This window comes from Nicotiana tabacum, chromosome 23 (assembly GCF_000715075.1).
Source record: "Nicotiana tabacum cultivar K326 chromosome 23, ASM71507v2, whole genome shotgun sequence".
Lineage (NCBI taxonomy): Eukaryota > Viridiplantae > Streptophyta > Magnoliopsida > Solanales > Solanaceae > Nicotiana > Nicotiana tabacum.
In genome coordinates, this window is record NC_134102.1 from 3,566,137 (window position 1) to 3,638,225 (window position 72,089).

The 72,089-nt window shown below is 37.9% G+C and overlaps 1 protein-coding gene across 1 annotated transcript; it reads left to right on the plus strand.

Annotated features, from left to right (window-relative positions):
* The first annotated feature begins 21,890 nt into the window (after window positions 1-21,890).
* Window positions 21,891-39,865, plus strand: LOC107765564 (ribosomal RNA-processing protein 12-like). The gene is made up of 18 exons (XM_016584227.2): window positions 21,891-22,437; window positions 24,097-24,622; window positions 25,501-25,752; window positions 27,158-27,249; window positions 27,526-27,736; window positions 28,434-28,615; window positions 28,726-28,965; window positions 30,049-30,233; window positions 36,059-36,152; window positions 36,223-36,279; window positions 36,412-36,546; window positions 36,627-36,695; window positions 37,306-37,419; window positions 37,851-38,012; window positions 38,089-38,217; window positions 38,465-38,566; window positions 38,743-38,813; window positions 38,903-39,865. The coding sequence occupies exons 1-18, from the start codon at window positions 21,937-21,939 to the stop codon at window positions 39,336-39,338; spliced, it is 3,558 nt and encodes a 1,185-aa protein (XP_016439713.1). The 5' UTR covers window positions 21,891-21,936; the 3' UTR covers window positions 39,339-39,865.
* Window positions 39,866-72,089: the final 32,224 nt, after the last annotated feature.

Below are 72,089 nucleotides of genomic sequence, written 5' to 3' on the forward strand. Positions count from 1 at the left end.
TTTTCGCACTTATGTTTTTTTGGATTTTACCCCCTTTTATGAAACATTCCGGTTATTTTAAATGTTTTAATTTATTTCTGTTAAATGTTGAAAGTGTTTTGGAAATGTCGGCTTGCCTAGTATCACGATAGGCACCATCACGACGGGTTAGGTTTTGGGTCGCGACATTTACACAGCACTCATGAAGAAAGGGAAAAAATATCTTTTGGTATTAATTTTAATAGAGTAGTGCCTATTTTTGCTCAACATTAAAAATACTGGATAAAAACTAAATATCATGTTAAAAAGTAGCTATCCCACGTCATTTCTACCCAAAAATAGCCCAAAATAAAATATCTACTAAAAAGGCCCAAATGTCATTTTGGGCCCAAGTTTTTTCAATTAATGTTGTATTCGTTATATTTGTAATACAGATGCCGAGTTTTCTCTCTTTCTCTTTATCTATCTATCTATCTATCTATCTATCTATCTATCTATCTATCTATCTCTATCTCTCAATCTATCTCTATGCGATTTTTTGCTAAATTGAACTAAAAATGCTTAAATTGATTACAAAACAAGAAATATTTGCGGTTATTTCCTTCTAATTTCAGGTAATTTGGAGTAGAAAATCTCTTGTTTTGTATATTTTTTGGATTGCGTTTGTTTTTGGAGAAGCGATGTTGCTTTTTTAAGGCTTTTGCGACTGAATTGTTTAGTTAGAGTTCATCGTATGTATCTGTTATAGACGATTTTGTTATTTTTGGTCGAGTTTTGTATCAATTGCTTCACAAAATTTTGTAACCGTTTGTTCGTACTAATTGTTTTTTAAAATTTTCTCATTGAACCTAGTTTCAATTCTGAAACAGAGCAATATGACAAGACAAACTCGTTCGATGAGTTCATCACCTTATTCAAAGTCGGTTTCAATTGAGAAATCGAGCAACATGAGAAGAGAAACTAGGCCGATGAGTTTATATCCTCATTCAACCCCGATTTTATTTGAGAAATCGATTGATGAATGAAATATGTGAAGACAAAATTGTTCTGACAGTATTAAAGTATTAGAATCTCGAAAGGATGTTGTTGGACAATCTGAGAAAAAGAATAGCAAAAGGGTTAGAGTGGATGATGTTGAAGGTAAGAGAAAACGTGTCGTGGAGGACGAAGTGAATTTGGGTGTCAAACCAAAAAAAAAAAGTAAGGTTCAGAAGGCAGAAAAAGTTAAAATTCTTGACATAGTTTTTAAGGTACATACAATTTTAGTTATATTTTTTCTATTGTTGAATCTTCTTTTAAAATTGGATTTAGTTTGTATTTGTTTGTTTTTAATTCGTGTCATTTATTTTAGCCTTGGAAGCTTTATATTCGAGTTGGTGAGCCTTTTCCTGTTACCCATTGGATATCATACACTAATGTGGACATCGTATCAGTTTTACAGTCAAAGTTGACTGATGTCCAGCTTCAGATATTTAGGGAAAGCTGTTTTGGCTATTTCCTTGATTTACCTCGAGTTGCTATCCAGGCACAACTTATTCGTTCTTTAATATTTAGGAAGTTGGTTCAAGATAAGTGTGATCAATTTTATGTGAAATTGAATGACGAATGTGTTTTACGTTTTGGTCTTCGGGAATTTGGTGTTATAAGTGGTTTAAACTGTTGTGGCAATGAACATATTGAGGGTAACTTCAGTAGACCCAATAGGTTGGTGGATACTTATTTTCCTGGGTTTGAAGCGGTGTCAAAGAAGTCGCTTATTGATTGTTTTGAGAAGAAGAAATGGCAATCTGATGAAGACATAGTTAAGATTGCAATCATTTATTTCATAAACACATTTCTAATGTCCATTTAGGCTCAGAAGACATTTATAAGTAAACGTAATTTCTATCTTGTCGAGAGTGGTGAGTATGTGTCCTTTCCCTGGGGTAAGATTGCGTTTCGAGCTTTAATGAAGTCGGTGAGGGACGGGTTGAGGGGAAAGTGTGAGTTTTATAGGATTGGTGGATTTTCTCTTGCACTACAGGTGTGGTTCTATGAATGTTGCACAGTAGTTGATCAAAAGTTTGATGTTCGCGTTGGAGATCATACACCACGCATATTGAATTGAGAAATGACAGACATTCCAACGAGTGAGGACTTCTCTATTGGTTTCTTCAATAGCACAGGGAATAAGGTACATGCTTTTATGTATTGATGGGTTATACATATATGATACACTATAATTTATTGTGATACATCAAATATACAGTTTTTATACATCTTTGATACATCTAGGACTAAAACACTTTTTGTTACATTTGCAGTTTAAAAATATTTCTCCTACAGTTGAAGAGCTAAGGAGATTTACTTTGCTTGTTAAAGTTAACAATGAGTATCAAAAATATTTGACATCACGTAACAGGGGAAAACTTCCTAGTGATGATAGTGATGATTTTGTCACGCCACCCCCGAAACAGATTAAGGAGCATGTCCCACCAAAAAAGGCACCGAGTGTCCAACCTGTCTATTATGACGGTGAGTTGCAGAAGTTAAAAACTAATGTTAAACATGTTTGTATTGGTTATATATATATATAACCAAATATTGAAAGTTTTGTTAAAAATATATATTCAATGTCTATTATTTTTCTTATTTGTTTCCTTTTGTAACTCCATAAGCAGTTAAAGTCCTTTATGGAATATGTTTCTGATAAATTCAAGGAAGTCTTTGAGTTGATAAATTTCAAGGTATGTGTTTCTTTTCCATTGTGCATTTCCTTTTATTTTTTTAGTTAACTTATTATATCCTTTTTTTTAAAAATAGTTTGGTGCAAGCGAAGACAAATATGGTGCACATCCAGAGGAAGACACCAGTGGTCGTCAAGACAATAATGATTTTGTGAGCAATATGGAGTTTGGTGGCAATGAAGATATTGACATGGATGGTTGTAAGGTGTGTTTAGTTGTGCATTCTGCACTTTTCCTTTTTCTTTTCTTTGTTATTTTTGATAATTCCATTCTTTTAAAAAAAAAATAGGTCGGTGGAAGTGAAGACAAAGATGTTCCACATTCTCAAGGAGAAACCAGTGCGCATCATCGTAACAACATTGTGCTCGATGCAATAGATCAGTTAAGTGTCAATATCATGGAAAAACCTTCTGGTGTGAAAGTTAACATGTTCGTTGTTGAAGTAACTTTCACACCATATATAGCGCATGCTCGCGCTATTGGTGAGACTGCAGATGAGGCGGCAGGGGAGATGGAGACAGAATCTGAGAAAGAAAAGATTACCAAATCTCAGACTGGCGTTGTTTGTATTATAACACTGTTCCCTCATTTACTGCTCAATTTATGCTTTACAGTTATTATATGACTTGCTGAGGTAATTGGTTCGGGTCCGGTGAAGTCTTGAAATGAATGGGAATACTTAGTTCCAAATTTTAAAACTTAAGTTAAAAAGGTTGGGTGGATGTTGACCTATGTATAAACGAACCCAGAATAAAGTTTTAATGATTCTAATAGCTCCGTATGGTGATTTCGGACTTAGGAGCATGTCCAGAAAATTATTTGGAAGTCCGTAGTTAAATTAGGCTTGAAACGGCTAAAATAGAAATTTAAGTTTGGAAGTTTGACCGGGGAATTGACTTTTTGATATCGGAGTCGGAATCCGATTCTGGAAATTTGAATAGGTCTGTTATGTCATTTATGACTTGTGTGCAAAATTTGAGGTCAATCCGACTTGATTTGATAGGTTTCGGCATCGAATGTAGAAGTTAAAATTTCTTAATTTTATTAAGCTTGAATTGGGGTATGATTAGTGACTTTAGCATTGTTTGATGTGATTTGAGGTTTCGACTAAGTTCGTATGATGTTTTAGGACTTGATGGTGTATTTGATTGAGGTCCCGGGGCCCTCGAGTGAGTTTCGGATGGTTAACGGATCGAAATTTGGACTTAAAGAGTTGCTGGAATTTTTCTAATGCATGTATCTTGTTTCCTTCATCGCATTCGCAAGAGGAGTCTCGCGTTCGCGAAGAGGAACTGAGGGGCTGGCAATATTTTCTCTTCGCGTTCACGAAGAAGAATATGCGTTCACGAAGGGTTGTCAAGTTGTGCATCGCGAACGTGAGAAGGGTGACGCGTTCGCGAAGAAGGTTTAGTGGCAGTGGAACATTAAAGCTTCGCGTTCGCGAAGCGTAGCTCACGTTCCCGATGGACAAGCTTGGTAAAGCATCGCGTTCGCGAGGCTGCCTTCGAGTTCGCGAAGAAGAAATTCGGGCAGCACAAAAATGTGCTTCGCGAACGTGAGGGAGCTGCCGCGTTCGCGAAGAAGAAACGCCTGGACAGAAACTTTATGTTCTGTCCATTTTTGACAAATTAGAGCTCGGGAAGAGGCAATTTTCGGGAGATATTCAAGAAAAACAACGAGGTAAGTGTTCTTAACTCAATATTGGTTAAATTACTCGAATCTATGGTTGTTTTAACATTTAATTGGTGAATCGAGTTGGAAAATTTAGAAAAACCCTCTTGGTTTAATTTGAAGATTTGAGGGTTGAGTTGATGTCGGAAGTTGGTAAAATTTATATGGTTAGACTTGTGGTTGAATGAGCGTTCATATTTTGTAAATTTTGTCGGACTCCGAGACGTGGGTCCCTCGGGCAAATTTTGAGTTAAATTTTGGATTTTGTTGAAAAATTAGTATTTTCATATGGAATTAATTTCAATAATTTGTATTGACTGAATCGAATTATTTGTGACTAGATTTGAGGCGTTCGTAGGCCTATTCGCGAGGCAAGGGCATATCGGAGTAAGAAATTACACGGTTTGAGGTAAGTAACACTTATAAACTTGGTTTTGAGGGTATGAATCCCTGAATTTAGTGTTATATAAATTGTTTGGAGGTGACGCACACGATAAGTGACAAGCGTGTGGACGTGCACCATAGAAATTGTAACTTGAATAAATTCTGTGAAGTTGAAAAATCAAAGTATCATGTTATTATTCGCATATTCCCCCACGTGTTAGGAAATTGAGCTGAAACTTGTATTAAAAATCATGATTAGGCTACATGCCGATATTTTGGGACCCATAGGGTCGTGTTGCTGTTGAATTTAATTATTTTTAAAAATGTATATTTCATACTCAGCCATGTTCATCCATTGTGAGGATATTTATGGGATTGGGGCTGCCCGCCTGTAGCAGGCCATATTGACTTTATATATATTATTATTATATTGTCACGACCCAAAATCCGACTAGTCGTGATGACACTTAACCCAACCCGCTAGGTAAGCCAATTATCAAATATCCAATTCCAATAATAATTATTGAAGCAATTTAAATAAAGAATAATCTTAATTTTATACAGTCCCCAAGAATTGGTAGTACAAATCATGAGCTTCTAAGAATGGAGTATACAAAGTTGGTATGAAGTAAATACATCATCTGTTCGAAAAATACATAAACATAGTTTTATGAATCTAAGGCTACCATGAACAAGAGGCAGCAACAACCGAAACACAGGTACATCTTCAGATCCAGCTCCCAACGAACATAGCAATATCAACAACCAACATCTGCACGCAAGGTGAAAAAGTATAGTATGAGTACAACCGACCCCATGTACTCAATAAGTAACAAACCTAACCTTAGGTTGAAAGTAGTGATGAGCTTGTATCAAGGTCAGAGTCCAACTTCCATAACCAACAATAGTTCATAACAATATAAAACAAGTAATACCAAAAATAACTCAGAAATAAAATGCTCAACAAAATCATGATTTCTGAAAAATAGTTCTGCCTTTCAAGTATATCGGTAAAAAACTCAAATCATTTACCGTTGTTGCCAAAAATATGGGTAAGTTTGAAAACTGTAAATTTTCCCAAAAATCCTTTCCACAATAAATAAGATATTTTATTTTCTTTCCAGATATCTAGTGAAAAATGCATCACTATGCCCGTATGCCAATATGTGTGAGAAGTCATGAATGACGTGATACCGTACAACATGAGAAAAATACATCTCTATGCTTGTATGTCATGTGTGTATGTCAATACAATGTATCTCAGAGATGAACTCATGTACTCACACTCTCAGAGTACTCAATCTCACTTTCTCACACATTCCACTCATCATGCTCAATCACTCAATACTGTATATGGTCAATCCGGCCCAGGGAAGATCCATCCCGGAATATACTCATCAACTGATCATCAGTCACTCAGTACCGAGTATGGCCAATCCACCCCGTAGAGAAGATCCATCTCCATGTATATAATACTTCGGACAAGATCCATGTCCAGGGAAGATCCATCCCTCAATAATATCAACCACGCTCACTGGGTGTATGCGTAGGCTCCGGAGGGGCTCCTTCAGCCCACACGCTATAAATCGCACGGACAACTCACGTGCTGCACAGACAACTCACATGCTATAATATCAATATCTCGATCCGCACGGACAACTCACGTGCTGCACGGACAACTCGTGTGCTATAATGCAGCCCGATCCCATAATAATAAAGTATATAAAGACAATATGGCTTGTTGCGGCGAGCAACCCGATCCCATAATTATCCTTACAATCAGGCCCTCGGCCTCGCTCAGTCATCAATCACTCCAGTCTCTCGGGCTCACAATATCATGAAACTAGCCCAAAATGATGATATGATGAATCAATAAATAGCAACACAGATTGAGATATGATATACATATGAATGCGTATGATTGAGTATGTAATGCAATGAACAGATAACTCAAAAGCAGAAATGACCTCGGTGGGTCCCAATAGGATGAGCATATAGCCTAAACGTGGCTTCTAACATGAAGCATAGCTCGATAACTCTAGTACGTAGAGATTTCATGATTACAGACAAGTTCAGGTAACTACACAATACCACAGAAATAACGAAATCATAATTCACACGGTGCACGCCCATACGCCTGTCACCTAGCATGTGCGTCACCTCAAAACCAAACACATAACACGTATATTCAGGGTTCATACCCTCGACTCCAAGTTTAGAAGAGTTATTTACTTCGAACAAGACGAATCCAATGTCGAGCAAGCTAAACAATGCTCCAGAAATTCCATTCTGCACGTATCCACTCCTGAACAGCTTGAATCTAGCCACAATAAATTTGATTCAGTCCACACAATTTATAGGAATTAATTCCATATCAAAATACTAATATTTCTCACAAAATCCGAAATTTCACTCCAAAAATCGCTCGTGGGGTTCACATCTCGGAACCTAACAAAAGTTACAAAATATGAACGCCCATTTAACCACGAGTCCAACCATACAAAGTTCACCAAATTCCGACATCAACTCAACCCTCGAATCTCCAATTAAAGTCTTTGAAGCTTTCTACAATTTTCAACCCAATCTTTACCCATTTGAACTCAATAATCTTTTCACAAACCTTATTGGTATGGGTATGTATAAATGATACTCTTACACCCAAGAATCATATTCTTAATCTCCCATCTTTTACCCCAAAAATCGAAATTGAAGAATTGGGGGAAGAAATTCTTACCTCTTTGAAGCCCTAACAAGATCCTTGTGAAATCTTCAAACCTTAAACAAGAATTTATGGACAGATGGCTTGGTCTTTACTTTCTCTATCTAAGATTCTCTCACCTCTCTATAATATCATATGAAACCTTTCAAAATGACCCCCAATAGTGTTTTATAAGAATGGGGTCGGGTTTATAAAACCAGAAAAATGAAGCCCCGAAACACACTCTATGGTCGCATATGCGACCGCAGAATTAATATGTGGCCCGTATAATGGGTCGCAAAAAGACCCTCCGGAACTGGGCGTCTTCTGCCCCGGTATGCCGTCACTATGCGGCCTGCAGACCTGTTCTGCGGTCGCATAATGCACAGCAAAATAGTTCTGCGGTCGCATAGTCGACCGCAGATTTGCACCCTCACCTGCCCAAGCTTCTGCCCATTCTGCGGCCATTATGCGGCCCATAGAGTTATTCTGCGGCCGCAAAATGGATCGCAGAAATGCATCTTTTTGTCAAAATTTCCTTTGCTCTACATCCTTTGTACTAATTGATCTACCTCGGTACCACATAACCTTAATTTCCTTAGCAAAAATTCTCCGGGGTCATTACACATAAATCCACATCCGGCCAGCATTTTCAACTTAAGTTCTAAACCTTGGAACTAAGTATTCCAATTCATTTCAAAACCTCACCGGACCCAAACCAATTACCCCGGCAAGTTATATAAAAACTATAAAGCACAAATTTAGCAGTAAATAGGGAAACGAGGTTGTAATATCCCTTCCTTTCAGTTATTGTACTGTTCTATATTTCAGATAGTATTTTTATCAGTTAGACTTTATTATCATTTAGATGCTCATGCACTCAGTGACACCGAGTTTTGGGAGTATTTTGTATTTGTAATTGTGAGGTTTTCTATTGAATTCAAATATTATGTTTTTCAAACTTAAAAGACATTATGCTTTATCGAGATTGTCGGCTTGCCTAGTATTGAGATAGGCGCCATCACGACATGTGGTATTTTTGGATCGTGACAAGTTGGTATCAAAGCCTAGGTTACATAGGTCTCACGAGTCATGAGCAGCTTTAGTAGAGTCTTGCGGATTGATACGGAGACGTTTGTACTTATATTCGAGAGGTTGTCGAACCCTTAGGAAAATTACACTTTCTTATACTCTGTCGTGCGAATTTGTTGATTCCTAAAACTAAATTTATGTTATTCTATTCTTTCATAGATGGTAAAGACACGTACTAGTGGATCGGATGGTCATCCACCAGTGCCACCAGTTAGGGCCACGAGAGGCCGGGGTCGAGGCGTAGATCGTACAACAGTTGGATCAGCACTTATAGCACCACCAGTTGCTCCAGCTCAGGAGCAGATTCTAGATATAGCTTAGCCGACAGGACCAGCTCAGGCACCAGTTGTGCCTATATTGATTCGAGGCCTTCAGGAGGCTCTAGCATAGATATTGACAGTTTGCACTGGCCTTGTTCATGTGGTTTCGGCTCAGGCTGCACCGGCCACTTCTCAGGTCGGGGGAGGTACTCATACCCCTATTGCCCGTACTCCAGAGCAGGTAGTGCAGGGACTTCAGATACAGAGGGCACCACCAGTCCAGCCGGTTGTAGCTGCTCAGGCCCCGGTAGTCCCCGTTATAGATGGTGATGAGCAGAGGAGACTTGAGAGATTTGGGAGGCTTCGACCTCCATCATTTAGCGGTGCTGAGTCAGAGGATGCTGAGGGTTTTCTGGATAAATTCCAGCGAATGCTTCGAACAACGTGTATTCTGGAGACCAGTGGGGTCTCGTTCACTACTTTTCAATTTTTTAGGGCTGCCTTCCGATGGTGGGAGACTTATGAGAGGAGCAGACCGGTTGGTGCAACACCACTTTCATGGCATGAGTTCTCCGTATTATTTCTAGAGAATTTTGTGCCACAGACCCGCAGAGAGGAACTGCACAGGCAGTTCGAGTACTTACGTCAGGAGGACTTGTCCGTGACTCAATATGAGATGCGGTTTTCAGAATTGGCCCATCATGCAGTTTGGTTGGTTCCAACTGAGAGAGAAAAGATCAGGAGTTTTATTAATGGCCTCAACCAGCATATCCGTTTTATTATGACTTTGGGGAATGTAGCAGGTGCTAGATTCGACAAGGTGGTTGAAAGTGCTCGACGGCTAGAGATGGTCCGTACTCAGGAGCATGAGGAGAGGGAGGCCAAGAGGTCTCGTGGTCCGGGTAATTCCAACGGTGTTCCTTCTAGGTGACAGCCCTATCACAGCAAGGGTCAGCCTTATAGGCCCGCTCATATGGCTCGTTCAGCTCATCATGGCGCATCAACTAGCCATGGTTCATACAGTGCTCGACAGAGTCAGTCTTCTTTAGGCACACTTCTAGCTCAGAGATCATCTCGTGCACCATCAGTTCAGGGTTGATCGGTACCAGGTTCTTCTAGTAGTTATTCTGGTTCTCGAGGTGTGCCTCAGAACTCGCCACTATTTTTGAGAGGGATTTCTATGAGTGTGGAAATCTGGGTCATGTGAGGAAATATTGTCCCCGCTTTTTGCGAGGTCCAGTTCAACAGAGAAGACATGTTATGACTCCTGCACCAGTTGCTTCACCACCCACCCAGCCAGCTTGGGAGGCCAATCAAGTGGCAGTCAGGCCCGATTCTATGCTTTTCCTGCTAGTGTCACGATCCCAGAATAGAATTTTGATGATTCCAACAGCTCCGTATGGTGATTTTGGACTTAGAAGCGTGATCGGAATTTTATGTGGAAGTCCGTAGTGGAATTAGACTTGAAATGCCGAAAGTTGAATTTTTGGGAAGTTTAACCGGAGGTTGACTTTTTGTTATCGAGGTCGGAATCTGATTCTGTAAATTGTAATAGCTTCGTTATATCATTTATGACTTATGTGCAAAATTTGAAGTTATTCCGGATTGATTTGATGTATTTCGGCACAAGATATAGAATTTGAAAGTTCAAAGTTCATAGATTTTTATTTGAGGTGCGATTCGTCGTTTTGATGTTGTTTGATATGATTTGAGGCCTCGAGTAGGTCCATATTATGTTATGGAACTTGTTGGTATATTCGGACAGTGTCCCGAGGGCCTCGGGTGAGTTTCAGATACTTAACAGATCGAATTTGGATTTGGAGGAGGAGCTGAAGCAGTTGGGTTGCTGGTGTGATCGCACCTGCGCGAAAAAGGGATGCAGGTGCGAGCTCTCGAATGCAAGGAATGATTCGCAGAATAAAAAATGCATGGGTTTTCCAGGCACCGCGGGTGCGAAAAAAATCACCGCGGGTGCAAAAACAGTCATCGCGGGTGTGAAGTCCGCGGGTACGAAAATAGTCATCGCAGGTGCGAAAACCGTAAGTGCGACGAAATCACCGCAGATGCGAAGACCGCAGGTGCGAAGAAATCACCGCGGATGCGAAGACCACAGGTGCGAAGAAATCACCGCGGATGCGAAAATCGTGGACAGAATGTTAGAAACAGAGGGGGTTCCGAGTTTTGCCATTTTTGGACCTTCAAGCACGGTTTTTGGGGCGATTTTGAGAGAGAATTCAAGTGAAACTTGAGGTAAGTCACATGTGATCACTGTTAGTCAATTATATTGGATTATCATTGAATATTTCGAATAGATTACATATTTTTGAGGTAAAATTAGAGGATTTGGGCCTAGGGATTTCAAAATGAGAATTTGAGATTTGGAGGTCAAGTTGATGTCGGATTTTTGTGAAAATGGTATGGCTGGACTCATAGTTGAATGGGCGTTCATATATCGTAACTTTCGCCGAATTCCGAGATGGGGGCCCCACGAGCCATTTTTGAGTTAATTTCGGATTTTTATTGAAAAATATAGTATTTTCTTACAGAATTAATTCTATAATTTTTGTTGACTGTATCGAATTAATTATGACTAGATACGAGTCGACCGGAGTCGAAAAATCGAGGAAAAAACATACTACTTGGTTAAATTGGAGCAAGTCGAGGTAAGCGACTTGTCTAATCTTGTGTGGGAAAAGTTTTCCTAGGATTGGTATTAATTGTAATGTGATAATTTTTCGTTTTTGAAAATTTTTGCAAAAATCCCAATTTCTTCCATTTAAATCCGAAATAAATGATGAATATAACCATTGAATCATGAAGTATAATCATTTTAGGATATAGAACACTTACCACAATCCATATGGTGAAAAATCATCTTAAAAATCGCTTCAATCAAAGCTCCATAGCTCCAAATATGTTAAAATGGCAGAAATCCCCATTTTTAGAATCTGTCTAGGCAAGTTGCATTTGTCATTTGAGACTTATAAATCGCATTTGATACATGCTATTTTTGCCTCAGTTCCAGAAAAAATAGCATTACCAGTCTTCGGTAAATCAATCATAACTTTCTGTACGAATGTCCAAATGATGAATGGTTTAACTTTCTGAAAACTAGAGACCAAGGGCTACAACTTTCATGTTTTGATAATTTCCCTATTACGTATATATTTCGAGATATAAGCTTCCAAAGTCAGCTCTGCGCATCAGAAATCTGGCGAAGTACACTGCTGTAGCCAAAATTTGCAGTGCCAGCTTTCAGTCAATCGATCATAACTTTCTATATAAATGTTAAATGATGAATGATTTATCTTTCTGGAAACTATAATCAAAGGGCTACAACTTTCATTTTTTGAAAATTTTTAGATTCTTTATAGATTTCGAGATATAAGTTTTCAAAGTCCCAACGCGATTGCACTAGTTGCTGCCAAAAATAGCGTTTGCCAACAGAAATTCTAGCACCTTCAACAAGATGCCAAACAATCTGAATCCCATCCGAAACTCATTCGAGCCACTCGGGACCTTGTCCAAATATATCAATAAGTCCCGTAACATAACACGGACCTGCTCGAGACCTCAAATCACATCAAACAACATCAAAATTACGAATCACACCTCGAATCGAATTATGAGTTTATGAATTTTTCAAATTTTATAATTTGCGCCGAAACGTATCAAATCAATCCGGAATGACTTCAAATTTTGCACACAAGTCATAAATGACGTAATGGAACTGTTTCAATTTCCGGAATCGAAATTCGACCTCGTAATAAAAAATTCAACCTTCGGTCGAACTTTTCAAAAATCTTCTATTTTCCAACTTTCGCCAAAATGCATCGAATCGTTCTACGGACTTCCAAATCCAAATCCGGACGTATGCCTAAGTCCAAAATCACAATACGAAACTATTGACATCATCAAAATTCCATTCCGGAGCCGTTTGCTCAAAAGTCAATTCTCCGGTCAACTCTTTTCATTTTAGCTTCTAAAATAAGAATTGTTCTTTCAATTTAATTCTGAATCTTCCGAAAATCAAACTCGACGACGCACACAAGTCATAATACATATTACGAGTTTCTCGGGACATTAAGTCACTGAACGAGGCATTAATTCTTAAAACGTCAGTCGGGTCGTTACACATACACATGTGCACCAATCTCTAGTATATTATGCAGGAACTTTCTGTGTTGCAGCAAAATAGTGACTATTTTTCAATGACTTTGCAAACGCTGGCTATTTTTTAATTACCAGTCCAAAAACTAGATAACCCGTGCTATTTTTACCTTTATGTGTGCCTAATCCTAATTTTGGTTCAGGTGGAAGTGTTTGTTGTTGTGCTTATGAAAAAAGAAGAATTAACCCAAATAACCGTTCATCCAATCGCTTAAACTAAAAATAGTCGGAGGAGGTCTCTATGAGAATATTTTTTTTCACATTTATTTCTTAGTCATAAAAATATTAAATCTCGTTGGGAATAATCAAATAATAACTCATAGGGAATAATATTTTTTTCTTTTACTATTATCTCTTTCTTGGGCATTGAAGTTCTAGTGAAGAGATGCATTTTATGGTGTACTTGTGGTATTACATAACAAGCTCTAAAAGAATATATTTTATTTATTAGTTACTTCTTTCTTTGGCACAATGATTCTCTTTCTAGATTAATTTTACGATTCAATATAGATGATATTTTAGTTATATGTGTCTTTCAAGAAGGACATTATAATATAACATAAGAGACCAATAAACAAAGGACAATAAATTTTGTAGGATAATTTTATTTCATTTAAATTCTAATCAGTCATAAGAAGATTAGAGAAATTTTAGTTTTAAAGAACCTAAACTATTGAATATTAAAATTAGATAGGTCCAAATATAGCGAAATGAATGGTGTGAATGTTATTATTCTGTATTGCTATAATAAACAATTAAACTTTCTGGAAAAACAAAACAGAAAGTTAGTAATACTTGTTTAACGAAATAGATTCTGGAAAACAAGAAAACAGTATAGGAATAAATCGAGCCCACTGAATACACAGTGTGTCCTTAAGAAAATTATTCCCCTCAAGTACCCAAGGTGCTGGAATATATCCTCCCAGGATAGAACGATTTAACTCACCAGTGTATAGGTACCAAAACTCTGATGATCTACGAACTACTCAATGGTCGTAAAACACACTGAAAAATATTGTGCAGAAGAAGAAGAAGAAGAAGCTCATAAAATTTCGTAAGGAAAGATTCTGGGATTCAAACTCTATTTATAGAGTTGCTGGCATTGTTTCTGAAAAGGTTTGCAACCTTTCAGAAATAGCCATGGCTGTTGGAAAGGGGTGTTTGAAATATTGCAGGAAAAATATATTTAAAATAATCCGAAAAAGAAAACGGGTCTGTCCGAACCGGGTCGCGGGTCATGGGTTATTCCGGATTGAATTTTTCGTTAATTATTTAATTAATTAATTAAATAATTGAAAGGAATTTTGCCCCAAAAGATTAATCAATCAATCTTTGACCAAATCCAAATCCGAAGCCGAAGCCGAAGCCGAAGCCGTAGCCGTAGCCGTAGCCGTAGCCGAGCGAGCGACGACGACGACGGCGCGAGGCTTGCCTTTTTCTTAACTCTTTAAGAGCTAGAAGAAGAGCAATTATATATATACCTATCAAAAGCCTTTTCTTCTTCCGATATGGGACAATGTCCCTTTCCCAAGGGAAACTCAAATATTTCATTTTTTCTCCATTTCTCATTTACCCTCTTTAAGCTACACAAGCTTAAAATCCCAATAATCCCCCACATGAATGGGGAATGACAATAAAATAAAGGAATGCACGGATGCGTGTGTGTTTTACATGCAATAATTAATTGCATTTGGATAAGTAGGTTTCCCTTTGAACTTTTCGTAGTGAACTTATATCGGATATACTCGGTTAATCGGTAGATTTGAATCTTTGAACCGTCGAGCTTTGTTGTATACCTAGACAACATAAGTCAAACAAATCAATCCTTAACCATCTATGGTTCTCACGGTTGTGTTCGTTTCAGCCATGAACACCGCCTGGTTTCATGAGTGCTTAGAGAATGGGCCTTTACTTTCATTCCCCTTGAAGCAGCTTACACTTCGCACTCACATAGGTAATTTCTAAATGTGTAATCCTATAGACACACTATCTGGTCATATCCTGCCAGACTTAGCAAATCATTAAAAAACCTTTAAGCTTTGTTGACTCATCAAAAAGCCTTAATGCTTTACCTCAATTTCTGAACATTGTCTTCATCACGAGAATGGGTTGAGTTATTTGACAATGTTGAACCGTCATTCATAACTTTGTTTGATCTCTTTGAACCTAGCTCGTGGGATCTCCAGTCTACTAGGTAGAGTTACCGTCATGATGACTTGTCCTAGACCTTAACCCCATTCCCTTTGATGATCTTTCAACTGCCTCTCTAGATAGGCCTTTTGTAAGTGGATCCGACACGTTATCTCTTGACTTTATGTATTCAATTGTGATAACGCCACTAGAGAGTAGTTGTCTAACGGTATTGTGTCTCCGTCGTATATGACGAGATTTTCCGTTATACATAACGCTCCCTGCCCTGCCTATTGCCGCTTGACTATCACAATGTATACAAATAGGTGCCAAAGGTTTGGGACAAAATAGAATATCTTCCAAGAAATTCCGGAGCCATTCAGCTTCTTCACCGGCCTTATCTAAAGCTATGAATTCAGATTCCATTGTAGAACGGGCGATGCACGTTTGTTTGGATGATTTCCAAGACACTGCTCCATCCCCAATTGTGAATACATATCCACTCGTGGATTTAACTTCAGATGATCCAGTGATCCAATTTGCATCACTATATCCCTCGATCACGGAGGGATATTTGTTATAATGCAAAGCGTAATTTTGGGTATGTTTGAGATACCCCAAAACTCGTTTCATTGCCATCCAATGTATGTGATTAGGATTACTTGTAAACCGACTCAGTTTACTAATAGCACATGCTATATCTGGTCGTGTACAATTCATGATATACATCAAACTTCTCAATACTCTTGCATAATCCAATTGTGAGTCACTTTTACCTTCATTCTTTTGAAGTGCATAACTCACGTCAATTGGAGTCTTGGCAATTTTAAAATCCAAATACTTGAACTTGTCAAGTACCTTTTCAATGTAGTGAGATTGTGATAATGCTAGACCTTGTAGAGTCTTGTGAATTCTGATTCCTAAGATCACATCAGCAACTCTTAAGTCTTTCATATCGAATTTGCTAGCCAACATGCGCTTAGTAGAATTTATATCTGCCATGTTTTTGCTTATTATCAACATGTCATCAACATATAAACAAACAATGACTTCATAACCTGGAGTGTTTTTAATGTAAACACATTTGTCGCACTCGTTGATTTTAAACCCACTTGCCAACATTGTTTGGTCAAATTTGGCATGCCATTGTTTGAGTGCTTGTTTAAGTCCATAAAGTGACTTAACAAGTTTGCACACTTTCTTTTCTTTACCAGTTACCACAAAACCCTCAGGTTGTTCCATGTAAATCTCTTCCTCTAATTCTCCATTTAAGAAAGTTGTTTTAATATCCATTTGATGGATTTCAAGACCATACACGGCCGCTATTGCCACTAACACCCTAATAGATGTTATCCTCGTTACTGACGAGTAAGTGTCAAAGTAATCAAGGCATTCCTTTTGTCTATAACCTTTGACAACAAGTCTTGCCTTATATTTGTCAATAGTGCCATCAGCTTTCACTTTCCGTTTAAAGATCCATTTCGAACCTAAAGACTTATTTCTTGGAGGAAGATCTACCAATTCCCATGTATGGTTATCCAAAATTGATTGAATCTCACTATTGACTGCCTCTTTCTAAAACGCTGAATCAGAAGATGACATAGCTGCTTTAAAAGTTTGAGGCTCATTTTCAAGCAAGAATGTCACAAAATCTGGTCCAAAGGAAGTAGATGTTCTTTGACGTTTGCTACGCCTTGGATCTTCTATACTTGGAGTATTTTCCTTTGGTTCTTCCCGAGGTCGTTTAGGTCTTTCACTTAACGACTCACATTCAGTTTTATACGGATATATGCTTTCAAAGAATTCAACATTATCTGATTCCATTACCGTATTAATGTGAATTTCGGGATTATCAGATTTATGAACCAAAAACCGACATGCTTTACTGTTTGTAGCATATCCAATGAAAACGCAATCAACAGTTTTTGGTCCGATTTTAACCCTTTTAGGTAAAGGAACTTGTACCTTTGCTAGACACCCCCACACTTTGAAATATTTCAAGTTGGGTTTTCTTCCTTTCCATTTTTTATATGGAATAGATTGTGTTTTGTTGTGGGGTACTCTGTTGAGTATTCGGTTAGCTGTAAGGATAGCTTCGCCCCACAAACTCTGCGGTAATCCGGAACTTATTAATAAAGAATTCATCATTTCTTTTAATGTCCGATTTTTCCTTTCCGTAATTCCATTGGATTGAGGTGTGTAAGGTGCAGTAGTTTGATAGATAATTCCATATTCCGAACATATTTCTGCAAATGAAAATTCATATTCTCCACCCTTATCACTTCTAATCATTTTGATCTTTTTATTCAATTGATTCTCCACTTCATTCTTGTATTGCTTAAATGCTTCAATTGCTTCATCCTTACTATTAAGCAAATAAACATAACAATATCGAGTGCAGTCGTCAATAAAAGTAATAAAATACTTTTTCCCACCTCGAGATGGTGTCGACTTCATATCACAAATGTCAGTATGAATTAAGTCTAAAGGATTTGAATTCCTTTCAATAGACTTATAAGGATGTTTTACAAACTTATACTCAACACATATTTGACATTTTGATTTATTACACTCTAATTTAGGCAACAATTCTAAATTAATTAACTTCCGTAAGGTTTTGTAATTGACATGTCCTAAACGAATATGCCATAAATCATTTGACTCCAATAAATAAGAAGAAGCTGCGATTTTATTCATATTGTCAACAACCATTACATTTAGTTTGAAGAGGCCCTATGTGAGGTAGCCATTTCCAACATATATTTCATTCTTGCTTACAATAACTTTATCAGAAACAAATACACATTTGAATCCGTTCTTAACAAGCAAAGAAGTAGAAACTAAATTCTTCCTAATAGTAGGAACATGAAGAACGTTGTTAAGCGTTAACACCTTGCCGGAAGTCCTCTTCAGGAATATCTTCCCATAACCTTCAATCTTGGCTGTTGCAGTATTTCCCATGGAAAGCTCTTCTTCGGGACTAGCAGTAGAGTAAGTCGCAAATGCTTCCTTGACAGCACAAACATGTCGAGTGGCTCCAGAGTCACTCCACCACTCCTTCGGATTTCCAACTAGGTTGCATTCCGAAAGCATTGCACACAGATCATCAATGTCATAATTCTTCTCCACTATGTTGGCATGTCCCTTCTTCTTATACTTTTTCCGGGAGACGACAATCAGGGGCTTTGTGACCTGTTTTTCCACAATTGTAGCAGTTGCCCTTGAATTTCTTTTTGTTCTGCTCCTTAGTCTGTCCAGAAGACCTCTTTCTCTTCTTACTTTTTGGAGCAGTCTCCTCAATGATATTAGCTCCCATGATCGTTGAATTTTCACGAGACTTCTTCTCGGCTGTTTTGTTGTCTTCCTCAATCTTGAGACGAATCACAAGATCTTCTAACTTCATTTCTTTGCGCTTGTGCTTAAGATAGTTCTTGAAGTCTCTCCACGAAGGAGGCAATTTTTCAATCATTGCAGCCACTTGAAATGCTTCATTCACGACCATACCTTCAGCAATAAGGTCATGAAAAATAAGTTGAAACTCCTGAACTTGGATTCCAACAGTTTTACTGTCTATCATTTTATAGTCTAGAAACTTGGCAACCACGAACTTCTTCAAGCATGCATCTTCAGTCTTGTACTTCTTCTCAAGTGCGTCCCATAATTCTTTCGAAGTATTCATCGCACTGTACACATTGTACAAGTCATCCTCTAAAGCGCTTAAGATATAGCCTTTGCAAAGAAAATCTGCCTGCTTCCACGCCTCAACAATCATGAATTTCTCGTTGTCCGGCATGTCCGCAGCAGGCACTGGAGGTTCTTCACTAGTGAATTTCTGCATACCAAGTGTGGTAAGCCAGAAGAACACCCTTTGCTGCCATCCTTTAAAGTTGGGTCCGAAAAATTTCCCCGGTTTTTCTGCCGGTGGAACAGCAGTCCGGCTTGACGAGGCTATCGTCGTTGCCGCAATAGTCGCAGAAGAATTACCGTTATCAATTGTCATTTCTCACTGTAAACAACAGAAGAGTTCAATTAATGGCAAAATCAGAACAATACACAATACTGTTATTAACAACAAAAAAATAGTATGTATAAAAATCGAAGTTTTTATATACTGTTTTACAGAAAAACGATGAAGTTTTTATGTTCTTCAAATCGTCTTACGAATTTCAATACTCTGATGAAGTTTTTATATCTTCAAATCATAATAGTAAAATTCAGAAGGAGTAGAAAACCACACAGGTTTTAATCTCCACAAACAAAATACAGAATATAATAAAATAATTTCCTTAAGATTGTTATAAATCTGTATTGCTGTAATAAACAATTAAACTTTCTGGAAAAACAAAACAGAAAGTTAGTAATACTTATTTAACGAAATAGATTCTGGAAAACAAGAAAACAATATAGGAATAAATCGAGCCCACTGAATACACAGTGTGTCCTTAAGAAAATTATTCCCCTCAAGTACCCGAGGTGCTGGAATATATCCTCCCAGGATAAAACGATTTAACTCACCAGTGTATAGGTACCAAAACTCTGATGATCTGCGAACCACTCAATGGTCGTAAAACACACTAAAAAGCAGAAGAAGAAGAAGAAGAAGAAGAAGAAGAAGAAGAAGAAGAAGAAGAAGCTCAGAAAATTTCGTAATAATCCGGGAAAGAATTTCGTAATTAATTATTTAATTAATTAATTAAATAATTGAAAGGAATTTTGTCCAAAAAGATTAATCAATCAATCTTTGACTGTAGCCGTAGCTGTAGCCGTAGCCGAGCGAGCGACGACGACGGCGCGAGGCTTGCCTTTTTCTTAACTCTTTAAGAGCTAGAAGAAGAGCAATTATATATATATATATATACCCATCAAAAGCCTTTTCTTCCTCCGATATGGGACAATGTCCCTTTCCCAAGGGAAACTCAAATATTTTATTTTCCCTCTATTTCTCATTCACCCTCTTTAAGCTACACAAGCTTAAAATCCCAACAGTGAATTGATGTGAGAACAAACGTAAACAAGAACAATAAGGGCAACATATCCAATGAAATCTCATATTTGAAGCTTGGGGAGAATAGCGTGCACGTAAATCTTGGCTCTGTATTAGCGGGGGGCATAAAATCCGAAAAATCGAAAAATCGGTCCGGACCGAATTAATTCGGTATTTCGGTATCAGTTCTTCGGTTATTCAGTACTAATTCGGTATGAATTTTTTGATATTTCAGTATTTCAGTACGGTATTCGGTATTGAACTTTCGATACTTCGGTATACCGAAATACCGAAATATTTCTTGCACCACTTCCCAACCCCCAATTTCCCATTTCGCCAGCCCAAATCAAACTTATTAATTACCCCTAGGCCTTAACAAGTAAGATTAAGCCCAAGTCCAACCCAACTAATATAATCTTAATCTTTCCAACCCAACTAATATAATCTTAATCTTTCGTATTGACAAATATACAAAGAGCATGAGGTAGATGTAGGTGTGTACTGCACCAACGTAGTATGCAGCAAAGCTAATGACTAGAGAGTTTTTAATTTTGAAAATAGTTTTATGTAGTGTTGTTAAGGAAGAAATATTTCTTTAGAGTTGAAACTCTATAACATTGAAAATGTGTATTAATTAACTACATGATTAATCAATAATTATTTATACAAAAATATATATTATAAATACTGGATACATGCATATATGTTTTTCCAGTTTACTTTAATCCACCAAGTAAACCAAAAATCATCCAACTTATCAAATCCAAGAAGCTTCTATGATGCTTCATTTCACCTGTGCACTCCAAAATAGAGCTGATAAGCTTCTTGCGTGATGTCTCAATTGATTTAAAAGCAAGTTACACGTCGTGAGAACCAAAATAATTGAAGAGCTTGGCTACGCTAGTCTAAGAACGAAATCAAGATTTATAAGAAAAACATTCACCATTTGAAGGTTTGTTTCTTTGTTACTAATGATACCGAAACCGAACCGAAACCATACCGAACCAAATAAGAAAATATCGAACCATACCGAACTAATTTGGTACGGTATTTGGTATGCACAATTGATATACCGAATACCGAAGTACCGAAGCGTAATTTTTAAATACCGTACCGAAATACTGAACGTCCGCCCCTACTCTGTATAATCTCTCTCAAAATACTATATATATATATATATATATATAAAAAAATATAATATAATATAATATAATATATATTTTGTATGCTATATACAAAAATTATATAAATTTTATATATTTTTTCGGCTATCAAATATAAATAGTTTCTGGTGCGGGCTAAAAGTGAAAAAAATCATGCAAGCATAATTACAGCAATTTAGAAGAAAAAAATGAAAATCTTATTAGAAAGTCTTCCTTATTTAATAGGTCTTACATTGGGTGGATTTGATTAGTGGAATCAATAAGTTTTATACATAAAGGAAAAAAAAGAGAATCTAAGATGATCCTTTATATTTAAGAGTATGTCTAAAGTAGTTCCTTAAATATAAAGCAAAGTCATTTTAGTCCTTTAATTGTCATTTTCTCGTCACACTGTTAAGGTTATTTGGTTGGAAAATAAGTTATTTCACGATTAACTATTACGGCATTAGTTATACCATATTCTTATAGAAATAAAAAAAAAAAAATACAATCTCGAGATAACTAATCTCTATATTAGTTACCACTTTATCTCAACTAAATATGGATAAACTAATTTCAAATTTAATTTCGGAATTAATTATTCCGTATACGAGGTAACCAAACGAGCCCTTAATAATTTCTAAAACCCTCGCCTTAAACCCCAACAGAGACAACAACATCGTCTCTCTTTCTCTACACAATGGATCCTTCAGACAACAACAATGTCTTCAACGAAAACTCCGACATCTGCGAACAACTCCTCCAACGTTACACTAAATCCTCCGCCCCACAACACCGCCACCTCATCGCCACCGCCGCCGCCACCCGTTCCATTATACAATCTGAATCCTTACCCTTAACGCCATTTTCTTACTTCGCAGCCACAATCTCCACACTTTCTAATAATTCCCAAAATACCCTCGACCCACAAGCCTTATCTGCATTATCATCATTCTTAGCTATTGTTCTTCCTTTAATTAAGGATGTTTCTTCAGATAAAGCTACTGAGGCTATTGGTGTAATCGTGGCTATTCTTGAAAAGCAACCACTTGAGAATGAGGGTGTTTTGGGGACTTCTACTGTGAGAGCTTTTGTCAAGTGTTTGGGAATTTTGGTCGGGTTTTGTGATAAGGAAGATTGGAGTTCTGTGGAAGTGGGTTTTGAGTCACTTGTAAAGTTCTCCATTGATAAGCGTCCAAAGGTTTTCTTTTTATCCCTTTAAATTGTACCTTACTGTTGGTTATGCATATGTAAATTGTGTGTTTATATGGAGTGTTTGTTATTTGAATTATGCTTGTTGAAAAAAAAATTTTGAATCTTTAATTTGATTTTGCTATGGGGATTCCTAAATGTTAAATTTTGCTAGTTAATCTTGCATAGGCAAAAGCTTGCTTTTTAAGTGGAGAAGGGTAGAGGGACGAGCCCATTATTCAAGTTCCTCGGTATTTCTCGTTTATAAAAAAACTTGCTTTTTGACTCGGTTCATTTCATGAGCTATTTAGACTCGCATAGGGTTCAGAAATGATAAAAAAGAATTTAATCCCTTGAGATTGTACCTGCTTGTGCTTATGATGCATATGTAAAATTGTCTGTTTATACAGAGTGCGCTTATTTGAATTATACTTTTTTGGTAAAAAAAAAGAATCTTTAACTTGATTTGCTTTAACATGATTTGCTATGAGATTAATGAATGTTAAATTTCGCTAATTAATTGCTCCCGCGACTTTGGTTTGGTCTAGTGGTAAGAGCGCAACACGTGATGTGTGGGTTAGGAGCACGTCACGAGTTCGAAGTTCGAACTCTACCGTAGACAATAGCCTGGTATTTAAGTGGAGAAGACTAGGGGGCGGACTCATTATTCACCGAGTTTAAAAAGTGCACCACTGTACCTCGGGGATTTCTTGGTCATAAAAAATTAACAACAACAACAACAATCCAGTATAATCCCACTAGTGGGGTCTGAGGAGAGTAGTAATTATCTACTTTGTTAATTCATTCCTAGAAATTGCATTTTGGCTTCAAGATCAAATTTCTGATATCAGCATCAATGTAACCTGCTTGCTGGCTTTGGTTCATTTCGTTAGCTATTTAAACTCACAATGAGTTCAGCCGTTCCAGAAATGATAAAAACTTTTGGCTTTAGTAATAACTTGGTCTTTAACTCTTGCCAACCAATCAAAAATGCAATTTCAATAATCTTTGCTTAGTAATTTTACTATTTTAAGCCTTTGAAATGTTCTACCTTCTTAATACTCCCTCTGTTTCAAAAAGAATAAACCTATTTTCTTTTTAGTCAGTTTAAAAAAGAATGACCCCTTTCTAAATTTGGAAAGAATGTAACGTTAAACTTCTCATTATACCCTTAATAAGATGATTTATAGCCATAAAAATATTCATGGATTGTTTTGGACCACAAGTTTCAAAAGTTTTCTCTTTTTCTTAAACTCCACGCCTGGTTAAATAGGTTCAAACAAATTGAAACGAAGGGAGTATGATATATGATTCCACCCCCTTTAATGTTTTAGGTTATGTTGGGAATTGCTAACTTATACAAATTGAAGTAATCTATGCATTAGGCAAAATTGCGCTAGTAAGCTAATGATGTTAAAATGATCTGTAATATTTTTGTTACTTCAAGATAACTTGGTGATTTTTCTTTGTTACTTGTTTGCCTATTTCTGTATAAGCGTTCATTTTTGATAAGATTTGGCTGAACATTGATAGTGTTGTTACAGGGTGTTAGTACATTAAGGAATTGTAAGAGGCTGACGTTTTTGAAGGGATTCATCATCCCATAGTGAAATATAGAGAAATAATTGATACGGCTCTGACGTGATGTTACTTGTATGATTTCTCTCAGGTGAGGAAATGTGCTCAGGATTGTATTCTGACTGTTTTCAAGTCATTTGGTTCATCTTCGGTGGCTAAGAAGGCTGGTAAAAGAATGTACTCCTTGATAGAAGATAACATGACATTGGCAATGAAACTAAGTGCTCCAAAGGAAATAAGTGGATCTAAAGATGAGCATCAAGAGGTGCTTCACTCCCTAAATATCCTGAAGCCTATTATACCGTACCTTTCGGTCAAAGTCAAGCAGAAGCTACTTGCTCAGCTAGTGGAGCTTATGAGTTCCCAGAGCTCAGCATTCACAAGACACATTTTTGATAATATTGGGGCAATATTAGATGCTTCAGGAGTTGAAATTATTCTTCAAGATGCTGACAACATTATAAAAGCGCTTATATCATACATATCGTCTGCGGAGAACCCTGCTGACAATGTATTGCTTGCCGCAACTTTGGCAAAAAGCATTATTGAGAAACTCCATGTTGGAGGAATAAGTGTTTGGATTACCTATTTGCCGTTGGTTGTTGACTCCATATCAGGTACTACTATAATGATAAATTGTACACCAATTTGGTTGTGTGAAATCTGAATGCTCCATTTAAGTCCATTGGTAGTATGACTTTTCATATTTTATCATGAAAGGATTTGGGCCAACTGGCTGGACATATTGTTTGATCAGCTTAGTCTGGTTATCTTTTCTTATTTTACTTGACTAAAGCATATCGTGTTGAAGTTGGTCAACTGAACAGCAAATTTTGCCGGCCATCCATTTTTCTGTTTATGACAGTCTTGAAATCTAACGAATGTGACGAAATTGATAATATATCAACAAAAATCCATGTAGGAGCCTACCTTTCGGAATCTAGCTCGATCTTTTACCTATCGAATGACAGACTTGTCTTTGCTAACTATAGTATTGATAGGGTACCTCTATAACCACGGTGTTCCCCAAGGTTTTTTTATCACTAGGTACAATGTTCCTTTGCCAATATTTATGTGGGTTCATTGTTTTTCCATAACTTTCAATAATTGATAAAACTACGAGTACCATCCTTTTACATAGTTGAGTCAATTAGGAAAATGCTGTTCTTTGTTATTTGGAGAACACAAAATTTGAGTTCAGTGGGTTTCAAGATGAGAATAAGCCTTGTAATGTTACTATCTATGGAAGAAAGGTTAATCTACACATAACAGGTAGAACATATCTTTTTAGTTTCTGAGTGGTTCTCAAATAGTAAACATAGTGAGGCTTTCATTTCTCTACTTAGTAAGTTTCGTAGAGCCAAGTTTATGTTCACCACTAACTGCTAAGGTTCTCTTTAATATAGTTCCCTTAGCTCTTTATTTTCTACAAGTTACCAGCTTTATGTCTGTGATTATGTGATGCTTGGTGCTGACATTCTCAATGTTTCTTCAGGTCTTCTTACACGTCCGGAAAATATCGCTTTACAGTCTTCAAATATTTTGAAAGAACTGATCATTGCCCATATTGATGGGAAAGAGTTTTTGACCGGTAAAAAGCAGGCAGTGGATGATGAGACTCTCAACAGTTCTGAATTTGCAGCAGTGAAAGCTATTTTTTTAGTCTTTGAAGATCTGCTTATCAGCTCTTCTGAATTCCCAAACGACCATATCTTGGCGATACTTTCCGTTGTTTTTCTTAAATTGGGTAGGTAGACACTGACAACCCACAATGGAGCTTTCAGTAGTCATTACCTGTCTTGCAAAATCATGGGGTCTTAACTAAGGACTGGCACCTATGATCAAACCTCTCTTAGTCGCTCGTGTAGAATAGGTCTACATAAAGTTTTGTTAATTTTCCTTTGAATCAAGTAAGTGTTTTGGTAAAAATCAGCGTTTTAAATTTTACAGGCATACATCATTCTCACCCGCCATCACATGATATGTGATATCTGCTTCACTTATAAGAATCCCCTTAAGAAATATAGGATGACGGAAAATCCTCTCGTTCGCTCTTCATCTGACCTCTGGTGTCAAAACATACTCTTCTTCCTCATGGTGTAGTTTGTATGACACATAAAGTTATTTTGTTGGAACTGTTTTAATCTGGTGAAATTCTTTTGTGATGGTTGTTATTTTAATGTTGAAGTTAGATATTCCTACACCTTATGTGGAAATAATTTCTCATCTAGGAGGATAAGTCCTTCTTTCTTGCTAGTGTCTCAACTCTTAATCCATATCACTTGCTTTTGACAACATTTTCTTTTTTCTTTTCAAGAATATTAATAATCAGTAAGTCCACCAGATATAAAATGTAACTTGCTACTTATTTAAACACAGACAATATAAGACAATAAATATGGAGGGTAAGAAATAGCTTGGAAGTGGTTGTTTGCGATTTGTAGAAAGATACAACGCAAGTGGATTTTTCTTCTTGTTTTTATTGGTTGGTACAAAGGTAGGAGATGATCTTATATATAAAAATAAACAAGTTGCTCAGGAGGAGTGCTGCCATTTGATCTACAAGCGTGATGGAGTTGAAAGGAAAATAATGTCTTAATATTTTATGATTTAGAAAAGGAGTAAAAGTAGAGACCAAAATAGCTAAACAAGAACGCAGTTCTTACTCTCTGCGAAACAAAAGAAAAGAAAGTTTTTAGGAGGATGAGTATTGCATCAAGAGATTTCTTTCGAAGCTGTAAAGAGAAGTTTTCCCGGGGTCAGATTAATATTGTGGACAATGGAAACAATGGCTTTGAATTATCCCTAGACAATTTACGTATTAGCAAGTATCAGTTGCTATGCCGTTTTATCAATTTTCTCTTTTACATTTATTTGTTCTCATTGTATTTAGACAAGGTGGGTTGCTCTGATGGTAAGCACCCTCCACTTCCAACCAAGAGGTTGTGAGTTCGAGTCACCCCAAGAGCAAAGTGGGGAGTTCTTGGAGGGAAGGATGCCGAGGGTCATTTTGGAAACAGCCTCTCTATCTCAGGGTAGGGGTAAGGTCTGCGTACACACTACCCTCCCCAGACCCCACTAGTGGGATTATACTGGGTTGTTGTTATTGTTGTTGTTGTTGTTCTCATTGTATTTGATCTATATGCTTCTAGGTGAGGTCTTGGACTTATGCGCGAAAGGTCTAATACTTAAACTTGCTGATTGGATGACTGTTGCTTCTGGTGGTGCTTATGATACAAAAAATGTAAGCCCTCCACAGGCCTTTGTTTATGTCACAAGAAGCTCATTTACTGACTTCCTTTGGATGAAATATTTGTGATTTATTTTGGTTGTTTGATATGGCTGGAAGAGAAGTAGATGAGATATGCTCTTTCAATTTTGCAGCGGCTTAAAAAACTAATATGGAAGAGTATTTAAGAATGATTAGTAAGAATGATTGCTTTATCTTTTAAACTCACGTGTTCAGAAAAGCAATGAGCCTAAAATCTTTGTAATTGCTTTTCCTTTCTTTTCTTTGCAGCTTCAAGTGTGCATAGGAGCAGCTGTTATTGCTATGGGACCAGAGAAACTGCTTGCGCTGTTACCCATCACCCTGAATGCAAAGGATTACTCCGTTTCAAACACTTGGTTGATTCCTATTCTAAATAAATATGTATGTGGATCATCGCTAGGGTTCTTTATAAAGCACATGGTGCCACTAGCTGTGTCCTTCGAACAGGCATCATCAAAAGGTATGCATATTGTGATAATTTATTAAGCTTGGCATGATGTTTTTGGTTGTTTTTGTTGTGTCCCAAGTGAAATCCTCTATAATCATTTAGCTATTTTAATCTGAACTCTATTGCTTTTGGTATTTCCGAAGACGCACTTGAATTTTCTTCATTGTGTTAAATCTCTCAGATGAGTAGATCTTTCATGTTAGATCCTGTTACAGTAATGCTGAGTTCTAGAACTGTACATTATTGTTCTGTTAAATTTTGTGCTTGTGCAATCTAAGTTTGAGTGTCTTTGATTAGTTATTTGACAAGCTCAGTCTGTTTAATGTGATTCTTATTTCTTTTTCTTTCTTTTCTTCTTCTTCTTCTTCTTTTTTTGGTATCCATTTGGTGTAAATTGGTATTCTTTATTCCTATAGTAGTGCCGTAATTTTTTTCTTGTAGCAATTGCGGTATTTTAACTTGTACATTTTGATTAGTTTTTACCCTTGTATGTTTGACTTGATGATACAATTTAACACTCTACAAATAGCATGGTTAAAGGAGAAATAGCAAACTGTTTCTAAAACAATTAAGTAGCGAAGTATCATTATCTTTTCTCTGATGGGGGAGGGTGGAGATGGCATCACCTCAATTTCCTGTTTTAAACTTTAGAGTTGCATCAGAAAGATTCTTTACCTACATCTGGAATTAAGTTCGTTCCTTTTGCCAGTTAAAAAGTCAGTAATTCGAGAAGAACTGCAGGCTTATGCCCGTGGATGTTGGGGGCTATTACCTGCCTTTTGTCGCAGTCCATCTGACGTTCACAAGAATGCCCAAGTTTTGACTACGCTTTTGATTCCTTTCCTCAAGAAGGAGTCCTTTATGCTTGAAAATATTTCTGCAGCTTTGCAGGTTCGGTTCAGATTCACTTTTAAGTTTTTTAAATAGTTGTACTTGTCTTCTTGAATGATCATGCCTTTCCTTGTTTGGATTTAAATAATCAGCTGTGTCTTTTCTCATAGGAACTGGTGAATAAGAATAAAAGTGCACTTGCATCTGATAACTTTTCTGAAGAGCTTATAGTTCCCCAAAAGGAGGATGAAAATCTAGAGTTGGCATTGGAGTTCAAACGCAAATGCTCTTACTCAAAGAAGCCCGCAAGCAAAAATATTAAGGCTTTGGCATCTTGCTCTGAGGAATGGCTTCAGGCTTTAGTAAATGTCTTTTTTAAGTCATCTCCTGCAAATTACCAGCAATTCAAGGTACGTATTATATATTAGTTGAACCAAAAACAAACGGTTCTTTTCTGCTTGTCATTTGTTGCTATTCATCTTTGTTTCCGTTTTATTAGCTGCAAGAATATCTCATGCCATTCCCAGTTAATATATTTTTACATGCACTGGAGGTTGGTTTAATACATAAAAGAAATGGGAAGTGTTGTCTAGAAAGGAATCATTGTGTTCTCAGAGAAATCAGTAAATGCAACTTTTGTTAAATGAAGATGCATTCAAAACTTAAATTTTGGTGTAAGGCTTCTTTTGTAAATGATGTAGATGCAGTACACCGATGCTACCATCTTGGTGCTGTTGATAGTGAGTAAAATCTATCTTCACTTGTCCAAAAAAAACAAAAGGAAGGAAAGAAAGAAAGAAACAAAGAGAAAAAGGAAACTAACCTCTCCCTGTTCTCCCCGAATGGTGCACAATTATTTTGTCCTCTATTCTCAATTTTGGCCCAGTCCGACACATTTTGAAAATTGCCATAGGGATCGTTGAGGCCCCATGCAGACAGCTCCGTTAGTTCAGCACTTGCTTCTCTCATCATTTGTGGGACATTTTTAATAGGGATTTGATATGTAATCCTGAACATAGGTATAATGACATTAGGCAAAATGTCATCCGACATCTTTACCTGGTAAATCAAGTGTGCCTAGATAAGTGGATATTTAACCCATAATTTTGAGGTCGATTTCATTTGGTGTACGTAGCATTTGTCAATATGATATTTGTAAGCTTTCCAGGTCATGTTTATTGTCATGATTCAAGAAAAACTTGGGGACACGATTCAATTATTCAAGAAAAGGATCTTCTCTGCTGTCAACATTTGTTTTTCTCTCTTTATCCCTCCTCCTGGGGTGGGGTTTGGACTTGTGCGTGGTTCATGAGGACTTTAACTTGCTCCCAAGTGAACTCTTCACTTGGTTTAGGCTACTGACATTTTTCTAGGTGGAATTTTGTGAACGCTTGCTGCGATTCTTAGTCTATATTTTAACAAGTTTGTGGAACAATATTGCTTGCCGAGATGGTTCAACTGTCTTCCTTATTTTTGGGGAAAAAAATTCTCAGGAGGCAATAGAGTGCTTGACATCCATCAGTGATTCTTCGACAACCCAAAGGATCTTTACTTCCTCAATGGAGAGATCCGGGATTACGAATGGTTCTGGTGAATACAGGAAGCTTGGATTTCATTCTGATGGTTCAACAGACAATGAAGAAAATAACACCACTCTTCTTGGGGAAGTAGCTAAGAGGTAACAACTATTCAATTTCACTTTCTTCAATTTTCCGTGGACTATTGCTACTCCTATATTTTGTTGTCTAACTTTCTGTATTGGACAAGTCATACGGAGAAAAGGCACCTTGCTACTTTCTTTTCCTTTTCCTTTTCCTTTCCCTTTTCCCTCTCTGAATCTGGCAGAATGATTCCTTCTCAGACACCATCCTGTTTAATATGGAAGTGGATTCTGTTTAATATGGAAGTGGATTTATTCTTGTGAGAAGGCACGGGAGAAAATATGTTTTTGATATTGGATGATAAATACAATACAAGAGGTCCCTATTTATAGCTATACACTACAAGGAGATATTACTCCTCTTCCAATGTGGGACAAGATTACACTATACATATCTGTAAACTAACACTCCCCCTCAAGCCGGTGCATACACATTATATGTACTAATACGAGAACCAGTAAGAGACTTAGTGAAAATATCTGCTAGTTGATCATTCGACTTTACAAACTTTGTAACAAGATCTCCTGAAAATATTTTTTCTCTGACAAAGTGACAGTCGATCTCAATGTGTTTAGTTCTCTCATGGAACACCGGATTTGACGCAATATGAAGAGCAGCTTGGTTATCACACACTAGTTCCATCTTGCTGATTTCTCCGAACTTTAATTCCTTGAGCAACTGCTTGACCCAAACTAACTCACACGTCGGCATAGCCATGGCCCGATATTCGGCTTCGGCGCTAGATAGAGCAACTACTTTCTGTTTCTTGCTCTTCCACGAGACCAAATTACCTCCTACTAGAACACAATATCCAGACGTAGAATGTCTATCAAAAGGTGATCCTGCCCAATCAGCATATGTGTACCCAACAATCTGCTCGTGGCCTCGATCCTCGAATAGTAATCTTTTGCCTGGAGCTGACTTTATATACCGAAGAATGCGAACAACTGCAGCCCAGTGACTATCACACGGAGAATCTATAAACTGACTTACAACATTCACCGGAAAAGAAATGTCAGGTCTAGTCACTGTGAGGTAATTCAATTTGCCAACCAACCTCCTATATCTCGTAGGGTCTCTAAGAGGCTCCTCATGTCCAGGTAGAAGCTTAGCATTCGGATCCATATGAGAGTCAATAGGTCTGCAACCCATCATTCCAATCTCCTCAAGAATGTCTTAGGCATACTTCCGCTGTGAAATAACAATACCTGAGTTAGACTGAGCGACCTCAATACCTAGAAAATACTTCAATCTGCCCAGATCCTTAGTATGGAAGTGTTGAAAGAGATGTTGCTTCAGATTAGTAATACCATCCTGATCATTACCAGTAATAACAATATCATCAACATAAACCACTAGATAAATACACAGATTAGGAGCAGAATGCCGATAAAACACAGAGTGATCAGCCTCACTACGAGTCATGCCGAACTCCTGAATAATTGTGCTGAACTTACCAAACCAAGCTCGAGGGGACTGTTTCAAACCATATAGTGACCTGCGCAATCTGCAGACACAACCGTTAAACTCCCCCTGAGCAACAAAACCAGGTGGTTGCTCCATATAAACTTCTTCCTCAAGATCACCGTGGAGAAGCATTCTTAATGTCTAACTGATAAAGAGGCCAATGACGTACAACAACCATGGACAAAAAGAGACGAACATATGCTACTTTAGCCACGAGAGAGAAAGTATCACTATAATCAAGCCCAAAAATCTGAGTATATCCTTTTGCAACAAGACGAGCCTTAAGCCGATCAACCTGGCCATCCGGGCTGACTTTGACTGCATAAACCCAACGACAACCAACAATATACTTACCTGCAGGTAGAGGAACAAGCTCCCAAGTGCCACTCGCATGTAAAGCAGACATCTCGTCAATCATAGCATGTCGCCATCTTGGATGAGATAATGCCTCACCTGTAGACTTAGGGATAGAAACAGTGGACAAAGAAGATATAAAAGCATAATGAGGTGACGACAAATGATGATAACTTAAACCGACATAGTGGGGATTAGGATTAAGTGTGGATCGTACACCTTTGCGAAGTGCAATTGGTTGACTAAGAGGAGACAAGTCCGCAGTAGGTGCAGAATCTGATGCGAGGCGTGAATCACCCGGGCCTGATGCTGGATGTGGATGACGATGATAAGTCAAGAGTGGTGGAGCTGCAGAAGGTTGAACTGGATTATGTGGAGGAACTGGAGCTATAGGTGGTGGAGCTACAACCGGAGCTGTAGGTGGTGGAACTGGAGCTGTAGGTGGTGGAGCTGGAGTTACTGAATCTCCAAAAGATGAAACTGGTAATACCTCAGAAATATCTAAGTGATGACCTGAACCTGTGAAGTATAATTAGGTTTCAAAGAAGGTAACATCAGCGGACATAAGGTACCGCTGGAGGTCAGGAGAGTAGCATCGATACCCTTTTTGTGTTCTCGAGAAACCTAGAAATACGCACTTAAGAGCACAAGGAGCTAAATTATCTGTTCCTGGAGTAAGGTTATGGACAAAACAAGTGCTTCCAAAGATACGGGGTGGAAGAACAAAGGTAAGTGGGGAAACATGACAGAGAATGGAACTTGGTTCTGGATAGCTGAAGATGGCATACGATTAATAAGATAACAAGATGTAAGAACTGCATCCCTCCAAAAATGCAACGAGCATGAGATTGTGTGAGTAGGGTACGAGCAGTTTCAATAAGATGTCTATTCTTTCTTTCAGCTACCCCATTTTGTTGAGATGTGTACAGACAAGATATTTGATGAATAATCCGATGAGATTTCATAAATTGCTGAAATGGGGAAGACAAACTCTGGCATTATCACTACGAAATGTGCGAATAGAAACCCCAAATTGATTTTGAATTTCAGCGTGGAAGGTCTGGAAAATAGAAAACAACTCAGATCGATTTTTTTTATCAAAAATATCCAAGTGCACCTTGAATAATCATCAATGAAACTGACAAAGTAGCGGAATCCCAAGGTGGAACTGACCCGACTAGGACCCCAAACATCTGAATGGACTAAAGTAAAAGGTGATTCTGCTCGATTATCAAGACGCCGAGGGAAATGAGAGCGGGTATGCTTACCGAGCTGACATGACTCACACTCTAGAGCTGACAAGTGAGATAAACCAGATACCATTTTCTGAAGTTTTGACAAACTGGGATGTCCCAACTGTTTATGTAATAAATCTGGTGAATCAGTAACAGGACAAGTTGTAGAAGGAAGACAAGATGTGAGTACATGTGATTTAGCAAGGATAAGGTAATAAAGTCCGTTTGATTCACGCCCGGTACCAATGATCCGCCCCGTACTGCGTTCCTGTATAAAAACATGGTCATCAAGAAATAAAACAGCGCATTTAAGTGATTTGGCTAAGCGACTAACAACTATGAGATTAAGAGTACTATTGGGAACATAAAAGACTAAATCTAAAGGTAAGGAAGGAAGTGGGCTTGCTTGACCTATTGCAGTTGCCATGGTTTGAGACCCATTGGCCATTGTGACTTTTGGAAAAGATTGAGAATACGAAATAGTAGTGAAAAGAGATTTATTACCAGAAATATGACCTGATGCACCTGAATCAATGACCTAAGACTCAGAGGTTGAAGATTGGGAGAAACAAGTCACGCTATTACCTGTTTGAACTACAGAAGCTATCTCAGAAGATGTCTGCTTACATGCTTTATACTGAAGTAACTCAATATACTCTGCTAAAGAAACCATCAGACTATTCAAAGTATCGGTTCCCATGTCGCTACAATTTGTAGTAGTAGGGTTAACTTGAAATAGTAGAAATAAGTAACTCTTGTGAGAAAACTGAAGAAATAGCTTGAAAAACACTGTTTACAGCAGGAAAACAGAACACTGTTCTGTGTCAGAAACACTGTTTACGCCGGAAACACTGTAGCTCGTTGGAAAATTCCAAAGTTGTCAGAATTTGTCGTAACCAGGATGGATAGACTCGGAATTCTTTTGCGAGCAAGCTGTCCTGAAGAAATGTTTTCAAAAAATGGCCGGAAAGGTCACTGTTCACGCCGGAAAATATAAAAGTGGTTGGAATTTGATTTGAATTAGATGGGTAGGCTCGGAATTTTGAGGAGAGCACACTGTCTTGAAGAAGCTTCGCGAAAAAATGGCTGGAAAGTGGCCGGAACCCTCGCCGGAAAAGTTGTTGTTGCCAGCGCTTGGAGGAGCGTGGCGGCTTTTCTGCCGGATAAAATTTCAGGGGTTGGTCGTCGGAGAGTGATCTACCTCGTGGTGGTGTTGGTTTTAGCACAACACCGGCAGAAAGTGACTTTCACTTATACAAGCCTTAGGTCACTGGAAAAATTGCACGATGACTAAGTTCTTTCTTCCCGGTTAACGCTGGAATGACGCACAACGATCTTTTCTCACTAATGCTCTGATACCATGTGAGAAGGTAATGGAGAAAATATGTTATTGATATTGGATGATAAATACAATACAAGAGGTCCCTATTTATAGCTATACACTACAAGGAGATATTACTACTCTTCTAATGTGGGACAAGACTAAACTATACATATCTGTAAACTAACAATTCTGATGTATGCGAGTTAACCGTCGTACTTTTTTAGTGTTTAAAGGTGCTAGAGACGCAAGCTTCTTGCCCCTCTGAAAGTTGCTTGCTTTCTGTTTGACTCAGTTAGTTAGTAGATGTTCTTAGGCGAAGAAAAGATAGATCTTCAATGAGTTTGCTTGTCATTTTTTATTCTTTTATTCCTGTACTAGTAGAACCTTTTTTTGGTGCAGCTGTATCATCATTCTTCTGAGCATGTTTTGTATGTAGCTAACTCAAACACAAGTTACCTCATGCTGCTATTTTTTGCTGCTGGAATGCAATTTAAGTGAAAACATTTGAATTTTGTGGCACTATTAAATGAATGTTTATTTTCACTAGAGGGGGCAGGGTTTGCCACCTAACCTACCAACAGCTATCGTGCATTAGGACTATGGCCTATCCCTCCATTATCCTTTTCTCTCCCCATCAAAATTGAAGCAAATTTCATCAAGTTATATAGCTGATGGAATTTGAGATATGAAAAAAAAGGAAAGGTAGGAGATCATCAAAGAAGAATAGAAGAGAATTCTTGGGAAAGCACTAGTACACAAACCAGCAATAAAAAGCCCTACCCTCTTTTCTTATTTTCAAATAACCCTACCAAAGTTGTTCATTTTTTTTTTTGGTTTTGTGCTCCTCCAATTCCAAGTGTCCATCTTTATCTTCACTTCTCCTTGTGCCAAAATCCCTCCAAAATTTTGAAATGGCTATCTGTAGAGTAGAGACATGTCCTTTCCTCCCCCCGCTTTCCTCCCTCCTTCCTTCTTTTCCTTTTTATTTCTCCATCAATTGTCCAAGTCACAATAAAATAAATATATAACGAGTTTAGTTTCTTCGCACCGACAAAATAAAGAATATTCACACAATCATACCACTTATTAGATAAATTACAAGTAAATCTTTTAATTAATTTGCTATCACATGTTAAAACTTAAAATCTTTCTACTGTCAATGTATATATCTTAAATTCATATATAAAGTAAACGACGACCATGCCTTTGGTTCAATTTTTTTAAAAGAATTTATTTTTGCCAATTCTATTTTCAAAGAAATGTCAAGATAGAATAACTTCTCTAGAGAAATTTTTCTTTCATGGCATTTGGCTGACAAACAATTTTTGCACAAAAAAAAGCAATTTTTGCACAAGTTTATTTATTTTTTGAACCAAAATGACATCTGTAGCATGAACAGTGGCATATGATATTATGACACTTCAAAATGGAAACTTAAACCTTTTGCTGCATATTGGTAAAGGTGCTTGATCTTGGAGCTGGGATCGTGCTTTGTTGAAGGAGCTAGTGAGGATCTCATCAAAATCTTCTTTGGCATTGCTAAGGATGTTTTGGAGGTAAGTCGGTGTCAAGTGGCTGCAGATGATCTAATTGATCCTCACAGTAATGTTGATTTTATGCTTGTAGGCTACTCATGGGGCTGGTCATCTTGAAGCATATCACATTCTAAATAGAATATTGGAGGTCTGATTTTAGTAGCTATTGGAATTTTCCTTCCCTTCTTGTGGTATAATCACCTGATTGTCTCCCCACTTGTGGGATTACACTGGGTTGTTGTAATCACCTGATTGTCTCGAATTTATGTTTTTTTAACAGAAAAGTTCCTGGTTTCGCTCTTCACATGTTGAGCAGCTCATGGATTTATTGGCTAGTGTAAAACCTCCAACTGATGTAAAATCACTTAAGAGTCGCTTTGCCTGCTATAAAACCTTGTTGATTGATTCAATACAGGTAAGTTATCCACCACGATGGTTACTTATAAAAATTCACTCAACAACAAACATGACCATGATTCCATATGATATTGCCAGGGAAATTTGGATGAGGAGAACACACAGGCCTTTCTCATTCTGAATGAGATTATTCTCGCATTAAAAGATGTAAGGGCTACATTTAGATTCTTCTCTGATTGGAGTACAATTCAATTGGCCAAATTATTTCTCCAACTTACTGCATGGTTTTAGCATGGTTTTTTGCCTCCCATTTAGGTTCATGACGTCCTTCTTCTTTGCTGTCTTTTTTTTTAGCCAAGTGGTCACATTTAAATTTATGGAAGTGCTAAATAGAGGTCTTGTACTTCATGTAGTTTACTGCTTGTAGCACACTGGAACACAAGGCTTCATACATAGACATTTAGTCCTGTCTAAATGTGGAAAAACCAACCTTGGCAAAAGAATGAACTTTGGAAGCATTTCCCAGCCAAGTTTCTTCTTTGATTGGAGTACAATTTGATTGGACAAATTGTTTACCTAAATTGCTGCATGGTTTTAGCATGGTTTTTTGCCTCCCATTTTGTTTCATGACTTCCCTTCCTCTTTACCATCTTCTTTTAGCCAAGTTGTCATATTTACCAGTGTTGAAATTAGTGGCCTTACTGTGGTTGCTGTATATATATTTTTCTTTTATGTGGAATTTCGCTTATGTATTCAGCACTAATTAGATGTTACTTCTTGATAAGCTTAATAACATGGCCTTATTCTTTTAATGCAGTCCACGGAAGAAGGTAGAAAGACAGCCTATGATGTCCTTATTGGTGTGTGTTCTAGCTTGAGAGACTCATCATCTGCTAAGTCGAATGAATCTTACAAGAAGTTCATTGATATGGTCAGTAACTAAAAATCTGCACAACTATTTTGTTCTTGCATTTGTATGTTTACTTGCATCAAAATATGGGTATCGTTTGTTGAAGACATAATTATGTAAATAAAAAGTATGCTCTCTCTACAGCCTAAGCTTTTAAATGAGATGTCACACACTATATATATGTGTGTGTGTGTGTGTGTGTGTGTGTGTAAAATACATTCCACGTACTTGGCGAAAAAGAATCAAGCCCTCTCGTGAGGAGGTGTCTTAATAGGGCCCAAGTAACAAAACTTTGTAGAGAAATTTCTTGCTTGAGCATAATTTTGTCTTAATTTTGCTATGTTCTTTTCATGCGGGCGTAATTTTTTGGACTAAATAGTTCACATACTTGTGGAAGCATCTAGTTTCTTTGATTCATGCTTTTGAGGTTTAAAAGAAGCTGTAATATGCAGATTATAGCTTACCTTTCTGGTTCGTCACCACATATAAAAAGTGGAGCAGTCTCTGCACTCTCTGTTCTGGTATACAGTGATGCCGATATCTGTGTCTCAGTCCCTGATCTGGTCCCTTCCGTTCTGACTCTGCTGCAGAGTAAAGATGTTGAAGTTACAAAAGTAAGCATGCCTATCCACGACAAGATACTATTTTATTCTTTGATGCTTCTTATAAGCCCTATTTTAACTTGTGCAGGCTGTTCTGGGATTTGTCAAAGTAATGGTATCGAGCATTCAAGCAAAGGACCTGCACATTTTGCTCTCGGACATTGTCAATGGAGTGCTACTCTGGTCATCTGTGTCACGGCATCATTTTAGATCAAAGGTTTGTGATGTTTCTTTGATCGGACATGGAAGTAACAATGTATATATGAAGCATGACCGCATATTATCTTGCTCAAAATATACTATGCTTATGAGTTCTAGAGCAGGAGCGTGCCACCCCTTCTGTTTTGTAATTAGCTTAAAAGCACCTGTTCCCTTTTTTCTACTTAGATTAGATGTTTATATACTTTTGAAAGACGCATTATGTCCTTTATTGACAAAGTCGATGTTTCTGTGCCATCTAAAAGGTCACAGTCATCATGGAGATCTTGATGAGAAAGTGTGGAGTTGCCGCAGTTAAGTCAATTGCAGCTGAGAAGTATAAAAACTTTATCAAGACAGTTGCAGAGGTATGTTTCTCATTTTAGTCCTGCCGACAAGTTTTTGGCAAATGCTATTAGTTTTTGGTGAGGGACAGTCATCATGGCGATTCTTGTTGCAAATGAAAGTATAATGCCTGAAGTGTGATATCAAGTGTTCCTTCCATCCTATTGAGATGTTTCTGTTCACTGTTTTCATTTGACAGAATCGCCATGGCAAGACAAGCTCTAGAGAAGATGGTACCCCTGAGACGGAATCAACACCTTCGGATTCAAGGTTCGATCCTTGTGCTCATCTTACAGGATCTTTTGCTTATTTCCGATACACGTAGAAAAGTTTTGATCTGACTATTCATCTCCTTATAGGCAGCGGAAAAGGAAGGATAGAGAATCTAGTGATTCACTCAAGGAAAAAGACTCCAGAGAACCTTACAAAAGGAAAAAGAGAGAGGAGGACGAAAAAGATTCATCCACGAAATTTTCCAAGGAAGGTGTCATGGGAGGTGGGAAAAGAAAAAGGGAGATGAAAAGGAAGAACAACACTGCCGATGAACCTTATTTCTCTTCAGGCAGCAGTGGTGGTAAGAATCTGGTAAAAAGAAAGAGAGAATTCAATCATCGCAAACAGGAAGGTGATAAAGCACCACTACAGAAGAGAGGCGAAGGAGGCAAGTTTAAGAGGGACTTCCCGGGAAAGGGAAAGACAGAAAGGCAAAAAAGGCCAGCTAATGATGTACGAGGTTCAGGTGTTGCACACAAAAGGGGTCAGAATAGAAGGCAGAAAACTAATAAAAACAGTTAGCATAGGTTGCTTACCTGGATACCTCGGATAGAGAATGGAAGAACTTTTCGTGTATTCACTTTTGCAAGTAAAAATCACACGGGGAGAGATGAAGAGCAATCTCTTACTCCAAAGTAGATTGAAATGATGCATCGGCTTCTGCTCGGGATATGTATTCAGTGCACCAGCGATGGATTTTCTGTGTCATAACAGTTGCTGGCATCGGAAGATATCAAGAATGTGTCAATGCACAAACCATACTTCATATGGTGCAAATTGGTGTGTATACTATCTGTTCCTAAGTTCTGCTCTGAGAACTTAGTGGCAACCGAGTTTTGTATTAGTTTGGTTACAGTCTAATTGCAATTTTATAGTTGATGGTACAAAGTTATTAGCTACTTTTTGGACTAAATTATAAGATGGCAATCTTATATCCATTTGTATCTCTCAATTGTAGTTGGGAACATAATGCCTGTTGATATAAAGACATGGTAAATTCTATTTAATTTTGTCTAGAAATGATATAGAATGGGGTGAGACACTATTTCTGAAAGCAGTATGTTCTTGGACTTGTCACCTTTGTGTTATGACTATATTTTTCATGGGAAAATGGCACTGTATAGTCAGCTTTCAAAATTGTGTGTGTGTGTGTGTGTGTGTATATATATATATATATATATATATATATATATATATATATATATATATATATATATATATATATATATATATATATATATATATATATATATATACACACACACACACACACACACACACAAAAAATTATATAAATTTTATACACTTTTTCGGCTACCAAATGTAAATAGTTTATGGCGCTGGTTAAAAGTGATAATACTCCCTATTTTCATTCTAGTCCAGCCTATTTGACCCATGCTTTATAAATGAAGTACCCATTGTCGGGTCTGAAGTTTGAAACTATAGCAACGTCTGAAATTTGATTCTGAGACGACTAAATTTTAAATACCATGTAAATTTGGACTATGCTTTAAATGAAAGTCCTAAGAGCCAAAAAGATGTAGTAATATAGTAATGTAGAAAAAATGTGTAGAATTTCAATTTTATCAAGTGTTGCCTCCAACAAGAACTTGTATTCTCAATCTCAAATTATATCAGAGGGATTTGCCTTGACCTATGGGTAAATTTTAGGCCTTTTATTAGTTTATATTTTGATTAATTAAATTATTGAAAAAATTACCCAAACTGTTACTCTATAAACTTTCCCAACCAAAAATAGTCCAAGATAAAGTATCTACTAAAAAAGGCCCATATGTCATTTTGGGCCCAAATGTTTTCAATTAATTTTTGCTAAGTCCAAGAATCTATTTTATGTTAAAATAACTTATCTTTGATTGAGTCATTATAAGTTATTCATCAATATTTAATTTAATTATCATCAATATATTTTTATAAATGATATATTTTCTCAAACAGTAATTGATTTGACAAGGTTATATGGGAATGTAGCCACTAGAATACGTACTTGGCAGTATATGTGTCATATTCAAGGAAAAACGATAAAAACCGAAAAACCAACATAAATCGAATTGATAAAAAATTCTAATATTTGAAAACTTAACTTAATTGATTTGGTTTTTTTTTTTAAGGAAAAAATCAATACAATTCATCCTTATTTACATTTAACTATTTATAATTTCCAAGTTTAAGCACGTAAAGCACGATGTGCATACTAAATTATTGTATTGGAATAAAAATTCAATATTCCATGCGATACTTGGTATATATTTTAAAAGACTTTATTATTCGGTATAGCATCGGTATGCAGTTTGAAAGCTTTTGGTGTATATATATATATATATATATATATATATATATATATATCAATATCATTGTTTACCGAAAAGTTAACATATAAGAATAATAATTTAGGTTAAAGTACGAAAATAGCCAATTTAAACTCAAACTTACCAACTTCTAGCACAAAATTAGACACTTACCAAAATTAGCCAAAAATTAGAGATAAGCGCAAGGGAGGATTCTTTTATTCGAAAATCATGCTAAAGATCTTCTTTCCTTCCCTGTTTTTCAAGCGTATCAATTTCACAGAGACATACATTCTGTAAATCACGGGATTATTTTCCAAAAAATTCTCAAAAGGAGCTCCAAATTTCACTCAAAAATCGATCAATTTCACTGTAGAAGCAACAATTTCCTTTTGCGATTTCTCTATAAATACAACTTTGATGAAGGAACTACGAATTACAATCAAAATCAATCAAGGAATTAGTGAGTTTTGACCTAATTCCAGCTACTTCAATGGCAAATTTACCAATTCTTATTCAGTATGGTGGCCGATGGAATGTTGACAACAGTTTTGAAGATTACAATGTCGATGTTGTAATAGTTACTTCAAATATAAGTTTTGAAGATTTTGTAAACATGATTTCGAAATAACTTATGATAGATACTCTATTGAATGTTATTGAAATCAAATACACAGTCCAAAACAGTTCTTCACCAATAGTGATACACAATAATACAGGTGTATGTGTATATCTTGAGCTGAAAAAAAGCTCGGAATTTACAATGTATTCCCTTTGTATAGCATCGAGTGAAAAGGATATGGACATGATCTGCTGCAATTCAAATTCTGCTGTGATTTCCTCAGAGTATGCATAAAACTCAGTTATATAGGAGAGATACAATGGCGATACAATTAATATGATTAAGTTTGGGGATGGAGAAGACTGGAAGGATACAGAATCTGATGAAAATACAATAATAACTGACCCTCAACACATAGATGTAGAAGAAGGTCAAATTTATAAAGACAAGGCTACGATAGTCAAAGTCATGAAGCACTTGGCAGTAAAGGAAAAATTCCAGTTTAAGGTGCATAGATCAAGTGAAAGCAGGTATCAGAATATTTACTGTATAATTATGTATCTCAATGTATATCGTAGTTGATGTTAGAAGCATAATTATGCAGAAAATAAGTTGCTGCTTGTAAGTCTGTGGCTGCACACTTTTAAGTTGTGGTTGTCACCGTCTAGTACTGTATAGTCATTGCATTTTTCATCTAGTATTGTTGATGGCAGTGTGTATCACTATATATTATTATATTTCATGCCACTCTATTTATTGATGGAAAAGTTTTATATCCTTGTCGTAGGTACTGCCTAGTGTGCATCAACAACAATTGCGATTGGTGTTTTAAGTCTTCGAGCCTGAAAAAAGCAAAACTTTTCAAGGTTAGAAATTTCAGCAAACTGCACTCATGCCCGATGAAAGACAGATCTTACGCACAACGTCAAGCTACTGCAAAACTCATCGGCAGTCTTCTGATAGACACGTATAAAGACCCAAAAATAATATACACTCCTAATGACATAATTGGAGACATGAACAAGCAGTATGGTATTCAAATGACATATATGCAAGCATGGAGATCGAAGAAATAAGCAGTTCAACTAATGAGAGGGAACCCGGGCGAATCATATGAAAAGCTGCCAAGCTACTTTTATATGCTGGTTCTTACAAATCCTATATCGGTGGTAAGTTTGAAAATAAACAGAGGAATACCTGTTCATGTACGCTTTTGTTGCACTATATCAATCTATAAAAAGATGGCAGAATTGCAAACTGATTGTTGTTGTAGATGGAACCTTTCTTAAATCGACATACAGAGGAACATTATTGATAGCATCCACACAAGATCCAGCATTTTAAAACTTTGTATAAAAGTGTGTGTGTGTGTATGTATATATATATATATATATATATATATATATATATATATATATATATATTATTCATGTATATACTCAAAAGTGTTTATATGATTTAATTTATTAGGTAGTATCCTACCACTCGCATATGCCATAGTAGATTCAGAGAATAATGCTTCCTGGGATGATTTTTCGCGAGGTTCAAGGATGCATTTGGGGAAAGGGAGGAAATGGGCATAGTCTCAGACAGGCATGAAGGCATTGAAAATGCAGCGACAACATTGTATCCACAAGTACCTCACTGTGTCTGCATATGGCATATATGGAATAATGTAAAATAAAATTACAAGAAGAACCATTTGCAGCTCAAAAACATATTCTTTGCTATGGCCAAAGCATACACAGTTGAGAAGTTTGATTACCATATGGCAGAGGTAGAGAGAATTGATAAGAGGGTCAAAGATTACTTAATCAACGTTGGGTATGAAAGATGGTCCAGAGCACATTCCACTGTTAACAAAACATTGACAATGACTTCAAACATTGCGGAGTCGATCAATGCAGTGCTCAAGGCTGCTAGGGAACTCCAAGTACTGCCTTTGCTGGAGTACATAAAGCAATTGATCGGACGATGGAACGTTACAAACCAAAAGAATAAAATAGTCATTTACCGATCTTAGGAAAAAATATGATACAATGCTGATAGACAATCTCGAATTGTCACATCGGATGAAGGTATGACTAGAATCTGTAGATACTTGTGCATATAATATGTAATCATGCCGAATTCAGGGATATGTTATATCTTGAACTCTTTATGCGATTCTGTTAAACTAGTATCCACTTGCACGATATAGGGAGACCAAATTGATTAAAGCTAATATTTTCTAATATTCATTGTTTGCACAAAGGCAATATTATAGTGTTCAAGTAATTGAGGGTCTTATCTCTGTTACCCGAGGCTTCATGTTTTCTGTTTCTTTTCAAAGCTGATTGGTCTACCTCTATTCTCTGTTTCTTCTTGGGCATACAAGAAATTAGTCATTATGTAAGCAAACTGTTCAACTTTTAGGCGTCCACCAGCATGTATATAAGGCTTTAAATTTAATGTAGCATCTATGCCTACCCCACTGCTAAAATATTGGTTAGTTTGACATGATATTAAGTTATTTTGAATCTTGTAGGCTCTCCCGTATATGTGTTTTGAGGGCATATGCTTTGTCACCACTAATGATAGTTGATAAATTTTGTAGATGACCCCTTCGACGAGTTACTTATATTCAGTACTTGACAAGGGTAAGCAGAGAATAATATTCCTAAAAGATCGAACTTGCATCTGTAGAAGGTTTCAGTTGGATGAGCTGCCATGTGCACATGCTTGGGCAGTATTAAAATATAAATACATTGATCACATTGAGTATTGCTCGGTGTACTACACCAGAAATTACCTATTGAAGGCCTATGAAATTCTAATTTATCCGGTTCCTGATAAAAACACATGAAAAATTCCTGCAGAAGTTCTAGATGAAAAAGTCTTGCCACCAGACATGACTAAAACAACAATAGGAAGGCCAAGGAAGGGGAGGTGCAAGCTAATATCTGAAAGGGAACGAAAAATATCGATTTCATGTGGACAGTGTGGAGAACAAGGTCACAACAGGAAAACTTGTAGAAATAATCCAAATAGAGGATGAAATATATCAAACTTAGAATTACTTGTTATTTTACTTTACTGAATATCATAGAGATTTAGAAGAATCCAATATATCAAGAACTGTATCAATGCAGAATGTCATTTGAATTTTAGATATAAATAAATATTTGATCTATCATTTAAAATCGTGTTGCAAGTGTATTTTTTAAATTATACATTTGTTTGATTAAAAAAAAAAGTTGTATCAGCTATGCTTCATATTTGTATCTCTTGTGTATCACCTGTGTATCAGTTGTGTATCATATTTATATCCTCTATGTATCTCTTGTGTATCTTTGTGTATCGGCTCTTACTCATATCTGTATATGTGTAATAACAAAGCTAACAAATGAAAAATAATCGTAGCAAGTAGAAAACTGTGCAAATAGTTTTAGAAATTTGCAAATAAGAGTGTGACTTTATCAATACATATTTCGAAACCAAACAAATTGCACAACTCGTTGTGAAGAAACTAATTGTGCAGCAATCCAAAATGATTGTATCATCTATGTATCATGTGTATCATATCTGTATCATGCGTGTATCTGGAAGAGACAGTGTATCACAAACTACCATATATTTTTCATATCTTGAATTCACAACACAAAATCAAGGGATAAAACACCAAAATAAACTTAACTGCAACACTCCAATATTGCACTAAAACTCATTAAACCTTTAAAACCGAGCAGACATCTCATTTGCCGTACAAATCTTAAAAGTATTCATAAAATTCAAATACAAACAAATTTAATCCGTCTTACAACAATGACAACATAACAGAACACAATACAAAATGAAATTATTGAGTTCATCCTACAACATTGACAAAGGTAACTACTTCTTCCGCTTTCGCGACTTATTCTGTTGACTAATAATCTCATCATCACTTTGCGCGTTCAGTTCCATCTTCTTTCTAGTATAATCCCACAAGAGAGCACCAGATCTGCTCCGGTGTGCATAGGCATTGAATTTTTTAGAAGGTGTCTTGCCCTCAATGAAATACTCGGCAAATGATGTCGCAAATACACCACAATCACTACAAAAATAAAAGTAACAACAATTATCAAACTGCAGAACCTAAAAACAAAACAGATTGTGTTGAAAGAAATTCATACACTTCGACTTGTTGAGGTAGTCCTTCAACCAGTTTTACATCAAAAGGGGTAATCAAGTCCTTTGATTTGTAAACACCGTTGCGCCAATTGATATCTCTTTTGTTTAAATAGAAATGCGTGTGCACGAAAAAATGAGGCAGCAACACAAAATACTTGCTCATTGTGTTATGAACTTTGCCTTGATGAGCAGCTCCACCGCACATAGAGTCATACACATAAATGCACCTATCCTCGAGGGCATCACAGTCATTATTCAATGCCATTGTTCCGCAACATTAATTAATATTAAAACGTGCTCGACAGTGTACCATGGAACATTGACATCTAAGACATACCCCTGAATATACTCTGCAATGACATATTTCGGATTGCACACTTCACTATCTCAATCTGTATCAATAAACGCCTGCCACAACTCATTAATTTTCTCGTCGAAGTACCAATATGTGGTGGTGAATGTTACAGGTAGGTCTTTGTCATACTTTTCCTTCTTCCTCAAATAATAGAACAAAACATCAATGTGCTGAAACAAAACATAACAAATAATTAATCACGGAAGGCTTGTAAGCTTTAAGCAGCTATGCTTTTTCAAATCAAATTCACAAAAAACAAAGAAAAATGAATGCTCACTACTTCTCTTGTGCCAGGCAAGATAGCAATTAATAATCCGTTCTAATTTAAGAGTCCTGATCACGTATACACTAGCTAAAATTAAAAAAAAAACTGTAAAAGTAACTTCTTACATACCGAGTCATCCAAAGGCAGACCATTATATGCCAAAGTGTAAAATCACTTTTTGTCTTCAACATGATATACCCCAAGATCATAAGCAGGATTGAGTTCACCAACATGGTTTGGGTAAATTTCATTCCTAGTAACAGATATACACAAAAGAGATACAGTGATTTGATATAAAATAATACTATAAATGACAATATATTAAAATATAAAACTGAACAAAACTCAGAAGTTGGAAACATACTTCTTTCTCGACTTCCCTTATTTGACCCACGCAACAAATACATTCAACAAAGAGTTGTTAACGCCAGTTTCGATTTTGCTTTGAAAAGGATGCTTAAAAGCATAAATTTGCTTTTTTTTCTTTCGTTGCAACAACACTAGTACTGGATCCTGAATCAAATACAGTAATGAACGGAGACTGCACGACCTTTGCAGGACATATCTTTCTTTTTTCCATTTCCGGCGAAACTTCAAGAAGTAATTCAGGCTGGTACAGAACAATCTGAGATTCAGGAACCTCTTTTCTCAGATTGTTCCTTCATCTCACCTGCCACCTCATCAACACTTACAGTCACACTGTCACGACCCAAAAATCTCACCCGTCGTGATAGCGCCTATCTCAATACTAGGCAAGCCGACAATCTCAATAAAACACAATGTCTTTTAAGTTTGAAAAATATAATATTTGAATTCAATAGAAAACCTCACAATTACAGATACAAAACAAACCCAAAACCCGGTGTCACTGAGTGCATGAGCATCGACATGATAACAAAGTCTGACTGATAAAAACATTGTCTGAAATATAGAACAATACAATAACTGAAAGAAAGGGAGTCAAGGTCAGCGGATGCCAGGCAACTAGCTTGATAGTCTCCAACTGATAACACTCTCAGATCTAACAGTCGCCGTGTCCGGAAGTACCTGGATCTGGACACGAGATGCAGAGTATAGTATGAGTACAACTAACTCAATAAGTAACAAGACTAACCTTTGGGATGAAAGTAGTAACGAGCTCAGCATGTACAGTCCAGTATATAAATAACGGTACATAAATGTAGGCATGCTTTCAAGTTTGACAGTTAAACTCAATACAAGTAAGATAGATCAATACTGCATGATATGAGGGATATGACATCTCAGTGGAAAACCTCGTGTACTCCTGATCACTAATCGCTCAGTCACTCGGTACTGTTTATGGCCAATCCACCCCAGGGATATTCCATCCCGTATATATATATATATGTATATATATATATATATATATACACACACACACTTCGACTGACAGTCAGTCGCTCAGTACCGTATAAGGCTAATCTAGCCTTGGGGTAATTTTATCCCCAAATATAAATGATTCGGACAAGAACCATGTCCAGGGAAATTCATCACAAATATCAGTAAGTAAGGCAAGTCCATGCCATGGGAAGTCCATCCCGTATATATATCATCTACACTACTTGTGAGGGGAGGGGGGGGGGGGGCAGACTCTGGAGGGGCTCCTTCAGCCCAAGCGTGAAATAAGCCTATATGGCCTGCTGCAGGCGGGCAACCTCGATCCATATAATAATAAAACCTATAAGGCCTGCTACGGCGTGCAGCCCCGATCCAGAACAATAAAGCCTATAAGGCTTGCTACGGCGAGCAACCCGATCCCATAATAATAAAGCCTATGAACATGACTGAGTATGAAATATACCTTTCCCAAAATATCGGCACGTAGCCTAATCATAATCTTTAATACGAGTCTCACTTCAATATCCTAATATGCGAATAATAACATGATACTTTAATTTTTCAACTTCATAGGATTTATTCAAGTCACAATTTCTATGGTGCACGTCCACACGCTCGTCACCTATCGTGTGCGTCATGTCCAAATAATTTATATAACACCAAATTCGGGAATTCATACCCTCAAAATCAAGTTTAGAAGTGTTACTTGCCTCAGACCGTGTAATTTCTTATTCCGCTATGCCCTTGCCTCGCGAATCGGCCTCCAAACCCTTCGCGAACGCGAAGCTTTAATGTTCCACTGCCACCAAACCTTCTTCGCGAACGCGTTACCTTCTCGCGAACGCTTCACCCTTCTTGCGTTCGCGATGCACAACCTGCCAACCCTTCACGAATGCGTCTTCCTCTTCGCGAACGCGAAGAGCAAATATTGCCAGCCCCTCAGTTCCTCTTCGCGAACGTGATACTCCTCTCGCGAACGCGATGAAGAAAACCAGATACATGCATCAGAAAATTCTAACAGTTGTTTAAGTCTAAATTTCGATCCGTTAACCATCCGAAACTCACCCGAGGCCCCCGGGACCTCAATCAAATACACCATCAAGTCCTAAAATATCATACGAACTTAGTCGAAATCTCAAATCACATCAAACAACGCAAAAACTACTAATCATACCCCAATTCAAGCTTAATGAAATTAAGAATTTTTAACTTCTACATTCGATGCCGAAACCTATCAAACCAAGTTTGATTGACATCAAATTTTGCACACAAGTCATAAACGACATAACAGACCTATTAAAATTTCCAGAAATGGATTTCGACTCCGATATCAAAAAGTCAACTCCCCGGTCAAACTTCTATACTTCAATTTCTATTTTAACCATTTCAAACCTAATTTAACTACGGACTTCCAAATAATTTTTCGGATACGCTCCGAAGTCCAAAATTACCATACTGAGCTATTGGAATCATCAAAACTTTATTCCGGGGTCGTTTACATATAGGTTGACATCCAGCCAACCTTTTCAACTTAAGTTTTAAACTTTGGAACTAAGTGTTCCCATTCATTCCAAAACCTCACTAGACCCGAACCAATTAACTCGGCAAGTCATATAAAAACTGTAAAGCACAAATTGAGCAGTAAATGGTGGAACAGGGCTGTAATACTCAAAACGACCGACCGGGTCGTTATATTCTCCCCCTCTTAAATAAATGTTCGTCCTCGAACGAGTTTAGAATAATACCTGGAGCCTCAAATAGGTATGGATATTTGCTCTGCATCTTCCGTTCAATCTCCCAAGTAGCTTCTCCGACTAGCTAGCCACTCCACTGTAATTTCACTGAAGTTATGTTCTTTGATCTCAACTTTTGAACCTTCTAGTCTAAAATGGCCACCGGCTCCACATCATAAGTCAAATTATCATCCAATTACACTATGCTGAAGTCCAAAACATGAGACGGATCCCAGACATACTTCTGGAGCATAGATACATGAAACACTGGATGAACACCCGATAGATTAAGTGGCAATACAAGTTCATAAGCCACCTCTCCAATCTTCTTAAGTATTTCAAAAGGTCCAATATACTTAGGACTCAACTTGTCCTTCTTCCCAAATCTCATAACACCCTTCATAGGTGAAACTCGGAGTAGTACCTTCTCTCATACCATGTAAGCAATATCGCAAACCTTCCGGTCGTCATAACTCTTATGTCTAGACTGCACCGTACGAATTCATTCCTGAATCAATTTAACCTTTTCCAAAGCATCCTGAACTAAATCAATACCCAATAGCCTAGCCTCACCCGACTCAAACCAACCCACCGGAGACTGACATCGTCTCCCATATTAGGCCTTATACGGAGCCATCTGAATGCTCGATTGGTAGCTGTTATTGTAAGCAAACTCTGCAAGTGGCAGAAATGGATCCCAAGAACCCCCAAAATCTATAACACGCGAGTAGCATGTCTTCCAATATCTGAATAGTGTGCTCGGACTGTCCATCCGTGTGAGGGTGAAAGGTTGTACGTAATTGAATTTGTGTGCCTAAATCTCGCTGCACTGCTCTCCAAAACTGTGATGTAAACTGCGTGCCCCGATTCGAAATAATGTACACTGGCACACCATGAAAGCGAATAATCTCGCGGATATAAATATCAGCCAACCGCTCCAAATAATAAGTAGTACCAACTGGAATAAAATGCGCGGACTTAGTCAACCGATCTATAATCACCCAAACAACATCAAACTTCCTCAAAGTCCACGGGAGTCCAACTACAAAGTCCATAGAAATACGCTCCCAATTCCATTCTGGAATTTCAAGTTTCTGAAGCAATCCGCCCGGTCTCTGATGCTCATATTTCACATGTTGACAATTTAAGCACCGAGCTACAAACCCAACTATATCTTTCTTCATTTTTATCCATCAATAGTGATGTCTCAAGTCCTGATACATCTTTGCGGTACTCGGATGAATAGAATATCGCGAACTGTGGGCTTCTTCAAAAATCAATTCACGCAGCCCATCTACATTTGGTACACAAATCTGACCATGCATCCTCAACATCCCATCATCTCCAATAGTAACATCTTTGGCATCTCCATGTTGAACTGTGTCCTTCAAGACAAGCAAATGAGGATCATCATACTGGCGCTCTCTGATGCGGTCATATAAGGAAGAGCGTGAAATCACACAGGCTACAACCCGACTGGGCTCCGAAATATCTAACCTCATGAACTGATTAGCCAAGGTCTGAACATCAACTGCAAAAGGCCTTTCACCAACAGGAATAAATTCAAGGCTACCCATACTCACTGCCTTTCTACTCAAGGCATCGGCCACCACATTGGCCTTCCCGGAATGATACAGAATAGTGATATCATAGTCCTTTAGCAGCTCCAACCATCTCTGCTGCCTCAAATTTAGATCCTTTTGTTTGAATAAGTGCTAAAGACTCCAATGATCTGTAAATACCTCACAAGACACACCATAGAGATAGTGCCTCCAAATTTTCAATGCATGAACAATGGCTGCCAATTCTAAATCATGAACAGGGTAGTTCTTTTCATGTGGCTTTAACTGGCATGAAGCATAAGCAATAACTCTACCATCATGCATTAAGACACACCTAATACCAAATCGAGAAGCATCACAATACATTTTATAAGAACCTGAAGCTGAAGGTAAAACTAGAACTAGAGCTGTGGTCAAGGCAGTCTTGAGCTTCTGAAAGCTCTCTTCACACTCATCCGACCACCTGAATGGGGCACCCTTCCGGGTCAATTTAGTCGAGGGCGAAGTAATAGACGAGAAGTCCTCCACAAAGCGACGATAATAACCAGCCAAGCCAAGAAAACTCCGAATCTCAGTAGCTGAAGATGGCATGTGCCAACTCTGAACTGCCTATATTTTCTTCGGATCCACCTTAATTCTTTCACTGGACACTATGTGTCCCAAGAATGCTACTGAACTAAGCCATAACTCACACTTGGAGAATTTGGCATAAAGTTTCTCTTCCCTCAGTCTCTATAGTACAATACTCAAATGTTGTGTGTGTTCCTCCTCGCTACGTGAGTACACCAGGATATCATCAATAAATACTACAACAAGCAAATCAAGATACGGCCGGAATACACTATTCATCAAGTGCATAAATGTTGCTGGGGCGTTGGTCAGCCCAAAATACATCACGTGAAATTCATAGTGACCATAACGAGTCCTGAATGTCGTCTTTAGAATATCCGAATCCCGAATTTTCAACTGGTGATACCCAGATCTCAGATCAATTTTGGAGAACACCCTCGCTCCCTGAAGCTGGTCAAATAAGTCATCAATACGCGACAAGGGATATTTATTCTTGATTGTAACTTTGTTCAACTGCCTATAATTGATACACATTCGCATAGTACCGTCTTTCTTTTTCACAAATAGAACTAGTGCACCCCAAGGCGACATACTAGGCCTAATAAACCCCTTATCAAGAAGTTCCTGAAGTTGCTATTTCAATTCTCTCAATTCAGTTGGTGCCATACGATACGGAGGAATGAGAATGGGCTGAGTGTCGGCACCAAGTCAATACCAAAATTAATATCCCTGTTGGGTGGCATATCCGACAGGTCTGCAGGAAATACATCCGAAAAGTCTCACACTACTGGCATTGACTCAATAGTAGGAGTATCTGCATCAATATCTCTCACAAAGGCCAAATATGACAAATACCCCTTCCCAACCATATGTTAAGCCTTCAAGTAAGAGATTACTCTGTTGGGAAAATAATCTAGAGAACCTCTCCACTCAACCTTCGGCAACCCTGGTATCGCCAACGTCACCATTTTTGCATGTCAGTCCAGAATAGCATGAAATGGAGATAACCAACCCATACCCAAGATAACTTCAAAATCGACCATACTAAGCAATAAAAGATCAACTCTGGTCTCCAATCCTCCAATAGTTACCACTCGCGACCGATACATACGGTCCATAATAATAGTATCGCCCATCGGCGTAGATACATGAAAAGGTGAAACTAAGGACTCACGGGGTATATCTAGATAATGTACAAAATATGATGAAACATACGAATATATGGAACCAGGGTCAAATAATATAGAAGCTTCCCTATGGCACACTGAGACAATACATGTGATCACTGCATCGGAAGCAACGACATCTGGCCTGGCTGTCAAGACCCCAAATTTCATCCGTAGGAGGTCGTGATGGCACCTACTCTCTAAGACTAGGTAAGCCTATCAATGCAGAATAATCACAAATATCTGAAATAAATCAACTACAATTCAAATAATTACAACTCCCAAAACCCGGTAGAAATAAGTCAGAAGCTTCTAAAAATTTATTCTCAATGTTTCTATGTATCAAGGTCTAAAGAAAAATAAGGAAGCAACATAAAATGATAGAAGGGGACTCCGGAGTCTGCGGACGCTGGCAAATGTACCTCGAAGTCTCCGTGCGCAGTTAACTCACTGACGTCTAGGCTGATAAGATGTACTTGGATCTGCACAAAAAGATGTGCAGAAGCGTAGTATGAGTACACCACAACGGTACCTAGTAAGTGCCAAGCCTAACCTCGGTAGAGTAGTGACGAGGTCAGGTCAGGCCCTACTGGATAATAGATAATGACATGGAAAATGTTTAAACAATTTAATAAGATAAAATGATTATGGAAATGAATCAAATAGTATGTCACATTTAATGACACCAAATAATTTCAAATAATATCTCGTGAAATCAAAACAGAATTCCTTTCAACTTTATGAAAATCACAACAATTAATCGAAGGCAACTATGGCCATAAATCAATATCAACAAGGGCACTACTGAGGTACCGCCTCGTAGTCCCAAATCATAAATAAATTCACAATATCTCATTTCCTTATCTCACCGCGGGAGCCTTCACAATTTATTTGAAAGAAAATATTTTTCCCGAAATAGTATCCCGCGTTTTAGCCATCCTTATCACACCGCATGACTTCTAGTAGTTCCCCCTACTAGCCACGCATATCAAGCCACCCTTATCTCACCGTATGCATTTCAATACCCAGACCTTATACCACTGCATGCGAATCAATATCATAATTTGCACCTCAAGTGCCCAAATATTTCAATTTGCCAAAATAAATCAACGATATTTTCCCCAATAAAGAGCTCCCGGCTCATGCCAACATAATCATCAATAATATTTTTCCATAATAAAGAACCCACGGCTCCATCACAATGAGTACAAAAATCTTACAAAAATATTTAGGAATAGATAATTTAGCAAAATAACATTTCAAAATCTTTAATACGTTACTTCAATACCAAATCTAAAATGTCAAATACTTCATATTAAATATATTTAATTTAAAAAAAATTAATTTCATATAATGCACAGAATAAAAGAAACTAAGTTTCAACCAAACAGGTAAAACAATTAGCAGGAAAAGATCAAGCAAATTTAAAGTATACAAATCAAATCAATGATGGAGAATATAACAAGATTTAATAAATTAATTAATATACAACAGTGATCTTCACAATTTAAAAACATAATCCTTTACATTTAGTCTGTGTACACACTCGTCACCTCGTGTACACGACTTATATGTAAAATTTGTTGGGTTAAAGTCTTAGGCATTTTGTGTAGTAAATTAAATAATTATTAGCATTTATTAAATCCTCTATTTGCCATGCCTGAATCCTGTTTGTCGAATTTGTTTTTATATAATAATTTGGTGTGATTGTCACTTGAAGTTTTATGTGAATTCCGTGAGTTTGTTGATTTGATATTTCCTAGAAATAATTATATTATGGATTTTCCATCTGTAAATCTTTAATTAAATAAATTTAAATTGAGGCGTTAATATAATTATCAAGAATTTGGATTAATGAAGGCGTTGCCTTATACTGAGTTATTTTTCCATCTCTGTTGTTGTTTTTGAGATTTTGTGTACATTGTGTGGAGCCTTGGGCTACTTAGTGTAAATTTAAGTGAATTTGTTGTGTCTTTAGAGTTGGTTGTGGCCTACGGGCGAATTGTGATATGAATTGTTGTATTGTATTGTCGTGATAATATTTCGTGTAAATTATTGTGTGATTTGAGTTATTATTATGAGGACATAAGGGTGATATTCCACTGTTGACATTATGTGGGTATAAGGGTGGCATTTTATTGTGGTTATGTGTGTTGGGATATTATCTAGGTGGAGTGATAAGCGTGGCTATTGATATTGTCAGGGCAGAGTGATAAGGGTGGCTATTATTATGGAGTGATACGGGTGGCTATACGATAGATAAGGGTGACTATTGTGAGGGATGATACATGATGATGTGGGATTATTGTGTTGGTGATTTTTATGTGATGTTGTGATTTTTCTTGTGTTTATTTTATCTCTTGTGCAACTTGTCTTATTATTTCGGTAAACTTGATAATAGTCTGATTCATGTTGAAATTGTGAGCCTGTGGCTATTGCCGGGCGATTTATATTATTGGCACGTGAACCGTCCGTGCAGATGTGATATGAAATGTGGGCACGAGGTGCCGGGGAAAATATGATGATTTTTATTATTGGCACGTGAGTTGTCCGTACAGTTTTGATAGAAATATGGGCACGAGGTGCTGTGGAAACATAAAAGTGGATTGGGACCCGTATTATGAAAATATAAAAGTGGACTCAGACCTGTATTTTATGATTATGAAATGAGGTGTCACATAGTGACTTTTATTCGAAGGAATTATATTCAAAAGATATTTATTTGAAAGAATTATATTCGAAAGATATTTATTTGAAAAAAGTATATTCGAAAGATATTTATTTGAAAAAAGTATATTCGAAAGATATTTATTTGAAAAGTGTCTTATATTCGAAGAATATTTATTTAAATAAATACATTCGGAGGGTATTTATTCGAAAGAATTATATGCGAAGGATTTATATTGGAGGACTTGTTTAATTGGGTGTACTTGTGTTTCTTATTCGTTTGAGTAATAATTATGGTGTCTTGTTGCCTTACTGTTTACATCACTAGTTGATTATTGTTGCTACCACTGCTATTTATTTTTTTATTATTTTTGCATGCTATATTGCACAGGTTATTTGACTAGTGAGTGTCTTGAATGTACCTCGTCACTACTCCACCGAGGTTAGTCTTGATACTTACTGGGTCCTGACTGTGGTGTACTCATACTACACTTCTGTACATTTTTGTGCAGAGCCAGGTATTGGAGATATCAGACTCAGACAGAGTTAGAGTGTGATCGCAAGGATTCAAGGTAGAACTGCTTGGTCGTCGCAGTCCCTTGGAGTCTTTCCATTTTATCGTACTATCAATTATTATTCGAACAGTATTGTATATTCGATTTCCTTGAGATCATTTCATGTATTCAGTTAGAGTTCGTGACTCAGTATTACCAGTCTTGGGAGGTTGTATCATTGTTTCCGTTGCTGGTTTTGACACTTGTATTAAATTATATGTTTCTTCTATGGTTCGCGCCATTCGACCCTTTAATAGTGCACAATTGAAATATTTGTTGGATCGAGCCGTACGACATCGACATGATTTGCGCATGCTTGTATTGCTTGCCTTGAAACTTATAGATAATGATATTGCCTCCTCGGCCCGAGTTAAATTGTAAAATAATGGGAGATAAATTTGGAGATTTCTTAATTATGAAAGAACTGCTTACTTACTTCATAATATTGAGCTTGCAACCGTTCATATAAGCCATACTTAATTATATCATTGATACCCTATTTATAGCCCATAGTAAATGTCGAAGTCGACCCCTCGTCACTACTTCTTCGGGGTTAGGCGGGATACTTACTGGGTACGCGTTGATTTACGTACTCATACTACACTTGTTGCACATTTTTGTACAGGTACACATATGTTTGGCGGCCTTGTGGGCGCAGAGGCGCGATTATGGCGGGGACTTAGGTGAGCAGCATTCTATACGACGCACCGCATCCAGCAGAGTCTCCTTCAGAGTATTGTATTTTCTTTCCTGTCCAATTTGTATTCCGAACAATTATTGTATCTTATTTTAAATTCCTAGTAAATGCTCATGCACTTGTGACACCGGGTTTTGGGATGATTATGGGATGTTCAGTTTGAAATTGGAAAACATTGTTATTATTCTGTAAATTCATCTTTTACTAGATAAATTGAAGTAAATTTACGATTTCAAAAATATTAAAATGAGGGTTTAATTAACTATTTAGTGTTGGCTTGCCTGACAGTGGAGTCCGGCGCCATCACGATCTTCATGGATTTTGGGTCGTGATTAGTAATTCTCATATGTCTACTAAGTGTTCCAGCCCCCCCTAAACTTCCTACAGTCTTATGTTTAAAATCATCTTTACAAAGTTTGCATCTAACTCTATCAGAATTCTCTATTTCGTCAAAATATTTCCAAACTTTACTTCTTTTCCTCCGATTAGTAGTCGGGGCCACAAGTGGTCTACTACTAGTGCCACGACCATCACCCCTACTACCAACTCCAACACTACTAGGTGTAAGTGGTGTCTCATCTTCATTTTCTAATTCATTATCTTCTATACCGAAATCTTTTTGTAATTGTTCATAATCTATATTATTATCAGGTAATATTTCAGAAACATGTGTAGAGTCATTTAAATTACTACTAGATGTTGAAGTAGTACCTCTTTTTCTATTTTCCCGATTAGCAACCTTATTACAAACTCTTTTGCAGCATTAAACATATTGTGAAAATTTAACTACTAACAAAAATTAAATATGCAAATAAAATAGTAAATAAGAGAAAGAGTTGGAGGGAGTGCACCGAATTCCGCAATAAATTGAACACTTGATGATTTTTGCAACTCCGATGTTACTACGAAGAAACGTCAATTGTTCAAAGTTCAAACTTCAAATAATACGATAAATTAAATCCCAAAAAATGAGAACCAAATACTTGATTGCAATTTAGATGAAGAATGAGAGAATGACAATTGAGATTTGAGAATTTGAGTTTGAGAATTGAGAGATGGGTGAAGAAATGAAGAAGAGAGGAGGTGTATTTATAATTTTTCGAAGGGCTAAATTAGTAATTACTAAAAGTATTATTTTTTAAAAAAATTGCCAAAAAGGGATATTCTTGCAAAATATCAGTTGGGCAACGGTCAAATTGAAAGCTGACCGTTGCCAACGGTCAAATGATTTTTAAAAAAATAATAAAATAAAAAATTAGAAATTAGCCGTTGTACCGGTCCGGTTAACCTGTTCAACAATAATTTTAGTTTACTTGTTTTGACAGGTCCGGTTAATCGGGAAAAAAAAACCGGACCAACCCCCAAACCCAGCCCTACCCGTCCCCCTACCATCGGTCCGGACCGGTCCGGGTTAATACCGATCTAGGCCGGTCCGGAATCGGGTCAACCCAGCCCGTTAAACACATTTAGACACAACCCGAGAACACTTTGTGTTTACTTCTTATATTTTGAATTTCCTATGCGAAAACTTTGGTTGTGCAAGTGCTTCCGCCCTATGTTGTTAGTAATTTACCTTGTCATTTCATAACCTAGCAACCATTTTTCAGAGACGGATCTAGAATTTAAACTTTATGAAAGTACAACCTTTAAGATTCTCATTTTCTAGCATTAAATTCAATGTATTTTTAAAATTATGAATTCATATCTATTATTTATTATAATTTTAATGGTTTGGTATATATAAATTTATGATGCGCATCAAACGTATTACGAATCCAATACCCGTACTATGCATCCGCCTAGGCCACTTTCTCACCATCTCTATTGTCCTTGAGAATAACTTTTCTTTTCCATTATCAAAAATCTCTATTTATTTTTTCGTCTTTATATATTTTCTTTTATTTTCCCTTCCACTTGTAGTCCTCCCATCCCTGCCATAGGCACATTAAGGAATTTGCTAAAAAATAAGAGTGACTTGAAAAAGAATAAACAAAGAATTACCTCCACTAACAAATGAAAAATAAAAATCATCTTGATATATACACACTATAAAGAACTATTAATGAATCATGAGATCTCAGGTTTAACTACCAGCAAATACAAAAATACGAGTAGGCGATTTTCTTTCATTTATACAACCTACTCGACACCACATAAACTCTTTTCTTAACCCCCTCCCCCCTCCCCCCCCCCCCCAAAAAAAAATTATTAGTGACTAATCAACATGGTAAGACATCTATTATATCTTAATATTATTATGCTATACATCCTATAAATTCCACACAACTTATGACACATCAATGAAATTACATATCAACATGGTAAAACATTTATTATGCCTTAATATTAATATTTGTATGCTACACTTCCTATAAATTTCATACAACTTATGACACAAATGAAATTACATATTTTTGTAAACTTTTGTGTTCCAAGACCATACTTAAAAAAGGATTATACAAAGAGAGAATGATGTCACACAAATCTCAAATTATTTAATATTGTTGCTCTTTTTGTTTTACTTTCTCTTATTCCTTCTCAAGCCAAAGGTTAGGACAACACTAAAATTCTACTTTCTACTTTCTCTATTTCACTTTTCATGGCATTATTACTATTTTGAGAATTAGGAGAAGATGGCAGAAATACTTCCATAAACTGTTGAATGAGGAGGGGGATAGACGCATTGTGCTGGGTGAGTTGGAGCACTCTGAGAGCCGGCAGAATTTTGGGTACTGTAGGCGGATTACGGTAGAGGAGGTGGAAGGAGCGATGCGTAAGATATGCAGGGGCAGAGCAACGGGGCCAGACGAAATTCCGGTGGAATTCTGGAAGAGCGCGGGGCGAGCAAGTTTACAGTGGCTCACTGGGCTGTTTATGTTATTTTTAAGACGAAAAAAATGCCCGAAGAATGGAGGAGGAGCACGATGGTTCCGGTTTACAAGAACAAGGATTATATCCAAAATTACAACAATTATAGGGGTATGAAGTTGTTGAGTCACACTATGAAGGTTTGGGAGAGAGTGGCGGAGGCCAGGGTGAGGAGGTGTGTGTCTATTTCTGAGAATCAGTTTGGATTCATGCCGGGGCATTCGACTACAGAAGCGATTCATCTGGTTAAGAGATTAGTGAAGCAGTATAGGGAAAGGAAGAAGGACTTGCATATGGTGTTTATTGACCTTGAGAAAGCGTACGATAAAGTCCCAATGGAGGTCATGTGGAGGTGTTTGGAGGCTAGTGGCGCTCTGGTAGCGTACATTAGGGTGATTAAGGATATGTATGATTATGCTAAGACTCGGGTGAGGACTGTGGGTGGGGACTTGGAACATTTCCCTGTGGTGATGGGGTTATACCAGGGATCGGCTCTTAGCCCGTTTTTATTTGCCTTAGCGATGGATGTACTGTCGCGACGCATCCAAGGGGAGGTGCCTTGGTGCATGCTATTTGCCGATGATATAGTGTTGATTGACAAGACGCGAAGCGGAGTTAATGCGAGGTTGGAGGTTTGGAGACAGACCTTGGAGTCTAAAGGTTTCAAACTGAGTAGAACCAAGACATAATACTTGGAGTGCAAATTCAGTGACGAGACCCATGAAGCAGACGTAGAGGTAAAACTTTATGCTCAAGTTATCCCCAAGAGAGCGAGTTTTAAGTATCTCGGGTCTATTATCCAAGGTAACATGGAGATTGATGAAGATATCGCATATCGCATCGGAGCGCAATGGATGAAATAAAGGCTCACTTCCGGTGTTTTATACGATAAGAATATGCCGTCAAGACTTAAGGGTAAATTTTATATAGTGGGGGTTTGACCGACTATTTTGTATGGGGATGAGTGTTGGCCAGTCAAGAACTCCCACGTGCAGAAGATAAAAGTAGCAAAGATGAGGATATTGAGATGGATATGTGGGTGTACCAGGAGAGATAAGATTAAGAATGAAGCTATCCGGGACAGAGTGGGAGTAGCCTCCGCGGAGGACAAGATGCGGGAGTCGAGGCCCAAGAGTGGGAGTAGCATACGTCCAAGTCCAAAATCACGATATGGACCTACAAGAACTGTCAAAATATCGATCCGAGTCTGTTTGCTTAAAATATTGATCAAAGTCAACTCAATTGAGTTTTAAGGCTTTATTTAACATTTTAATCAATTTTTCATTAAAAAAAAAACTTTCCGGAAAATTATACGGACTGCGCACGCAAGTCGAGGAATAATGAATAGTACTTTTCGAGGTCTTAGAACACAAAAATAATTATTAAATTTAAAGATGACCTTTCGGGTCATCGCACTTCTTTGCTTCTTGTTTATGTATGTATACTTCACTATTTCTTTCCCCCTTTGTTGAATGTAGAAAATGTAAATGAATCAGAAGAAGCATGTGAATATTTGGGCTCATGCCCAAGTAAAGAAGCTTGCGAACAACCATGCAAGAAGTTGGGCTTTGGTGTGGCTTTATGTGGGGTGAAATTTAAAAATAGCCAGATTTACAAGTGGTAATTGAAAAATAGTCATAGCTTCAAAAGTAATCGAAATTTAGCCACATTTCATGTAAAGATAAATCTGAACGAAAATACTGTTCAAAATTCGGAAAATATTCCAGCATAATATACTGGAGTTCCAGTATAATATACTGGACTTCTAGCATAATATACTGGAGTTCCAACATAATATACTTGACTTCCAGCATAATATACTGGAGTTCTAGCTTAATATATTGGTCCAGCATAATATGCTGGAAGTTCATACACAGGTGCTTCAATCTCCAGTATATTATGCTGGAACTTTCTGGTTCATACTGTCACGACCCAAAATCCCACCACAGGCATCGTGATGGCACTTAATTTTTAAGACTAAGTAAGCTGATCATAATAACAATTCAAGCTATTTAATCTACCGAGGCGTTCAGCCCGTTCCACAAAGATAAACATATTCAAACAGTCAATCAAAACTTCATCAAGGGGGAATTTTCCAAGGAAATAGCAATTGCTCTACTAACAGTCAAGAAATGATGTTTAGCTTTTTAGAAAGTTTATGTACCAAGTTCGATATGATTTAGGCATTTCAATTGACAACAAGACTGCAAATATTACAAGTAAAGCATGCTTTTGGGTCCTAGACTACCCGAACTTAGGCATAATAGTAGCTACGCACGGACTCTCGTCACCTCGTGCATACGTAGCCTTCTAATCACCACCCTCAACGTTCGTTGTCCATTAGCCGCCCTCGCCAAGACCTACTGCTCCACGCCCCGTTCTTCACTGTGTTCGCGTCCTCAAGAACGCGTTCACATAGGGCAAAAATCCATGGTCCATCAGTTCCTTATTCGCGATCGCGTATATCTACCCGCGATCGCGATGCACAACACCAGATGCCCCAAATAACTCTACGCGATAGCAGACTTCCTATCGCGTATAAGGAAACCAGCAACAACCATGACAACAACTTTAGTATATCCCCCTGAGTCCATATTTCAATCCGTTAACTATCCGAAATCCACTCGAGGCCCTGGGGACCACAACCAATCATACCAACCAGTCCCATAACACATTACGAACTTGCTCGAGCCTTCAAATCACATCAAACAATATCAAAATTATGAATCGCACCCCAATTCAAATTTAATGAACTTTGAAATGTCAAACTTCTACAATCGATGCCGAAACCTACCAAATCACGTCCGATTGACCTCAAATTTTGTACATAAGTCACATTTAACATTACGAACCTACTCCAACTTTCGGAATCAGATTCCAACCCCGATATCAAAAAGTCCACTTTCGGTTAAACTTCCCAAAAAACCTTCAAATTTCTAACTTTCGCCAAATGGCCCCAAAATGACCTACGGACCTCCGAATCCCCTTCCAGACGCGCTCCCAATACCAAAATCACCATACGGAGCTATTTTCGGACTCGAAATTCCAAACGGACATCAATAACATTGAACTGCACCTCAACCCAAATGTATGAAATTCTTCCAAAATGCCAACTTCCACAATAGGCGTCGAAACGCTCCCAGGTCATCCAAAACTGGATCCGGACATACGCCCAAGTCAAAAATCATCATACGAACCTATTGAAAACTTCAAATCCCGATTCCAAGATCATTTACTCAAAAGTCAAAGTTTGGTCAACTCTTCCAACTTAAAGTTAAAAATTTAGAAGTTTCTTTCCAAATCAACTCCAAACTTCCCGAAATTCAATTCTGACCACGCGTACAAGTCATAATACTTGAAGTGAAGCTACTCAAGACTTCGAACCGCCGAATGACGCGTTGGGTCATGACATTCTCTCCCACTTAAACGTACGTTCGTCCTCGAACGTGCTAAGAATTGCGCATGAGTTGTCCGAAATCACTGTTTAATACCTCGTGCACCTACCCGTGCTACCACAACTCAGTTGAGCACATTAGATCGATCAAACCTGAAGATAATCTCTTTTATTTAGGTAAATAAGCCTTAGAGCCCAGTTCCAACATCCGGAATTCTCTGCCAGGCCTGCTTCCAGCATACGAACACTGTATCAATCACCACGCGATGTACCAGAACATGACTGCATACCTTTGCTGAATTCACACCATGCACCGCAACATTCACATTACCATAATAACATTCTCTGATCATAATAGCCGATATTCCCCGAATCTGATGTTCACCATGCACCTCATGACATATATAAGTCTGGTTCCAACTCTTGCAATACTGCCATTACAGAAGTGACGTGTAGAAATTCATAACCGACTGCCGAGTCAACAAATCATTGAGTCTCTCCTCCTGACTAGAATCATCACCCAATTATAACCAAATGATGGTATTTGCTCTTTACTATACTTCATATAATCCGATCGCACTGATCCCGGGTCCAATAATTTCGTCTCACCCCAGTACAAGCTGCTCAGGCAATAAGCCACCTCAGATACGATCAAAAGTCTCATGTGATGCCACAATGTGCCAACAAGCTACCAACTCGAATGTTATACATAAGGAAAATGAACTTTGGAAGGGATTACACAACCAACGTAACTAATTATACAACCGAAAAGGTGTTATGAACCTTTCCTCAGAAAATGGGACACAAAACACGCAAAATAGAATATAGGGGACTGTACTCAACATCACACTGTTGCAACGTGCAACCCGATCCAAACAACATACTCATGGCGGTGTGCCACCCGATCCACACAAAAAGAATCTATAAGGAAATACTTACCGAGCTAGAATGCTCATTACTACAAAATATCCGAATATCGGACACCAGCACGCTAAGTGCATAATACCATCCCGAGGGAGACAGATAGTGCCATACGCTACCAAAAACCAAGCACAACTAAGGTGCAATATATGATCTGAATCTCGAGAGCTATCCTACTTACATAACATTATCGGTACGCGGAACCTCAACACATATGAAATTAACAAGCCGTTTCACAACTCACACAGCACAATATAGTATTACATGAAGTAGTCGACGACGAAATAACATCCAACATCTGAATACTCCTCCACAAGGAGCGCTAAGCTGAAATGAACACATCCGGCCCGATATAGAGCCCACATTCATATCTAGATCCATCTACCAACCTCAAGCCGATTCGGATCGCACCGTACTAGTCTTATAATCTTTCAAGAGCTCATAATAACTCTGTTTCCCCATAACACACAAGAACAACCATCATATCCGGAACAAACCTCCACAGTTCATAATCAAATGAATCGAGCGCCCTCCAAGTATAAATTCTCACATGAACAATAGTACCGCAAACTCCATACTTAGTTCCAATCTTCGATCAATCAAGTGACTACATGTCACACTTATACAATCTCCCCGTGGGACGTGCTCCCACGACCTTCCGCACCGGATAATAAGTCTGCACATCCATACCACCGGCCGCATAATTGCTGTAAAGCAAATCAAAAATCCAAAAATCACTACTCAAAGCCTCTTACACAGGACACCGATCTCAAGTGACGCTAAAGACAATACCAGCTTACTCTAACCATCTGAATCCATTCCCGCTCATCCGAGCTCTTGACATTCTTGTCGACACAAAAATGCAACCTTGATCCTCAACTTCTGAATCCCATGCCGACCACCGCACTTAATCATGCAAATGCGTAAGAGTACAAGAATTTCATCATAACTCCTGAACCGCTAATAGGGTAAACACTTCATCATATAGAAACCTTCTACTTAACTCATTTCAAGAGAACCATTGCAACACGTGACCGAATTCTCATATCCGCAAAAAATACCAACCTTAAGTAGTGGTCTAAACCACCATAACTCTTCCGGGATCCGTCTACACATAACATGCCATAATGCTCGAATGCCCCCAAATAAAATCAATTACGGAGGCCGTAAACCTCGCACATACTGTCACAAATCACATGAATTACCCAACACACTGAAGGAGCCGATCATTGCCATCATTATGCCGATTCAACCATTGCTAACTAAACCTGACTTCTACTAATTTACTCTGGATCTTCCTTAGAAATAACAACATCTCCTTTATCAATATAACGAACTCAATCCGCACTCATCGTGACCCCATTTCACGAGACCACATTGTCCCCAAAGCTGACAAACCACTTCATACCGTCCTTGTGCGCATAATCGCGTCTTCAACTGATACACCCATTGTGGAAAGATCCCTCTATGAATCCGAAGTTATTTTCTTCCATTTCTTCAATGCTACACCGCAACCCGAAGATAACGTAGAACACTCCAATCCCCTTTCATAATTTGCTGCAAAAGCTTGATACTTAACCATACTACAAGCTCGAAATCCTTAGGCACCTCACCTTAACTTTTGAATCTACTAGGACTGTTGTTGAGCATCACCCATTCTGACATGCTCCTTAATATAATCAACTCCAAGGCTCTGCTAGCACATGAACACTCTCTCAATAAGCACCCGGTTGAATCACTTTACTTGTACATCACATCTACATGAAACATAAACTCTGAGTCTTCCCCAAACCTAAACACGAATCGATAAGACCATATATAGCACACATTGCTTAAATCCTTTGCTCAAATTACTGTTTATTTTCTCTTTCCTTAGTCATAATGACCTATTTAATAGACTGATAACCAGAACCGTACTAGTTGACAATTACACAATCCAATCATAGATGGTGGGGCTCTCCCACTTAGCCTGAAGCTACCATCGCATGACCCTGGAACCCATCTAGGTTCCTTATCTCCTATTGCCATGATCTTGCACAATCGACCCGCTAAATTCCTCGAAATCCTTCTATTAACCTTTAATGAACACTCCGAACCACTAGCCACAATTACATATTCAATCTCTTACTAGGTATCTAGTAGAATTCTTCACAGAAGCTTCGTCAATACCACACGACCGCTAACCCGCTCACAGGAGATAACCCACCTGTGAAAATTACATGCCGACATATTCTAACATCACTGCACTGGTATAATTACTATGAAATCAGTAGATCGTCCCGAGTCCGAGCTCATTCACCAGCTGCGCCAATCTGTTCACTCCTCATGGATGTCACTAAAGGTGCGACAATACATTCCAATCCAAAGTCATGTTGTATCCTTCTTCATATCAAGCAGCTCCTTTCTGTTGTATCCAATCTCCCACCGTATAATAGCCAATATTTCAAAATAAGTCCGTAGACCCAATCACCGTCCACCATAATTCCCAAATCACTCTAAACTTTCCTCAAGGCGTGTAGCTATCCTATCACAGAGCCCACATGCTACTCTGCTACTCTCTCACTTTGGTCAAACCCTTTCTTCTTTAAGCAACTACTCGACTTCTGTTTCTCACACTTGGACTTCTAGAATTTTAACCATTGTAAGACACCTCCCATATGTCCTTCCTCATCCTCCGCTGCCCAGTTGTTGACTTAAATCAAAAATCTGTCTCTATAGCACTTGAACCAACAAATTGCTACTAACTTTAAACCTCTTAGAAGATCCTCTTTCTCGAGCCATCAATACTAGAAGTACCAATTCGATTCCGAAACCGCTACACTCTGTTATCTCTGACAACCGAATATCAAGCACCATTTCACAGTACCCAGCCCCAAAGGCAAATTGAAGAAAACCATAACACCGACGAACTTAACGTATTCAACCAGGACAATGACATCACATCACAGATGAAAATTCCACCACGCTCGAAAATACCAAGTCTCGTTACTCCATCAACCCAAACTTGAACATTTATAGTCCAATTGCCTTTCCTCCTCCGAAAATAAAATACCGAATATCTGAATCATGCGTTGAGTAAACCTCCTTTTAAGTCATTCACTGCCCCGAGGCATAGGCAAGCATCCTACCATCACATCAATACTGTGCGATAACAACTCATGAGCATCATAGCAACCTGTGCATAGCCTCAAAGCTCTCAGAAGTACAGCTACTGAGTTGAAATGATAGAATATCCTTCCACAAGGAGACCACAATAGCCCAATAAACTACGCAGGGAGAAACATCACGCACCACATCTGTAGTACCATTACAATTCCTCAATTCCCGATTTATAACCAGCACTTTATGTCGCGTAAGATTGAATGGGAAAGAGATGAAGGCATAAGCCTCAAAGGAATCAAATCGTACGATGAGGAATCAAGAAGGAAAATGCTCCTAACAGCCCTGTAGCCTCTCGAAAATAAGTACAGACATCTCTGTACTGATCCGCAAGACTCAACTAGACTCGTTCATGACTCGTGAGACCTAAGTGAACCTAGTGCTCTGATACCATGTTGTCACGAACCAAAATCCATGAAGGTCTTCATGGCGCCGGACTCCACTGTCAGGCAAGAGAACACTAAATAGTTAATTAAACCCTCATTTTAATATTTTTGAAATCGTAAATTTACTTCAATTTATGTAGTAAAATATGAATTTACAGAACAATAACAATGTTTTCCAATTTTAAACTGAACATCCCATAATCATCCCAGAACCCGGTGTCACAAGTGCATGAGCATTTACTAGGAATGTAAAATAAGATACAATAAATGTCCAGAATACAAATTGGACAGGAAAGAAAATACAATACTCTGAAGGAGACTCTACTGGCTGTGGTATGTCGTATAGAATGCAGCTCACCTAAGTCCCCGCCATAATTGCGCCTCTACGCCCACAAGGCCGCTAAACATATGTGTACCTACATAAAAATGTGCAGCAAGTGTAGTATGAGTATGTAAATCAATGCATACCCACTAAGTATCCCGCCTAACCCCGAAGAAGTAGTGACGAGGGGTCGACTTCGACTTCGACACTTACTATGGGCTATAAATGGGGTATCATTGATATAATTAAGTATGGATTATATAAACGGTTGTAAGCTCAATATTTTGAAGTAAGTAAGCAGTTCTTTTATAATTAAGAAATCTCCAAATTTATCTCCCATTATTTAACAATTTAACTCGGGCCGAGGAGGCAATATCATTATCTATAAGTTTCAAGGCAAGCAATACAAGCATGCACAAATCATTCCAAGGTCGTACGGCCCGATCCAACAAATATTTAAACTGTGTACTGCTAGAGGGTCGAATGGCGCGATCCATAGATGCATCTATTTAATCTACTGAGGCGTTCGGCCCGTTCCACAAAGATAAACACATTCAAACAGTCAATCAAGACTTCATCAAGGAGGAAATGGCAATTTCTCTTTTAACAGTCAAGAAATGATGTTTAGCTTTTTAGAAAGTTTATTTACCAAGTTCGATATGATTTAGGCATTTTAATTGACAACAAGACTGCAAATATTACAAGTAAAGCATGCTTTTGGGTCTAGACTACCCGAACTTAGGCATAATAGTAGCTACGCACGGACTCTCGTCACCTCATGCATACGTAACCCCCATAAATAGGAACACATATTGATTTATTTCACCTATGGGGTAAATTCTCTCTTACAAGATTAGAAAGGAGACTTACCTTGCCCGTCGCTCCAAGGCTCCTCCGACAATTCAAACTAATGCCCGTCGCTCCAAAACTAGTCAAATATGACGCAACCGAATCAAAATATACTCAAATACTCATAATTAATCATTTTATAACAATTTCCAACTCCGTTTGAAAAGTCGGTAAAATCACCCTCGGACCCAATTGCCCAGATTCCAAAGATTTTCGAAGATAAACTTTACCCATAACCCCACGAAATCAAATATATAATTTATTCTCCATTTCATGACTAATGCATGATAAAAATCCAAGAATACCAATTTCTAGGTTTCTTACCAAAGCCCCACAGTTTCTACAAATTTTCATGTCTAAATCTATATATAATCCATGTATTTAACTTGCAATAGGTAGGAATCACTTACCTTGACATAGATGATGAAGATGGAGCTCCAAAATCGCCCCAAGACCGGCTCCCAAGGAGAAAATGAAGTGAAAATGGCCCAAATTCCCGTTTTAAAACTTCACTACCCAGGTCCGCCCTTCTTCGCGATCGCAAAAAGATCATCACGATCAGGAAGCCCAAAAAAACGCACTGCCTCCAACTTCCTCTTCACGTTCGCATCTTCCTGGCCGCATTCGCATAGCCTTCTAATCACCACCCTCAACGTTCACGGTCCATTAGCCGCCCTCGCCAAGGCCTACTGCTCCAGGCCCCGTTCTTCATTGTGTTCACGTCCTCAAGAATGCGTTCGCATAAGGCAAGAATCCATGGTCCATCAGTTCCTTCTTCGCAATTGCGTACATCCACCCGCGATCGTGATGCACAACACCAGATGCTCCAAATAACTCTACGCGATCGCGGACTTCCTATCGCGATCGCGTATAAGGAAACCAGCAACAACCATGACAACAACTTTAGTATACCCCCCCGAGTCGAATTTCAATCCGTTAACCATCCGAAATCCACTCGAGGCCCTCGAGACCCCAACCAATCATACCAACCAGTCCCATAACACATTACGAACTTGCTCGAGCCTTCAAATCACATCAAACAACATCAAAATTATGAATCGCAACCCAATTTAAATTTAATGAACTTTGAAACTACAAACTTCTACAATCGATGCTGAAACCTACCAAATCACTTCCAATTGACCTCAAATATTGCACACAAGTCACATTTGACATTACAGACCTACTCCAACTTCCGGAATCGGATTCCGACCCCGATATTAAAAAGTCCACTTCCGATCAAACTTTTCAAAACCCTTCAAATTTCTAACTTTCGCCAAATGGCCCCAAAATGACTTACGGACCTCCGAATAAACTTCTGGACGCGCTCCCAATACCAAAATCACCATACGGAGCTATTCCCAGACTCTGAATCCCACACGGACATCGATAACATTGAATTGTACCTCAACCGAAATTTATGAAATTCTTCCAAAATGCCAACTTCCACAATAGGCATCGAAATGCTCCCAGATCATCCAAAACTATATCCGGACATACGCCCAAGTCCAAAATCATCATACGAACCTGTTGGAAACTTCAAATTACGATTCCGAGATCGTTTACTCAAAAGTCAAAGTTTGGTCAACTCTTCTAACTTAAAGCTTAAAATTTTAGAATTTTCTTTCCAAATCAACTCCAAACTTCCCGAAATTCAATTTCGATCACGTGTACAAGTCATAATACTTGAAGTGAAGCTACTCAAGACTTCGAACCGCCGAATAACACGTCGGGTCTCAAAACGACCGGTGGTCGTTACATTCTCTCCCACTTAAACATACGTTCATCCTCGAAAGTGTTAAGAACTGCGCTGGAGTTGTCCGAAAGCACTGTTTAACATCTCGTGCACCTACCCGTGCTACCACAACTCAGTTGAGCACATTAGATCGATCAAACCTGAAGATAATCTCTTTTATTTAGGCAAATAAGCCTTAGAGCCTAGTTCCAACATCCGGAATTCTCTGCCAGGCCTCCTTCCAACATACGAACACCGTATCAATCACCACGCGATGTACCAGAACATGACTGCATGAATTCACACCATGCACCGCAACATTCACATTACCATAATAACATTCTCTGATCATAATAGCCGATATTCCCCGGAAGAGAACATCAGCTGTAATTTGAAAAAAGGATTTGGGCAATGTGTGCTATATATGGCCTTATCGATTCGTGTTCAGGTTTGGGGAAGACTCAGAGTTTATGTTTTGTGTAGATGTGATGTACAAGGAAAGTGATTCTGCCGGGGTGCTTATTGAGAGAGTGTTCATGTGCTAGCAGAGCCTTGGAGTTGACTATATTCGGGACAAGGTCGGAATGGGTGACACTCAACAACGATCCTAGTGGATTAAAATTTTAAGGTACGGTGCCTAAGGGTTTCAAGCTTGGAGTATGGTTAAGTACCGAGCTTTTGCAGCAGATTATGAAAGGGGCTTGGAGTATTCTACGTTATCTTCGAGTTGCGGTGTACTTTAGCGTCACCTGAGATTGGTGTCCTGTGTAAGAGGCTTTGAGTAGTGATTTTGGATTTTTGATTTGCTTTACAGCAATTATGCGGCCGGTGGTATGGATGTGCAGACTTGTTATCTGGTGCGGAAGGTCGTGGGAGCACGTCCCACGGGGAGATTGTATAAGTGTGACATGTAGTCACTTGATTGATCGAAGATTGGAACCAAGTATGGAGATTGCGGTACTATTGTTCATGTGAGAATTTATGCTTGGAGGGCGCTCGATTCATTTGATTGTGAACTGTGGAGGTTTGTTCCAGATATGATGGTTGTTCTTGTGTGTTATGGGGAAACAGAGTTATTATGAGCCCTTGAAAGATTATTAGACTAGTACGGTGCGATCAGAATCAGCTTGAGGTCCGTGGATGGATCTAGATATGAATGTGGGCTCTATATCGGGCCGGATGTGTTCATTTTAGCTTAGCGCTCCTTGTGGAGGAGTATTCGGACGTTGGATGTTATTTCGTCGTCGGCTACTTCATGTAATACTATATTGTGCTGTGTGAGTTGTGAAACGGTTGTTAATTTCATATGTGTTGAGGTTCCGCGTAGCGATGATGTTGTGTGAGTAGGATTTAGTTATAACGACCCATTTAGTACACTGATAACCAGAAACCACACTAGTTAACAATTACACAATCTAATCATAGACGGTGGGGCTCTCCCATTTAGCCTGAAGATACCATCGCATGACCCTGGAACCCACCTAGGTTCCTTATCTCCTATTGACATGATCTTGCACAATCGACACGCCAAATTCCTCGAAATCCTTCTATTAACCTTTAATGAACACTCCGAACCACTAGCCACAGTTATATATTCAATCTCTTACCAGGTAGCCAGTAGAATTCTTCACAGAAGCTTCGTCAACACCACACGACCGCTGACCTGCTCACAGGAGATAACCCACATGTGG

Bases quoted from the DNA above. Each gene is read 5' to 3' on its own strand.
- LOC107765564 (XM_016584227.2), top strand. From the start codon at position 21,937: ATGGATCCTTCAGACAACAACAATGTCTTCAACGAAAACTCCGACATC. The intron at 27,250-27,525 runs GTAAGCCCTCCA...TTTTCTTTGCAG, and splicing joins GTGCTTATGATACAAAAAAT to CTTCAAGTGTGCATAGGAGC. The intron at 37,420-37,850 runs GTCAGTAACTAA...TGTAATATGCAG, and splicing joins ACAAGAAGTTCATTGATATG to ATTATAGCTTACCTTTCTGG.